We start from the raw sequence: 67,500 nt of genomic DNA, 5'->3' as shown, positions 1-67,500 counted from the left end.
TTGGTTAACCAGTTGGTTTGTAGTTGAGTTCAGTTCAACCAGTTGGTTTGTAAGAACCATAATTAACCAGCTAGTTAACTGTGACATGAATAAGATGAAAGGGTTAAGTTAACCAGCTGCTGATAATCAACCAATCAACAACCAGCATATAAACCAGAAGGTTGAGTTAACTAGCAGGTTAGTGCTCACCTCTCCACAGGTTTGGTTCAGCAGGTGCTTCTGATGCAGGAGTGAGCTGCTTTCAGCAAGAGGACGCCTGAACACACAATGCAGGGTGAGACGGGTGAGACGGGTGAGTTTAGGGTGAGACGGGTGAGTTCAGGGTGCGACGGGTGAGTTTAGGGTAAGACGGGTGAGACAGGTGGGTTCAGGGTGAGACGGGTGATTTTAGGGTGAGACGGGTGGGTTCAGGGTGAGACAGGTGTGTTCAGGGTGAGATGGGTGAGTTCAGGGTGAGACGGGTGAGTTCAGGGTGAGACAGTTGAGTTTAGGGTGAGACAGGTGAGACAGGTGAGTTCAGGGTGAGTTCAGGGTGAGACAGGTGAGTTGTGGGTGAGTTCAGGGTGAGACGGGTGAGTTTAGGGCGAGTTCAGGGTGAGACGGGTGAGTTCAGGGTGAGACGGGTGAGTTTAGGGTGAGACGGGTGGGTTCAGGGTGAGTTCAGGATGAGACAGGTGAGTTATGGGTGAGTTCACGGTGAGACGGGTGGGTTTAGGGTGAGTTCAGGGTGAGACGGGTGAGTTCAGGGTGAGACGGGTGAGTTTAGGGTAAGACGGGTGAGACAGGTGGGTTCAGGGTGAGACGGGTGATTTTAGGGTGAGACGGGTGGGTTCAGGGTGAGACAGGTGTGTTCAGGGTGAGATGGGTGAGTTCAGGGTGAGACGGGTGAGTTCAGGATGAGACAGTTGAGTTTAGGGTGAGACAGGTGAGACAGGTGAGTTCAGGGTGAGTTCAGGGTGAGACAGGTGAGTTGTGGGTGAGTTCAGGGTGAGACGGGTGAGTTTAGGGCGAGTTCAGGGTGAGACGGGTGAGTTCAGGGTGAGACGGGTGAGTTTAGGGTGAGACGGGTGGGTTCAGGATGAGACAGGTGAGTTATGGGTGAGTTCACGGTGAGACGGGTGGGTTTAGGGTGAGTTCAGGGTGAGACAGGTGAGTTCAGGGTGAGACGGGTGAGTTTAGGGTAAGACGGGTGAGACAGGTGGGTTCAGGGTGAGACGGGTGATTTTAGGGTGAGACGGGTGGGTTCAGGGTGAGACAGGTGTGTTCAGGGTGAGATGGGTGAGTTCAGGGTGAGATGGGTGAGTTCAGGATGAGACAGTTGAGTTTAGGGTGAGACAGGTGAGTTCAGGGTGAGACAGGTGAGTTGTGGGTGAGTTCAGGGTGAGACGGGTGAGTTTAAGGCGAGTTCAGGGTGAGACGGGTGAGTTCAGGGTGAGACGGGTGGGTTCAGGGTGAGTTCAGGGTGAGACGGGTGAGTTTAGGGTGAGACGGGTGAGTTTAGGTTGAGACGGGTGGGTTCAGGGTGAGTTCAGGGTGAGACAGGTGTGTTCAGGGTGAGATGGGTGAGTTCAGGGTGAGACAGGTGAGTTTAGGGTGAGACGGGTGGGTTCAGGGTGAGACGGGTGAGACGGGTGGGTTCAGGGTGAGTTCAGGGTGAGACAGGTGTGTTCAGGGTGAGATGGGTGAGTTCAGGGTGAGACAGGTGAGTTTAGGGTGAGTTCTGGGTGAGACGGGTGAGTTTATGGTGAGACGGGTGGGTTCAGGGTGAGACGGGTGAGACGGGTGGGTTCAGGGTGAGACAGGTGTGTTCAGGGTGAGATGGGTGAGTTCAGGGTGAGATGGGTGAGTTTAGGGTGAGACGGGTGGGTTCAGGGTGAGACGGGTGGGTTCAGGGTGAGTTAAGGGTGAGACAGGTGAGACAGGGTGAGACAGGTGAGTTCAGGGTGAGTTCTGGATGAGTTCAAGGTGAGACAGGTGAGTTCTGGGTGAGACAGGTGAGTTCAGGGTGAGACAGGTGAGTTCAGGGTGAGTTCTGGGTGAGTTCAGGGTGAGACAGGTGAGTTCAGGGTGAGTTCTGGATGAGTTCAAGGTGAGACAGGTGAGTTCTGGGTGAGACAGGTGAGTTCAGGGTGAGATGGGTGAGTTCAGGGTGAGACAGGTGAGTTCAGGGTGAGTTCTGGGTGAGTTCAGGGTGAGACAGGTGAGTTCAGGGTGAGTTCTGGATGAGTTCAAGGTGAGACAGGTGAGTTCTGGGTGAGACAGGTGAGTTCAGGGTGAGATGGGTGAGTTCAGGGTGAGACAGGTGAGTTCAGGGTGAGATCAGGGTGAGACAGGTGAGTTCAGGGTGAGTTCTGGGTGACACAGGTGAGATCAGGGTGAGATCAGGGTGAGACCAGGGTGAGACGGGTGAGTTCAGGGTGAGACGGGTGAGTTTAGGGTGAGACGGGTGGGTTCAGGGTGAGACAGGTGTGTTCAGGGTGAGATGGGTGAGTTCAGGGTGAGACGGGTGAGTTCAGGATGAGACAGTTGAGTTTAGGGTGAGACAGGTGAGTTCAGGGTGAGTTCAGGGTGAGACGGGTGAGTTTAGGGTGAGATGGGTGAGTTCAGGGTGAGACAGGTGAGTTTAGGGTGAGTTCAGGGTGAGACAGGTGAGTTGTGGGTGAGTTCAGGGTGAGACGGGTGAGTTTAGGATGAGACGGGTGAGTTCAGGGTGAGACGGGTGAGTTTAGGGTGGGACGGGTGGGTTCAGGGTGAGACAGGTGTGCTCAGGGTGAGTTCAGGGTGAGACGGGTGAGTTTAGGGTGAGACGGGTGAGTTTAGGTTGATACGGGTGGGTTCAGGGTGAGTTCAGGGTGAGACAGGTGTGTTCAGGGTGAGATGGGTGAGTTCAGGGTGAGACAGGTGAGTTTAGGGTGAGTTCCGGGTGAGACGGGTGAGTTTATGGTGAGACGGGTGGGTTCAGGGTGAGACGGGTGAGACGGGTGGGTTCAGGGTGAGTTCAGGGTGAGACAGGTGTGTTCAGGGTGAGATGGGTGAGTTCAGGGTGAGATGGGTGAGTTTAGGGTGAGACGGGTGGGTTCAGGGTGAGACGGGTGGGTTCAGGGTGAGTTCAGGGTGAGACAGGTGAGACAGGGTGAGACAGGTGAGTTCAGGGTGAGTTCTGGATGAGTTCAAGGTGAGACAGGTGAGTTCTGGGTGAGACAGGTGAGTTCAGGGTGAGACAGGTGAGTTCAGGGTGAGTTCTGGGTGAGTTCAGGGTGAGACAGGTGAGTTCAGGGTGAGTTCTGGATGAGTTCAAGGTGAGACAGGTGAGTTCTGGGTGAGACAGGTGAGTTCAGGGTGAGATGGGTGAGTTCAGGGTGAGACAGGTGAGTTCAGGGTGAGTTCTGGGTGAGTTCAGGGTGAGACAGGTGAGTTCAGGGTGAGTTCTGGATGAGTTCAAGGTGAGACAGGTGAGTTCTGGGTGAGACAGGTGAGTTCAGGGTGAGATGGGTGAGTTCAGGGTGAGACAGGTGAGTTCAGGATGAGTTGTGGATGAGTTCAGGGTGAGACAGGTGAGTTCAGGGTGAGACAGGTGAGTTCAGGGTGAGATCAGGGTGAGACAGGTGAGTTCAGGGTGAGTTCTGGGTGACACAGGTGAGATCAGGGTGAGATCAGGGTGAGACCAGGGTGAGATCAGGGTGAGTTCAGGGGAGGTCAGGGTGAGACCAGGGTGAGATCAGGGTGACACAGGTGAGATCAGGGTGAGTTCAGGGTGAGACAGGTGAGTTCTGGGTGAGATCAGGGTGAGTTCAGGGTGACACAGGTGAGATCAGGGTGAGATCAGGGTGAGACAGGTGAGATCAGGGTGAGTTCAGGGTGAGACAGGTGAGTTCAGGGTGAGATCAGGGTGAGACAGGTGAGTTCAGGGTGAGTTCTGGGTGAGACAGGTGAGTTCAGGGTAAGATCAGGGTGAGTTCAGGGTGAGATCAGGATGAGACAGGTGAGTTCAGGGTGAGACAGGTGAGTTCAGGGTGAGATCAGGGTGAGACAGGTGAGTTCAGGGTGAGATCAGGGTGACACAGGTGAGATTAGGGTGAGACCAGGGTGAGATCAGGGTGAGTTCAGGGTGACACAGGTGAGATCAGGGTGAGATCAGGGTGAGTTCAGGGTGAGACAGGTGAGTTCAGGGTGAGTTCTGGGTGAGATAAGGGTGAGTTCAGGGTGACACAGGTGAGATCAGGGTGAGATCAGGGTGAGATCAGGGTGAGATCAGGGTGAGTTCAGGGTGAGAGCAGGCTGAGACGGGTGAGTTCAGGTTGAGACCAGGGTGAGAGCAGGGTGAGTTCAGGGTGAGACAGGTAAGTTCAGGGTGAGATCAGGGTGAGATCAGAGTGAGACAGGAGAGTTCAGGGTGAGACGGGTGAGTTCAGGGTGAGATCAGGTGAGTTCAGGGTGAGACAGGTGAGATCAGGGTGAGATCAGAGTGAGACAGGTGAGATCAGGGTGAATTCAGGGTGAGTTCAGGGTGAGAGCAGGGTGAGTTCAGGGTGAGTCACCTGGTTAGGTTCAACACTCCAGACGTCAGGTTGTTTCGTTCCAGAAGTCGAGAGTCTGAGAGAAAAAAAATCACAGAAAATCATCAGAACCAGAGAAGATCTGAGAGCTGAACCCCCTCAACACCTCCGGTACCCCTCCTCACACCCCCCCTCAATAACCCCCCAGTACCCCCCCTCAATAACCCCCCCAGTACCCCCCCACAACACCCCCCCCAGTACCCCCCCACAATACCCCCCTCAATAACCCCCCCAATACCCCCCCTCAACACCCCCCCTCAATAACGCTCCCAGTACCCCTCCTCAACACCCCCAGTACCCCCCCTCAATAACCCCCCAGTACCCCTCCTCAACACCCCCAGCACCCCTCCTCAACCCCCCCAGTACCCCCCCTCAATAACCCCCCAGTACCCCTCCTCAACACCCCCAGCACCCCTCCTCAACCCCCCCTCAACCCCTCCCCTCAAAACCCCCCCAGTACCCCCCCTCAACACCCCCCCTCAATAACCCCCCCAGCACCCCCCTCAATAACGCTCCCAGTACCCCCCCTCAAAACCCCCGGCACCCCTCCTCAACCCCCCCAGTACCCCCCCTCAAAACCCCCAGTCACCCTCCTCAACACCCACCTCAATAACCCCCCCAGTACCCCTCCTAAACACCCCCAGCACCCCTCCTCAACCCCCCCGTCAATAACCCCCCCAGTACCCCCCTTCAACACCCCCCCTCAATAATAACGCTCCCAGTGCCCCCCCTCAACACCCCCAGTACCCCTCCTCAACACCCCCCCCCAGTACCCCCCTCAATAACGCTCCCAGGACCCCCCCTCAAGACCCCCAGCACCCCTCCTCAACCCCCCTTCAACAACCCCCCCAGTACCCCCCCTCAAAACCCCCAGTCATCCTCCTCAACACCCACCTCAATAACCCCCCCAGTACCCCTCCTAAACACCCCCAGCACCCCTCCTCAACCCCCCCTCAACACCCCCGTCAATAACCCCCCCAGTACCCCCCTTCAACACCCCCCCTCAATAACGCTCCCAGTACCCCCCCTCAACACCCCCAGTACACCTCCTCAACACCCCCCCTCAATAACCCCCCAGTACCCCTCCTCAACCCCTCCCCTCATAACCCCCCCAGTACCCCCCCTCAATAACCCCCCAGTCCCCCCTCAACACCCCCAGTCACCCTCCTCAACAACCCCCCCAGTACCCCTCCTCAACAGCCCCCCTCAATAACCCCCCCAGTCACCCTCCTCAACCCCCCCCTCAATAACGCTCCCAGTACCCCCCCTCAACACCCCCAGTCACCCTCCTCAACACCCCCCCAGTATCCCCCCCAACCCCCCCCTCAACACCCCCCCTCAATAACGCTCCCAGTACCCCTCCTCAACACCCCCAGTCACCCTCCCAGGCACCCCCCCAGTCACCCTCCTCAAACCTTCCTCAACACCCCGTCACCCCCCCCAGTCCCCCTCCCAGATACCCTCCTCAACCCTTCCTCAACACCCCCTCAACACCCCCAGTCACCCCTCAATAACCCCCCCAGTACCCCCCCTCAATAACGCCCCAGTCACCCTCCTCAACCCTTCCTCAACACCCCCTTGACACCCCCAGTCACCCTCCCAGTCCCCCCCCCCCCCCCCCCCCCATGTCGTACAGAACCGGATCAGGTCCTGGAACATGGCGTGTTGGTTCTGGTCCCGGTTCTTCAGCTGGTGGATGATGTGGTCCCTCCAGGCCTCCGTAGTCCTCCGGATCCCGGTCTGGACCCGGGTCTCGGTCTGGATCGCGGTCCGGGCTCTGGTGTTGTCGGCCATGTTAGTCCGGTACCGGCCCCCCTCCCCCCCCGCAGCCAGCGGGGCTCCAGATGTTATTTACTTTCCTTCTCTGGCGGTGGAACTTCTTTATTTCCGGACTTTACTCTAGGGGGCGGGGCTAAGACGGCCTGAACCAATCACCGCGAGCTTCGCTCGACTTCCCGTTTGACGCTCGGAACGTGACGTCATCGCGCACCGCAGCGCGAGAGAAGCCGAGAGAAGCCGTCGGTGGGGAATCCACCGCCGCCATCTTGTTCGGCCATTTCGATCCGAATCACCACCCCAGCGCCACTGTCGGTGGGAGGCAGTACTACATGCAATATGTTTTGTTCCGACGCACAATTACAGCGTCACTGTCGGTGGGAGGCAAGAGGACATGATCCACAATACAACCGCGCTCCTCCAGGACTGAAACCTCGCCAGTGGGTATAAAAGTGGCGGTGTACGGCCGCTGACATGCTTGTTTGTGGACGCCGCCATTATTGCTCACGGTCAGCGCCATACTACTCTCAAAGCTCAAACCTCGCCAGTGCGGCATCATAGTGGTGGCTTACGGCCACTGACATGCTTGTTTGTGGTCGCCGCCATATTTAAAAGGACAAGTGACGTCACTGCTTCAGTGACGTCACGGTTTCATGGATCATGTTCAGTTTGAAGAAGCACAAGAACACTGGAGGAACATCCAGTAGATATAATGTGGATAAAGCTCAGAGTGTTTATAAGGTCCAGAGCAAAGTGGATTGAAGAGGGAGAACCCCCCCCCCCATCATATTCCATATTCAATGTATACAAACAGCCTAGAAAAAGAAAGCTTTGAACAAAAAGTATAATGGAGGTTTCTTTATTTACCTGTAGTCATCTTCTTAAGAAAATGCTGAATCACTTTTCAATTACATAAATGATCTGGTTCTCGTAAACAAAGAAAACTTTACAAATGTAGAAGATGTAACCACATTTTGAACAGTTTAATTCAATGTCTCATCATAAATCAGCCTCTGATCTCCAGGCTCAGATGGAAGAACTACAAACATTCCTGAAAATAAATTAAAGTTGCTATTTGAGACAATAATGTTTACTGGTGAGGAATTATTGACGGTGACATGATGCAGAATTATTTCAGACATCCTGAATCAGCTTTCCTTCTATTTGTCATGTTTCCTTCCCTTCAGGACGACATAGAGTCTCATCTAACCTTCTTCTCTGTTCTAAATACTGCAGTACATTTACTCTTCTCTGTTCTAAATACTGCAGTACATTTACTCTTCTCTGTTCTAAATACTGCAGTACATTTACTCTTCTCTGTTCTAAATACTGCAGTACATTAACTCTTCTCTGTTCTAAATACTGCAGTACATTTACTCTTCTCTATTCTAAATACTGCAGTACATTTACTCTTCTCTGTTCTAAATACTGCAGTACATTTACTCTTCTCTATTCCAAATACTGCAGTATATTTACTCTTCTCTGTTCTAAATACTGCAGTACATTTACTCTTCTCTGTTCTAAATACTGCAGTACATTTAGTACCCACCAGAGTGTAGTTGGTTTCACCCAGAGTGTAGTTGGTTCTACCCAGAGTGTAGTTGGTTCTACCCAGAGTGTAGTTGGTTCTACCCAGAGTGTGTAGTTGGTTCCACCCAGAGTGTAGTTGGTTTCACCCAGAGTGTAGTTGGTTCCATCCAGAGTGTAGTTGGTTCCACCCAGAGTGTAGTTTGTTCTACCCAGAGTGTAGTTGGTTTCACCCAGAGTGTAGTTGGTTCTACCCAGAGTGTAGTTGGTTCCACCCAGAGTGTGTAGTTGGTTCCATCCAGAGTGTAGTTGGTTCCACCCAGAGTGTGTAGTTGGTTCCATCCAGAGTGTAGTTGGTTCCACCCAGAGTGTGTAGTTGGTTCCACCCAGAGTGTAGTTGGTTCTACCCAGAGTGTAGTTGGTTCCACCCAGAGTGTGTAGTTGGTTCCACCCAGAGTGTAGTTGGTTCTACCCAGAGTGTAGTTGGTTCCACCCAGAGTGTGTAGTTGGTTTCACCCAGAGTGTAGTTGGTTCTACCCAGAGTGTAGTTGGTTCTACCCAGAGTGTAGTTGGTTCTACCCAGAGTGTGTAGTTGGTTCCACCCAGAGTGTAGTTGGTTTCACCCAGAGTGTAGTTGGTTCCATCCAGAGTGTAGTTGGTTCCACCCAGAGTGTAGTTTGTTCTACCCAGAGTGTAGTTGGTTTCACCCAGAGTGTAGTTGGTTCTACCCAGAGTGTAGTTGGTTCCACCCAGAGTGTGTAGTTGGTTCCATCCAGAGTGTAGTTGGTTCCACCCAGAGTGTGTAGTTGGTTCCATCCAGAGTGTAGTTGGTTCCACCCAGAGTGTGTAGTTGGTTCCACCCAGAGTGTAGTTGGTTCTACCCAGAGTGTAGTTGGTTCCACCCAGAGTGTGTAGTTGGTTCCACCCAGAGTGTAGTTGGTTCTACCCAGAGTGTAGTTGGTTCCACCCAGAGTGTAGTTGGTTCTACCCAGAGTGTAGTTGGTTCCACCCAGAGTGTAGTTGGTTCTACCCAGAGTGTAGTTGGTTCCACCCAGAGTGTAGTTGGTTCTACCCAGAGTGTAGTTGGTTCCACCCAGAGTGTAGTTGGTTCTACCCAGAGTGTAGTTGGTTCCACCCAGAGTGTAGTTGGTTTCACCCAGAGTGTAGTTGGTTCTACCCAGAGTGTGTAGTTTGTTTCACCCAGAGTGTAGTTGGTTCCACCCAGAGTGTGTAGTTGGTTCCACCCAGAGTGTGTAGTTGGCTCCATCCAGAGTGTAGTTGGTTCCACCCAGAGTGTAGTTGGTTCTACCCAGAGTGTAGTTGGTTCCACCCAGAGTGTGTAGTTGGTTCCATCCAGAGTGTAGTTGGTTCCACCCAGAGTGTAGTTGGTTCTACCCAGAGTGTAGTTGGTTCCACCCAGAGTGTAGTTGGTTCTACCCAGAGTGTAGTTGGTTTCACCCAGAGTGTAGTTGGTTCCACCCAGAGTGTAGTTGGTTCCACCCAGAGTGTGTAGTTAGTTCCACCTAGAGTGTAGTTGGTTTCACCCAGAGTGTAGTTGGTTCTACCCAGAGTGTAGTTGGTTCCACCCAGAGTGTGTAGTTGGTTCCATCCAGAGTGTAGTTGGTTCTACCCAGAGTGTAGTTGGTTCCACCCAGAGTGTGTAGTTGGTTCAATCCAGAGTGTAGTTGGTTCCATCCAGAGTGTAGTTGGTTCCACCCAGAGTGTGTAGTTGGTTCCATCCAGAGTGTAGTTGGTTCCACCCAGGGTGTACTCTTGGTTCCCAGAGTGTAGTTGGTTCCACCCAGAGTGTGTAGTTAGTTCCACCCAGAGTGTAGTTGGTTTCACCCAGAGTGTAGTTGGTTCTACCCAGAGTGTAGTCGGTTCCACCCAGAGTGTAGTTGGTTTCACCCAGAGTGTAGTTGGTTCTACCCAGAGTGTAGTTGGTTCCACCCAGAGTGTGTAGTTGGTTCCACCCAGAGTGTAGTTGGTTTCACCCAGAGTGTAGTTGGTTCTACCCGGAGTGTAGTTGGTTCCACCCAGAGTGTGTAGTTGGTTCCATCCAGAGTGTAGTTGGTTCCACCCAGAGTGTAGTTGGTTCCACCCAGAATGTGTAGTTGGTTCTACCCAGAGTGTAGTTGTAGTTGGTTCTACCCAGAGTGTAGTTGGTTCCACCCAGAGTGTAGTTGGTTCCACCCAGAGTGTGTAGTTGGTTCTATCCAGAGTGTAGTTGGTTCCATCCAGAGTGTAGTTGGTTCTACCCAGAGTGTAGTTGGTTCCACCCAGAGTGTAGTTGGTTCCATCCAGAGTGTAGTTGGTTCCACCCAGAGTGTGTAGTTGGTTCCATCCAGAGTGTAGTTGGTTCCATCCAGAGTGTAGTTGGTTCCACCCAGAGTGTAGTTGGTTTCACCCAGAGTGTAGTTGGTTCTACCCAGAGTGTAGTTGGTTCCACCCAGAGTGTGTAGTTGGTTCCACCCAGAGTGTAGTTGGTTTCACCCAGAGTGTAGTTGGTTCTACCCAGAGTGTAGTTGGTTCCACCCAGAGTGTGTAGTTGGTTCCACCCAGAGTGTAGTTGGTTTCACCCAGAGTGTAGTTGGTTCTACCCAGAGTGTGTAGTTTGTTTCACCCAGAGTGTAGTTGGTTCCACCCAGAGTGTGTAGTTGGTTCTACCCAGAGTGTGTAGTTGGTTCCACCCAGAGTGTGTAGTTGGTTCCATCCAGAGTGTAGTTGGTTCAAACCAGAGTGTAGTTGGTTCTACCCAGAGTGTAGTTGGTTCCACCCAGAGTGTAGTTGGTTCTACCCAGAGTGTAGTTGGTTTCACCCAGAGTGTAGTTGGTTCTACCCAGAGTGTAGTTGGTTCCACCCAGAGTGTGTAGTTGGTTCAATCCAGAGTATAGTTGGTTCCATCCAGAGTGTGTAGTTGGTTCCATCCAGAGTGTAGTTGGTTCCACCCAGAGTGTAGTTGGTTTCACCCAGAGTGTAGTTGGTTCTACCCAGAGTGTAGTTGGTTCCACCCAGAGTGTGTAGTTGGTTCCACCCAGAGTGTAGTTGGTTTCACCCAGAGTGTAGTTGGTTCTACCCAGAGTGTAGTTGGTTCCACCCAGAGTGTGTAGTTGGTTCCACCCAGAGTGTGTAGTTGGTTCCACCCAGAGTGTAGTTGGTTCTACCCAGAGTGTAGTTGGTTTCACCCAGAGTGTAGTTGGTTCTACCCAGAGTGTAGTTGGTTCCACCCAGAGTGTGTAGCTGGTTCCATCCAGAGTGTAGTTGGTTCCACCCAGAGTGTGTAGTTGGTTCCATCCAGAGTGTAGTTGGTTCCATCCAGAGTGTAGTTGGTTCCACCCAGAGTGTGTAGTTGGTTCCACCCAGAGTGTAGTTGGTTCTACCCAGAGTGTAGTTGGTTCCACCCAGAGTGTGTAGTTGGTTCCACCCAGTGTGTAGTTGGTTCCATCCAGAGTGTAGTTGGTTCCACCCAGAGTGTGTAGTTGGTTCCATCCAGAGTGTAGTTGGTTCCACCCAGGGTGTACTCTTGGTTCCCAGAGTGTAGTTGGTTCCACCCAGAGTGTGTAGTTAGTTCCACCCAGAGTGTAGTTGGTTTCACCCAGAGTGTAGTTGGTTCTACCCAGAGTGTAGTTGGTTCCACCCAGAGTGTAGTTGGTTCTACCCAGAGTGTAGTTGGTTCCACCCAGAGTGTAGTTGGTTCTACCTAGAGTGTAGTTGGTTCCACCCAGAGTGTAGTTGGTTCTACCCAGAGTGTAGTTGGTTCCACCCAGAGTGTAGTTGGTTCTACCCAGAGTGTAGTTGGTTCCACCCAGAGTGTAGTTGGTTTCACCCAGAGTGTAGTTGGTTCTACCCAGAGTGTGTAGTTTGTTTCACCCAGAGTGTAGTTGGTTCCACCCAGAGTGTGTAGTTGGTTCCACCCAGAGTGTGTAGTTGGCTCCATCCAGAGTGTAGTTGGTTCCACCCAGAGTGTAGTTGGTTCTACCCAGAGTGTAGTTGGTTCCACCCAGAGTGTGTAGTTGGTTCCATCCAGAGTGTAGTTGGTTCCACCCAGAGTGTAGTTGGTTCTACCCAGAGTGTAGTTGGTTCCACCCAGAGTGTAGTTGGTTCTACCCAGAGTGTAGTTGGTTTCACCCAGAGTGTAGTTGGTTCCACCCAGAGTGTAGTTGGTTCCACCCAGAGTGTGTAGTTAGTTCCACCCAGAGTGTAGTTGGTTTCACCCAGAGTGTAGTTGGTTCTACCCAGAGTGTAGTTGGTTCCACCCAGAGTGTGTAGTTGGTTCCATCCAGAGTGTAGTTGGTTCTACCCAGAGTGTAGTTGGTTCCACCCAGAGTGTGTAGTTGGTTCAATCCAGAGTGTAGTTGGTTCCATCCAGAGTGTAGTTGGTTCCACCCAGAGTGTGTAGTTGGTTCCATCCAGAGTGTAGTTGGTTCCACCCAGGGTGTACTCTTGGTTCCCAGAGTGTAGTTGGTTCCACCCAGAGTGTGTAGTTAGTTCCACCCAGAGTGTAGTTGGTTTCACCCAGAGTGTAGTTGGTTCTACCCAGAGTGTAGTCGGTTCCACCCAGAGTGTAGTTGGTTTCACCCAGAGTGTAGTTGGTTCTACCCAGAGTGTAGTTGGTTCCACCCAGAGTGTGTAGTTGGTTCCACCCAGAGTGTAGTTGGTTTCACCCAGAGTGTAGTTGGTTCTACCCGGAGTGTAGTTGGTTCCACCCAGAGTGTGTAGTTGGTTCCATCCAGAGTGTAGTTGGTTCCACCCAGAGTGTAGTTGGTTCCACCCAGAATGTGTAGTTGGTTCTACCCAGAGTGTAGTTGTAGTTGGTTCTACCCAGAGTGTAGTTGGTTCCACCCAGAGTGTAGTTGGTTCCACCCAGAGTGTGTAGTTGGTTCTATCCAGAGTGTAGTTGGTTCCATCCAGAGTGTAGTTGGTTCTACCCAGAGTGTAGTTGGTTCCACCCAGAGTGTAGTTGGTTCCATCCAGAGTGTAGTTGGTTCCACCCAGAGTGTGTAGTTGGTTCCATCCAGAGTGTAGTTGGTTCCATCCAGAGTGTAGTTGGTTCCACCCAGAGTGTAGTTGGTTTCACCCAGAGTGTAGTTGGTTCTACCCAGAGTGTAGTTGGTTCCACCCAGAGTGTGTAGTTGGTTCCACCCAGAGTGTAGTTGGTTTCACCCAGAGTGTAGTTGGTTCTACCCAGAGTGTAGTTGGTTCCACCCAGAGTGTGTAGTTGGTTCCACCCAGAGTGTAGTTGGTTTCACCCAGAGTGTAGTTGGTTCTACCCAGAGTGTGTAGTTTGTTTCACCCAGAGTGTAGTTGGTTCCACCCAGAGTGTGTAGTTGGTTCTACCCAGAGTGTGTAGTTGGTTCCACCCAGAGTGTGTAGTTGGTTCCATCCAGAGTGTAGTTGGTTCAAACCAGAGTGTAGTTGGTTCTACCCAGAGTGTAGTTGGTTCCACCCAGAGTGTAGTTGGTTCTACCCAGAGTGTAGTTGGTTTCACCCAGAGTGTAGTTGGTTCTACCCAGAGTGTAGTTGGTTCCACCCAGAGTGTGTAGTTGGTTCAATCCAGAGTATAGTTGGTTCCATCCAGAGTGTGTAGTTGGTTCCATCCAGAGTGTAGTTGGTTCCACCCAGAGTGTAGTTGGTTTCACCCAGAGTGTAGTTGGTTCTACCCAGAGTGTAGTTGGTTCCACCCAGAGTGTGTAGTTGGTTCCACCCAGAGTGTAGTTGGTTTCACCCAGAGTGTAGTTGGTTCTACCCAGAGTGTAGTTGGTTCCACCCAGAGTGTGTAGTTGGTTCCACCCAGAGTGTGTAGTTGGTTCCACCCAGAGTGTAGTTGGTTCTACCCAGAGTGTAGTTGGTTTCACCCAGAGTGTAGTTGGTTCTACCCAGAGTGTAGTTGGTTCCACCCAGAGTGTGTAGCTGGTTCCATCCAGAGTGTAGTTGGTTCCACCCAGAGTGTGTAGTTGGTTCCATCCAGAGTGTAGTTGGTTCCATCCAGAGTGTAGTTGGTTCCACCCAGAGTGTGTAGTTGGTTCCACCCAGAGTGTAGTTGGTTCTACCCAGAGTGTAGTTGGTTCCACCCAGAGTGTGTAGTTGGTTCCACCCAGTGTGTAGTTGGTTCCATCCAGAGTGTAGTTGGTTCCACCCAGAGTGTGTAGTTGGTTCCATCCAGAGTGTAGTTGGTTCCACCCAGGGTGTACTCTTGGTTCCCAGAGTGTAGTTGGTTCCACCCAGAGTGTGTAGTTAGTTCCACCCAGAGTGTAGTTGGTTTCACCCAGAGTGTAGTTGGTTCTACCCAGAGTGTAGTTGGTTCCACCCAGAGTGTAGTTGGTTCTACCCAGAGTGTAGTTGGTTCCACCCAGAGTGTAGTTGGTTCTACCCAGAGTGTAGTTGGTTCCACCCAGAGTGTAGTTGGTTCTACCCAGAGTGTAGTTGGTTCCACCCAGAGTGTAGTTGGTTCTACCCAGAGTGTAGTTGGTTCCACCCAGAGTGTAGTTGGTTTCACCCAGAGTGTAGTTGGTTCTACCCAGAGTGTGTAGTTTGTTTCACCCAGAGTGTAGTTGGTTCCACCCAGAGTGTGTAGTTGGTTCCACCCAGAGTGTGTAGTTGGCTCCATCCAGAGTGTAGTTGGTTCCACCCAGAGTGTAGTTGGTTCTACCCAGAGTGTAGTTGGTTCCACCCAGAGTGTGTAGTTGGTTCCATCCAGAGTGTAGTTGGTTCCACCCAGAGTGTAGTTGGTTCTACCCAGAGTGTAGTTGGTTCCACCCAGAGTGTAGTTGGTTCTACCCAGAGTGTAGTTGGTTTCACCCAGAGTGTAGTTGGTTCCACCCAGAGTGTAGTTGGTTCCACCCAGAGTGTGTAGTTAGTTCCACCCAGAGTGTAGTTGGTTTCACCCAGAGTGTAGTTGGTTCTACCCAGAGTGTAGTTGGTTCCACCCAGAGTGTGTAGTTGGTTCCATCCAGAGTGTAGTTGGTTCTACCCAGAGTGTAGTTGGTTCCACCCAGAGTGTGTAGTTGGTTCAATCCAGAGTGTAGTTGGTTCCATCCAGAGTGTAGTTGGTTCCACCCAGAGTGTGTAGTTGGTTCCATCCAGAGTGTAGTTGGTTCCACCCAGGGTGTACTCTTGGTTCCCAGAGTGTAGTTGGTTCCACCCAGAGTGTGTAGTTAGTTCCACCCAGAGTGTAGTTGGTTTCACCCAGAGTGTAGTTGGTTCTACCCAGAGTGTAGTCGGTTCCACCCAGAGTGTAGTTGGTTTCACCCAGAGTGTAGTTGGTTCTACCCAGAGTGTAGTTGGTTCCACCCAGAGTGTGTAGTTGGTTCCACCCAGAGTGTAGTTGGTTTCACCCAGAGTGTAGTTGGTTCTACCCGGAGTGTAGTTGGTTCCACCCAGAGTGTGTAGTTGGTTCCATCCAGAGTGTAGTTGGTTCCACCCAGAGTGTAGTTGGTTCCACCCAGAATGTGTAGTTGGTTCTACCCAGAGTGTAGTTGTAGTTGGTTCTACCCAGAGTGTAGTTGGTTCCACCCAGAGTGTAGTTGGTTCCACCCAGAGTGTGTAGTTGGTTCTATCCAGAGTGTAGTTGGTTCCATCCAGAGTGTAGTTGGTTCTACCCAGAGTGTAGTTGGTTCCACCCAGAGTGTAGTTGGTTCCATCCAGAGTGTAGTTGGTTCCACCCAGAGTGTGTAGTTGGTTCCATCCAGAGTGTAGTTGGTTCCATCCAGAGTGTAGTTGGTTCCACCCAGAGTGTAGTTGGTTTCACCCAGAGTGTAGTTGGTTCTACCCAGAGTGTAGTTGGTTCCACCCAGAGTGTGTAGTTGGTTCCACCCAGAGTGTAGTTGGTTTCACCCAGAGTGTAGTTGGTTCTACCCAGAGTGTAGTTGGTTCCACCCAGAGTGTGTAGTTGGTTCCACCCAGAGTGTAGTTGGTTTCACCCAGAGTGTAGTTGGTTCTACCCAGAGTGTGTAGTTTGTTTCACCCAGAGTGTAGTTGGTTCCACCCAGAGTGTGTAGTTGGTTCTACCCAGAGTGTGTAGTTGGTTCCACCCAGAGTGTGTAGTTGGTTCCATCCAGAGTGTAGTTGGTTCAAACCAGAGTGTAGTTGGTTCTACCCAGAGTGTAGTTGGTTCCACCCAGAGTGTAGTTGGTTCTACCCAGAGTGTAGTTGGTTTCACCCAGAGTGTAGTTGGTTCTACCCAGAGTGTAGTTGGTTCCACCCAGAGTGTGTAGTTGGTTCAATCCAGAGTATAGTTGGTTCCATCCAGAGTGTGTAGTTGGTTCCATCCAGAGTGTAGTTGGTTCCACCCAGAGTGTAGTTGGTTTCACCCAGAGTGTAGTTGGTTCTACCCAGAGTGTAGTTGGTTCCACCCAGAGTGTGTAGTTGGTTCCACCCAGAGTGTAGTTGGTTTCACCCAGAGTGTAGTTGGTTCTACCCAGAGTGTAGTTGGTTCCACCCAGAGTGTGTAGTTGGTTCCACCCAGAGTGTGTAGTTGGTTCCACCCAGAGTGTAGTTGGTTCTACCCAGAGTGTAGTTGGTTTCACCCAGAGTGTAGTTGGTTCTACCCAGAGTGTAGTTGGTTCCACCCAGAGTGTGTAGCTGGTTCCATCCAGAGTGTAGTTGGTTCCACCCAGAGTGTGTAGTTGGTTCCATCCAGAGTGTAGTTGGTTCCATCCAGAGTGTAGTTGGTTCCACCCAGAGTGTGTAGTTGGTTCCACCCAGAGTGTAGTTGGTTCTACCCAGAGTGTAGTTGGTTCCACCCAGAGTGTGTAGTTGGTTCCACCCAGTGTGTAGTTGGTTCCATCCAGAGTGTAGTTGGTTCCACCCAGAGTGTGTAGTTGGTTCCATCCAGAGTGTAGTTGGTTCCACCCAGGGTGTACTCTTGGTTCCCAGAGTGTAGTTGGTTCCACCCAGAGTGTGTAGTTAGTTCCACCCAGAGTGTAGTTGGTTTCACCCAGAGTGTAGTTGGTTCTACCCAGAGTGTAGTTGGTTCCACCCAGAGTGTAGTTGGTTCTACCCAGAGTGTAGTTGGTTCCACCCAGAGTGTAGTTGGTTCCACCCAGAGTGTAGTTGGTTCTACCCAGAGTGTAGTTGGTTCCACCCAGAGTGTAGTTGGTTCTACCCAGAGTGTAGTTGGTTCCACCCAGAGTGTAGTTGGTTTCACCCAGAGTGTAGTTGGTTCTACCCAGAGTGTGTAGTTTGTTTCACCCAGAGTGTAGTTGGTTCCACCCAGAGTGTGTAGTTGGTTCCACCCAGAGTGTGTAGTTGGCTCCATCCAGAGTGTAGTTGGTTCCACCCAGAGTGTAGTTGGTTCTACCCAGAGTGTAGTTGGTTCCACCCAGAGTGTGTAGTTGGTTCCATCCAGAGTGTAGTTGGTTCCACCCAGAGTGTAGTTGGTTCTACCCAGAGTGTAGTTGGTTCCACCCAGAGTGTAGTTGGTTCTACCCAGAGTGTAGTTGGTTTCACCCAGAGTGTAGTTGGTTCCACCCAGAGTGTAGTTGGTTCCACCCAGAGTGTGTAGTTGGTTCCACCCAGAGTGTAGTTGGTTCTACCCAGAGTGTAGTTGGTTCCACCCAGAGTGTGTAGTTGGTTCCACCCAGTGTGTAGTTGGTTCCATCCAGAGTGTAGTTGGTTCCACCCAGAGTGTGTAGTTGGTTCCATCCAGAGTGTAGTTGGTTCCACCCAGGGTGTACTCTTGGTTCCCAGAGTGTAGTTGGTTCCACCCAGAGTGTGTAGTTAGTTCCACCCAGAGTGTAGTTGGTTTCACCCAGAGTGTAGTTGGTTCTACCCAGAGTGTAGTTGGTTCCACCCAGAGTGTAGTTGGTTCTACCCAGAGTGTAGTTGGTTCCACCCAGAGTGTAGTTGGTTCTACCTAGAGTGTAGTTGGTTCCACCCAGAGTGTAGTTGGTTCTACCCAGAGTGTAGTTGGTTCCACCCAGAGTGTAGTTGGTTCTACCCAGAGTGTAGTTGGTTCCACCCAGAGTGTAGTTGGTTTCACCCAGAGTGTAGTTGGTTCTACCCAGAGTGTGTAGTTTGTTTCACCCAGAGTGTAGTTGGTTCCACCCAGAGTGTGTAGTTGGTTCCACCCAGAGTGTGTAGTTGGCTCCATCCAGAGTGTAGTTGGTTCCACCCAGAGTGTAGTTGGTTCTACCCAGAGTGTAGTTGGTTCCACCCAGAGTGTGTAGTTGGTTCCATCCAGAGTGTAGTTGGTTCCACCCAGAGTGTAGTTGGTTCTACCCAGAGTGTAGTTGGTTCCACCCAGAGTGTAGTTGGTTCTACCCAGAGTGTAGTTGGTTTCACCCAGAGTGTAGTTGGTTCCACCCAGAGTGTAGTTGGTTCCACCCAGAGTGTGTAGTTAGTTCCACCCAGAGTGTAGTTGGTTTCACCCAGAGTGTAGTTGGTTCTACCCAGAGTGTAGTTGGTTCCACCCAGAGTGTGTAGTTGGTTCCATCCAGAGTGTAGTTGGTTCTACCCAGAGTGTAGTTGGTTCCACCCAGAGTGTGTAGTTGGTTCAATCCAGAGTGTAGTTGGTTCCATCCAGAGTGTAGTTGGTTCCACCCAGAGTGTGTAGTTGGTTCCATCCAGAGTGTAGTTGGTTCCACCCAGGGTGTACTCTTGGTTCCCAGAGTGTAGTTGGTTCCACCCAGAGTGTGTAGTTAGTTCCACCCAGAGTGTAGTTGGTTTCACCCAGAGTGTAGTTGGTTCTACCCAGAGTGTAGTCGGTTCCACCCAGAGTGTAGTTGGTTTCACCCAGAGTGTAGTTGGTTCTACCCAGAGTGTAGTTGGTTCCACCCAGAGTGTGTAGTTGGTTCCACCCAGAGTGTAGTTGGTTTCACCCAGAGTGTAGTTGGTTCTACCCGGAGTGTAGTTGGTTCCACCCAGAGTGTGTAGTTGGTTCCATCCAGAGTGTAGTTGGTTCCACCCAGAGTGTAGTTGGTTCCACCCAGAATGTGTAGTTGGTTCTACCCAGAGTGTAGTTGTAGTTGGTTCTACCCAGAGTGTAGTTGGTTCCACCCAGAGTGTAGTTGGTTCCACCCAGAGTGTGTAGTTGGTTCTATCCAGAGTGTAGTTGGTTCCATCCAGAGTGTAGTTGGTTCTACCCAGAGTGTAGTTGGTTCCACCCAGAGTGTAGTTGGTTCCATCCAGAGTGTAGTTGGTTCCACCCAGAGTGTGTAGTTGGTTCCATCCAGAGTGTAGTTGGTTCCATCCAGAGTGTAGTTGGTTCCACCCAGAGTGTAGTTGGTTTCACCCAGAGTGTAGTTGGTTCTACCCAGAGTGTAGTTGGTTCCACCCAGAGTGTGTAGTTGGTTCCACCCAGAGTGTAGTTGGTTTCACCCAGAGTGTAGTTGGTTCCACCCAGAGTGTGTAGTTGGTTCCACCCAGAGTGTGTAGTTGGTTCCACCCAGAGTGTAGTTGGTTCTACCCAGAGTGTAGTTGGTTTCACCCAGAGTGTAGTTGGTTCTACCCAGAGTGTAGTTGGTTCCACCCAGAGTGTGTAGCTGGTTCCATCCAGAGTGTAGTTGGTTCCACCCAGAGTGTGTAGTTGGTTCCATCCAGAGTGTAGTTGGTTCCATCCAGAGTGTAGTTGGTTCCACCCAGAGTGTGTAGTTGGTTCCACCCAGAGTGTAGTTGGTTCTACCCAGAGTGTAGTTGGTTCCACCCAGAGTGTGTAGTTGGTTCCACCCAGTGTGTAGTTGGTTCCATCCAGAGTGTAGTTGGTTCCACCCAGAGTGTGTAGTTGGTTCCATCCAGAGTGTAGTTGGTTCCACCCAGGGTGTACTCTTGGTTCCCAGAGTGTAGTTGGTTCCACCCAGAGTGTGTAGTTAGTTCCACCCAGAGTGTAGTTGGTTTCACCCAGAGTGTAGTTGGTTCTACCCAGAGTGTAGTTGGTTCCACCCAGAGTGTAGTTGGTTCTACCCAGAGTGTAGTTGGTTCCACCCAGAGTGTAGTTGGTTCTACCCAGAGTGTAGTTGGTTCCACCCAGAGTGTAGTTGGTTCTACCCAGAGTGTAGTTGGTTCCACCCAGAGTGTAGTTGGTTCTACCCAGAGTGTAGTTGGTTCCACCCAGAGTGTAGTTGGTTTCACCCAGAGTGTAGTTGGTTCTACCCAGAGTGTGTAGTTTGTTTCACCCAGAGTGTAGTTGGTTCCACCCAGAGTGTGTAGTTGGTTCCACCCAGAGTGTGTAGTTGGCTCCATCCAGAGTGTAGTTGGTTCCACCCAGAGTGTAGTTGGTTCTACCCAGAGTGTAGTTGGTTCCACCCAGAGTGTGTAGTTGGTTCCATCCAGAGTGTAGTTGGTTCCACCCAGAGTGTAGTTGGTTCTACCCAGAGTGTAGTTGGTTCCACCCAGAGTGTAGTTGGTTCTACCCAGAGTGTAGTTGGTTTCACCCAGAGTGTAGTTGGTTCCACCCAGAGTGTAGTTGGTTCCACCCAGAGTGTGTAGTTAGTTCCACCCAGAGTGTAGTTGGTTTCACCCAGAGTGTAGTTGGTTCTACCCAGAGTGTAGTTGGTTCCACCCAGAGTGTGTAGTTGGTTCCATCCAGAGTGTAGTTGGTTCTACCCAGAGTGTAGTTGGTTCCACCCAGAGTGTGTAGTTGGTTCAATCCAGAGTGTAGTTGGTTCCATCCAGAGTGTAGTTGGTTCCACCCAGAGTGTGTAGTTGGTTCCATCCAGAGTGTAGTTGGTTCCACCCAGGGTGTACTCTTGGTTCCCAGAGTGTAGTTGGTTCCACCCAGAGTGTGTAGTTAGTTCCACCCAGAGTGTAGTTGGTTTCACCCAGAGTGTAGTTGGTTCTACCCAGAGTGTAGTCGGTTCCACCCAGAGTGTAGTTGGTTTCACCCAGAGTGTAGTTGGTTCTACCCAGAGTGTAGTTGGTTCCACCCAGAGTGTGTAGTTGGTTCCACCCAGAGTGTAGTTGGTTTCACCCAGAGTGTAGTTGGTTCTACCCGGAGTGTAGTTGGTTCCACCCAGAGTGTGTAGTTGGTTCCATCCAGAGTGTAGTTGGTTCCACCCAGAGTGTAGTTGGTTCCACCCAGAATGTGTAGTTGGTTCTACCCAGAGTGTAGTTGTAGTTGGTTCTACCCAGAGTGTAGTTGGTTCCACCCAGAGTGTAGTTGGTTCCACCCAGAGTGTGTAGTTGGTTCTATCCAGAGTGTAGTTGGTTCCATCCAGAGTGTAGTTGGTTCTACCCAGAGTGTAGTTGGTTCCACCCAGAGTGTAGTTGGTTCCATCCAGAGTGTAGTTGGTTCCACCCAGAGTGTGTAGTTGGTTCCATCCAGAGTGTAGTTGGTTCCATCCAGAGTGTAGTTGGTTCCACCCAGAGTGTAGTTGGTTTCACCCAGAGTGTAGTTGGTTCTACCCAGAGTGTAGTTGGTTCCACCCAGAGTGTGTAGTTGGTTCCACCCAGAGTGTAGTTGGTTTCACCCAGAGTGTAGTTGGTTCTACCCAGAGTGTAGTTGGTTCCACCCAGAGTGTGTAGTTGGTTCCACCCAGAGTGTAGTTGGTTTCACCCAGAGTGTAGTTGGTTCTACCCAGAGTGTGTAGTTTGTTTCACCCAGAGTGTAGTTGGTTCCACCCAGAGTGTGTAGTTGGTTCTACCCAGAGTGTGTAGTTGGTTCCACCCAGAGTGTGTAGTTGGTTCCATCCAGAGTGTAGTTGGTTCAAACCAGAGTGTAGTTGGTTCTACCCAGAGTGTAGTTGGTTCCACCCAGAGTGTAGTTGGTTCTACCCAGAGTGTAGTTGGTTTCACCCAGAGTGTAGTTGGTTCTACCCAGAGTGTAGTTGGTTCCACCCAGAGTGTGTAGTTGGTTCAATCCAGAGTATAGTTGGTTCCATCCAGAGTGTGTAGTTGGTTCCATCCAGAGTGTAGTTGGTTCCACCCAGAGTGTAGTTGGTTTCACCCAGAGTGTAGTTGGTTCTACCCAGAGTGTAGTTGGTTCCACCCAGAGTGTGTAGTTGGTTCCACCCAGAGTGTAGTTGGTTTCACCCAGAGTGTAGTTGGTTCTACCCAGAGTGTAGTTGGTTCCACCCAGAGTGTGTAGTTGGTTCCACCCAGAGTGTGTAGTTGGTTCCACCCAGAGTGTAGTTGGTTCTACCCAGAGTGTAGTTGGTTTCACCCAGAGTGTAGTTGGTTCTACCCAGAGTGTAGTTGGTTCCACCCAGAGTGTGTAGCTGGTTCCATCCAGAGTGTAGTTGGTTCCACCCAGAGTGTGTAGTTGGTTCCATCCAGAGTGTAGTTGGTTCCATCCAGAGTGTAGTTGGTTCCACCCAGAGTGTGTAGTTGGTTCCACCCAGAGTGTAGTTGGTTCTACCCAGAGTGTAGTTGGTTCCACCCAGAGTGTGTAGTTGGTTCCACCCAGTGTGTAGTTGGTTCCATCCAGAGTGTAGTTGGTTCCACCCAGAGTGTGTAGTTGGTTCCATCCAGAGTGTAGTTGGTTCCACCCAGGGTGTACTCTTGGTTCCCAGAGTGTAGTTGGTTCCACCCAGAGTGTGTAGTTAGTTCCACCCAGAGTGTAGTTGGTTTCACCCAGAGTGTAGTTGGTTCTACCCAGAGTGTAGTTGGTTCCACCCAGAGTGTAGTTGGTTCTACCCAGAGTGTAGTTGGTTCCACCCAGAGTGTAGTTGGTTCTACCCAGAGTGTAGTTGGTTCCACCCAGAGTGTAGTTGGTTCTACCCAGAGTGTAGTTGGTTCCACCCAGAGTGTAGTTGGTTCTACCCAGAGTGTAGTTGGTTCCACCCAGAGTGTAGTTGGTTTCACCCAGAGTGTAGTTGGTTCTACCCAGAGTGTGTAGTTTGTTTCACCCAGAGTGTAGTTGGTTCCACCCAGAGTGTGTAGTTGGTTCCACCCAGAGTGTGTAGTTGGCTCCATCCAGAGTGTAGTTGGTTCCACCCAGAGTGTAGTTGGTTCTACCCAGAGTGTAGTTGGTTCCACCCAGAGTGTGTAGTTGGTTCCATCCAGAGTGTAGTTGGTTCCACCCAGAGTGTAGTTGGTTCTACCCAGAGTGTAGTTGGTTCCACCCAGAGTGTAGTTGGTTCTACCCAGAGTGTAGTTGGTTTCACCCAGAGTGTAGTTGGTTCCACCCAGAGTGTAGTTGGTTCCACCCAGAGTGTGTAGTTAGTTCCACCCAGAGTGTAGTTGGTTTCACCCAGAGTGTAGTTGGTTCTACCCAGAGTGTAGTTGGTTCCACCCAGAGTGTGTAGTTGGTTCCATCCAGAGTGTAGTTGGTTCTACCCAGAGTGTAGTTGGTTCCACCCAGAGTGTGTAGTTGGTTCAATCCAGAGTGTAGTTGGTTCCATCCAGAGTGTAGTTGGTTCCACCCAGAGTGTGTAGTTGGTTCCATCCAGAGTGTAGTTGGTTCCACCCAGGGTGTACTCTTGGTTCCCAGAGTGTAGTTGGTTCCACCCAGAGTGTGTAGTTAGTTCCACCCAGAGTGTAGTTGGTTTCACCCAGAGTGTAGTTGGTTCTACCCAGAGTGTAGTCGGTTCCACCCAGAGTGTAGTTGGTTTCACCCAGAGTGTAGTTGGTTCTACCCAGAGTGTAGTTGGTTCCACCCAGAGTGTGTAGTTGGTTCCACCCAGAGTGTAGTTGGTTTCACCCAGAGTGTAGTTGGTTCTACCCGGAGTGTAGTTGGTTCCACCCAGAGTGTGTAGTTGGTTCCATCCAGAGTGTAGTTGGTTCCACCCAGAGTGTAGTTGGTTCCACCCAGAATGTGTAGTTGGTTCTACCCAGAGTGTAGTTGTAGTTGGTTCTACCCAGAGTGTAGTTGGTTCCACCCAGAGTGTAGTTGGTTCCACCCAGAGTGTGTAGTTGGTTCTATCCAGAGTGTAGTTGGTTCCATCCAGAGTGTAGTTGGTTCTACCCAGAGTGTAGTTGGTTCCACCCAGAGTGTAGTTGGTTCCATCCAGAGTGTAGTTGGTTCCACCCAGAGTGTGTAGTTGGTTCCATCCAGAGTGTAGTTGGTTCCATCCAGAGTGTAGTTGGTTCCACCCAGAGTGTAGTTGGTTTCACCCAGAGTGTAGTTGGTTCTACCCAGAGTGTAGTTGGTTCCACCCAGAGTGTGTAGTTGGTTCCACCCAGAGTGTAGTTGGTTTCACCCAGAGTGTAGTTGGTTCTACCCAGAGTGTGTAGTTAGTTCCACCCAGAGTGTAGTTGGTTTCACCCAGAGTGTAGTTGGTTCTACCCAGAGTGTAGTCGGTTCCACCCAGAGTGTAGTTGGTTTCACCCAGAGTGTAGTTGGTTCTACCCAGAGTGTAGTTGGTTCCACCCAGAGTGTGTAGTTGGTTCCACCCAGAGTGTAGTTGGTTTCACCCAGAGTGTAGTTGGTTCTACCCGGAGTGTAGTTGGTTCCACCCAGAGTGTGTAGTTGGTTCCATCCAGAGTGTAGTTGGTTCCACCCAGAGTGTAGTTGGTTCCACCCAGAATGTGTAGTTGGTTCTACCCAGAGTGTAGTTGTAGTTGGTTCTACCCAGAGTGTAGTTGGTTCCACCCAGAGTGTAGTTGGTTCCACCCAGAGTGTGTAGTTGGTTCTATCCAGAGTGTAGTTGGTTCCATCCAGAGTGTAGTTGGTTCTACCCAGAGTGTAGTTGGTTCCACCCAGAGTGTAGTTGGTTCCATCCAGAGTGTAGTTGGTTCCACCCAGAGTGTGTAGTTGGTTCCATCCAGAGTGTAGTTGGTTCCATCCAGAGTGTAGTTGGTTCCACCCAGAGTGTAGTTGGTTTCACCCAGAGTGTAGTTGGTTCTACCCAGAGTGTAGTTGGTTCCACCCAGAGTGTGTAGTTGGTTCCACCCAGAGTGTAGTTGGTTTCACCCAGAGTGTAGTTGGTTCTACCCAGAGTGTAGTTGGTTCCACCCAGAGTGTGTAGTTGGTTCCACCCAGAGTGTAGTTGGTTTCACCCAGAGTGTAGTTGGTTCTACCCAGAGTGTGTAGTTTGTTTCACCCAGAGTGTAGTTGGTTCCACCCAGAGTGTGTAGTTGGTTCTACCCAGAGTGTGTAGTTGGTTCCACCCAGAGTGTGTAGTTGGTTCCATCCAGAGTGTAGTTGGTTCAAACCAGAGTGTAGTTGGTTCTACCCAGAGTGTAGTTGGTTCCACCCAGAGTGTAGTTGGTTCTACCCAGAGTGTAGTTGGTTTCACCCAGAGTGTAGTTGGTTCTACCCAGAGTGTAGTTGGTTCCACCCAGAGTGTGTAGTTGGTTCAATCCAGAGTATAGTTGGTTCCATCCAGAGTGTGTAGTTGGTTCCATCCAGAGTGTAGTTGGTTCCACCCAGAGTGTAGTTGGTTTCACCCAGAGTGTAGTTGGTTCTACCCAGAGTGTAGTTGGTTCCACCCAGAGTGTGTAGTTGGTTCCACCCAGAGTGTAGTTGGTTTCACCCAGAGTGTAGTTGGTTCCACCCAGAGTGTGTAGTTGGTTCCACCCAGAGTGTGTAGTTGGTTCCACCCAGAGTGTGTAGTTGGTTCCACCCAGAGTGTAGTTGGTTCTACCCAGAGTGTAGTTGGTTTCACCCAGAGTGTAGTTGGTTCTACCCAGAGTGTAGTTGGTTCCACCCAGAGTGTGTAGCTGGTTCCATCCAGAGTGTAGTTGGTTCCACCCAGAGTGTGTAGTTGGTTCCATCCAGAGTGTAGTTGGTTCCACCCAGAGTGTGTAGTTGGTTCCACCCAGAGTGTAGTTGGTTCTACCCAGAGTGTAGTTGGTTCCACCCAGAGTGTGTAGTTGGTTCCACCCAGTGTGTAGTTGGTTTCACCCAGAGTGTAGTTGGTTCTACCCAGAGTGTAGTTGGTTCCACCCAGAGTGTAGTTGGTTCCACCCAGAGTGTGTAGTTGGTTCTAGCCAGAGTGTAGTTGGTTCCACCCAGAGTGTAGTTGGTTCTACCCAGAGTGTTGTTGGTTCCACCCAGAGTGTAGTTGGTTCCACCCAGAGTGTAGTTGGTTCTACCCAGAGTGTAGTTGGTTTCACCCAGAGTGTAGTTGGTTCTACCCAGAGTGTAGTTGGTTCCACCCAGAGTGTGTAGTTGGTTCCATCCAGAGTGTAGTTGGTTCCACCCAGAGTGTGTAGTTGGTTCCATCCAGAGTGTAGTTGGTTCTACCCAGTGTAGTTGGTTTCACCCAGAGTGTAGTTGGTTCTACCCAGAGTGTAGTTTGTTCCACCCAGAGTGTGTAGTTGGTTCCATCCAGAGTGTAGTTGGTTCTACCCAGAGTGTAGTTGGTTCCACCCAGAGTGTGTAGTTGGTTCCATCCAGAGTGTAGTTGGTTCCATCCAGAGTGTAGTTGGTTCCACCCAGAGTGTAGTTGGTTCTACCCAGTGTAGTTGGTTTCACCCAGAGTGTAGTTGGTTCTACCCAGAGTGTAGTTGGTTCCACCCAGAGTGTGTAGTTGGTTCCATCCAGAGTGTAGTTGGTTCCATCCAGAGTGTAGTTGGTTCTACCCAGAGTGTAGTTGGTTCCACCCAGAGTGTAGTTGGTTCTACCCAGTGTAGTTGGTTTCACCCAGAGTGTAGTTGGTTCTACCCAGAGTGTAGTTGGTTCCACCCAGAGTGTGTAGTTGGTTCCATCCAGAGTGTAGTTGGTTCCACCCAGAGTGTGTAGTTGGTTCCATCCAGAGTGTAGTTGGTTCCACCCAGAGTGTGTAGTTGGTTCCATCCAGAGTGTAGTTGGTTCCATCCAGAGTGTAGTTGGTTCCACCCAGAGTGTGTAGTTGGTTCCATCCAGAGTGTAGTTGGTTCCACCCGAGGAAAATTGAGACGAGGCAACGACAGAAAATCACTTTTATTGCAAAATTATTCAAAATTCACTCAGAAAACTAAACCTCTTTTAAAAATATCTTTCCAGGAAAACTTCAAAGTGTTGAAAAGATCAAAGAGCAGCTGAGAGATCAACATTCACTGTTCTGTTTGTTCCCCAACAACCCCCCCCAACAGGAAGAAGAAGGATCCCCCCCCAACACAGAGGTGAAACCCCCAACAGGATGAAGAAGGACCCCCCCCCCCCCAACAGGATGAAGAAGAACCCCCCCCAACAGGAAGAAGAAGGATCCCCCCCCAACACAGAGGTGAAACCCCCAACAGGATGAAGAAGGACCCCCCCAACAGGAAGAAGAAGGACCCCCCCCAACAGGAAGAAGAAGGACCCCCCCAAAATGTTCACCAAAGTCAAACAATCATTTCACCAAAAACATGAAGAAACTTCAACAAGTTCAGGAAAAACAAACAGAATTCAAAACACACAGAGTTCAGTTAGTGGGGGGGTCGGGCGCCAGGGGGCGGAGCCTGTCCCCCATCGGAATTAGTTGACTTTTGGTCGCATTTAGAACGTGTGGAGGACAGGGTCTGGAGGAGGACAGGGTCTGGAGGAGCAGGGCCTCAGGACCGGAACACGTGCACGGCCCGGACCACGTACTGCCGACACAGCGGACACTCGCTCATCCTCTTGCCGCAGCGGGTGCAGGTGATCATGTGACCACACTCCAGCAGGACGCAGTCGATGGGACCGTCCATGCAGATCCTGCACAGGTTGTCCTCCGGGGGCGCTGTGGGGGGGCCCGGCCCTGCACACACACACACACACACACACACACACACACACACACACACACACACACACACACACACACACGTCAGTCTGCAGGAGGGTGGAGGTGGGTGGAGCCCTGGGTCTCCAGGCGAGGCCTCACCGTCCTGGTGGTCCCGGTGGTCCCGGTGGTCCCGGTGGTCCCGGTAGAGCCGGGTCACCCGCTCCATCAGCTCCCACTTCTCACAGCAGCCTTTGAAGTCCACGAAGTTCCGGGCCAGAATCTGCTTCAGCTGCCGGACGCTCAGAACCTCGATGTCGTCCTCGCCGCTCAGGTCGGACAGGGACGCCCAGCGGCCGCTGGCCACCGCCGCCGCCTCCTCCTCCACCTCCTCCTCCTCCACCGCCTCCTCCTCCACCTCCTCCTCCTCCACCTGAGAGACACGTGACGGCGTCACAGCCCCGCCCACTCCACCACGCCACTTCCTGTCCGCTCGGTTCTCACCTGCTCTCCGTCCCGGTCCGGCTCCTCCGGCTCCTCCGGCTCGGTGGGCGGGGCCTCGGGCCGCTGGGTGGGCGGGGCCTCGGGCCGCTGGGTGGGCAAGGCATCGGGCCGCTGGGTGGGCGGGGCCTCAGCAGGGGGATGGACAGGGAATGTGGAGGTGTGGTCAGGTGACGTCACTGAAGGCGTCTCGGGGGCGGAGCTACTGGACGGAGACGACTGCTGACTGAGGATCAACTCCACCAGCTCCTCCTGCATGGGGGGACGGGGTCAGAGCAAAGAGGCTGGGGGGAGAGGGAGGGGGAGGGGGAGGCTGGACATGGAGGGAGGAGGTGGGGGACGGGGGGACATGGTGGAGGAGGTGGGGGAGGGGGGACATGGTGGAGGGGGGACACGGTGGAGGAGGTGGGGGAGGGGGGGACATGGTGGAGGAGGTGGGGGAGGGGGGACATGGTGGAGGGGGGACACGGTGGAGGAGGGGGGACATGGTGGAGGAGGTGGGGGAGGGTGGACATGGTGGAGGGGGGACACGGTGGGGGAGGGGGGACATGGTGGAGGGGGGACACGGTGGAGGAGGGGGGACATGGTGGAGGAGGTGGGGGAGGGTGGACATGGTGGAGGGGGGACACGGTGGAGGAGGTGGGGGAGGGGGGACATGGTGGAGGGGGGACATGGTGGAGGGGGGACATGGTGGAGGAGGTGGGGTAGGGTGGACATGGTGGAGGAGGTGGGGGAGGGGGGACATGGTGGAGGGGGACATGGTGGAGGAGGTGGGGGAGGGTGAACATGATGGAGGAGGTGGGGGAGGGGGGACATGGTGGAGGAGGTGGGGGAGGGGGGACATGGTGGAGGGGGGACATGGTGGAGGAGGTGGGGGAGGGGGGACATGGTGGAGGGGGGACATGGTGGAGGAGGTGGGGACATGGGGGAGGGGTGGTCGTTACCTTCTCTCTGCACAGGTGGGTGGGGATCTCATGCAGGTGGAGGTAGTCTCGCAGCTCCTTCACCTTCAGCTTCATAAGCTCTGCCCTCTGAAGCAGGTTGCCATAGAAACGCTGACAGGTGTGGCAGAGGCGGGGGCGGGGCTCGTGGTGGGCGGAGCATCGGCTACAGTAGCTCTTCTTACAGTCTACACACAGGTGCTGGGTGGAGAGAGGGGGGAGAGACCTTCACTACTGCTGTCTGGAGAACATCTGGAGAGAGAGTGTGTCCCACCCTCTTGCAGAGAGAGTGAGTGTGTCCCACCCTCTTGCAGAGAGAGTGAGTGTGTCCCACCATCTTGCAGAGTGTGTGTCTCACCCTCTTGCAGAGTGAGTGTGTCCCACCATCTTGCAGAGAGAGAGTGTCCCACCCTCTTGCAGAGAGAGAGTGTGTCCCACCGTCTTGCAGAGTGTGTGTGTCCCACCCTCTTGCAGAGAGCAAGTGTGTCCCACCCTCTTGCAGAGAGAGAGTGTCCCACCCTCTTGCAGAGTGTGTGTCTCACCCTCTTGCAGAGAGTGTGTCCCACCCTCTTGCAGAGAGAAAGTGTCCCACCCTCTTGCAGAGTGTGTGTCTCACCCTCTTGCAGAGAGAGAGTGTCTCACCCTCTTGCAGAGTGTGTATCCCACCCTCTTGCAGAGAGAGTGTCTCACCCTCTTGCAGAGAGAGAGTGTGTCCCACCCTCTTGCAGAGACAGAGTGTGTCTCACCCTCTTGCAGAGAGAGAGTGTCCCAACCTCTTGCACAGTGTGTGTGTCCCACCCTCTTGCAGAGAGAGAGTGTGTCCCACCCTCTTGCAGAGTGTGTGTCCCACCCTCTTGCAGAGACAGAGTGTGTCTCACCCTCTTGCAGAGAGAGAGTGTGTCCCACCCTCTTGCAGAGAGAGAGAGTGTCCCACCCTCTTGCAGAGAGTGTGAGTGTGTCTCACCCTCTTGCAGAGAGTGTCCCACCCTCTTGCAGAGAGAGAGTGTGTCCCACCCTCTTGCAGAGTGTGTGTCCCACCCTCTTGCAGAGAGAGAGAGTGTGTCCCACCCTCTTGCAGAGTGTGTGTCCCACCCTCTTGCAGAGAGAGAGTGTGTCCCACCCTCTTGCAGAGAGAGAGGGTGTGTCCCACCCTCTTGCAGAGAGAGAGTGTGTCCCACCCTCTTGCAGAGTGTGTGTCCCACCCTCTTGCAGAGAGTGTCCCACCCTCTTACAGAGAGAGAGAGTGTGTCCCACCCTCTTGCAGAGTGTGTATCCCACCCTCTTGCAGAGAGAGAGTGTGTCCCACCCTCTTGCAGAGTGTGTGTCCCACCCTCTTGCAGAGAGAGAGTGTGTCTCACCCTCTTGCAGAGAGAGAGTGTCCCACCCTCTTGCAGAGAGAGTGTGTCCCACCCTCTTGCAGAGAGAGTGTCCCACCCTCTTGCAGAGAGAGAGAGTGTGTCTCACCCTCTTGCAGAGAGAGAGTGTCCCACCCTCTTGCAGAGAGAGAGTGTGTCTCACCCTCTTGCAGAGAGAGAGTGTCTCACCCTCTTGCAGAGAGTGTGAGTGTGTCTCACCCTCTTGCAGAGAGAGAGTGTGTCCCACCGTCTTGGAGTGTGTGTCCAGACGTCCTCCACAGGCCCTGCAGGACTCCTCTGGTGACGTCCGGCTGCTGAAGGCGGAGTTGGTGAAGGACTGACGAGGAGGACGACTGTCCTCCGTCTCTGAGGGACAGTCTGAGTCCAGACAGCCCCACACACAGCAGGACAACATGGCTGCAACACACACACACACACACACACACTGAGAGAAGGATATGGCTGCAACACACACACACACACACACACACACACACACACACACACACACACACACACACACACACACACACACACACACACACACACACACACACACTGAGAGAAGGATATGGCTGCAACACACACACACACACACACACACACACACACACACACACACACACACACACACACACACACTGAGAGAAGGATATGGCTGCAACACACACACACACACACACACACACACACACACACACACACACACACACACACACACACACATACACACTGAGAGAAGGATATGGCTGCAACACACACACACACACACACACACACACACACACTCACAGACACACACACACACACACACACACACACACACACACACACACACACACACACACACACACACAGACAGACAGACAGACAGACAGACAGACAGACAGACAGACAGACAGACAGACAGACAGACACACACACACACTATTGACTGGTTATTGATCACTGATCAGTTCAGGTCCAGGATCAAACTGATTCACTTTGTTTCTTGAAGTTTTGTACTGAAGTGAACCAGAGAACATTTGAGTTTGTTTACTGAAAACTCCTCAATCGGCTGGTTCTCCTGAGGAACCACGGGTTCTATGAGGAACCAGAGGTTCTCCTGAGGAACCACGGTTCTACGAGGAACCAGAGGTTCTCCTGAGGAACCACGGGTTCTATGAGGAACCAAAGGTTCTCCTCAAATGGCTGTGATTCCTAAAGTTACACTAAAGTTTCCCAGTTAAGTAAAGTTGTAGTATAGTTTCAGTAAAGGTTCAGTGAAGTTTCAGCAAAGTTTCAGTACTTTCACTAAAGCTTCAGTAAAGTTGCAGTAAAGTTGTAGTGAAGATGTAATAAAGTTTCAGTAAAGTTGTAATAAAGTTTCAGTAAAGTTGTAGTATAGTTTCAGTAAAGTTGTAATAAAGTTTCAGTAAAGTTGTAGTATAGTTTCAGTAAAGTTGTAGTAAAGTTTCAGTAGTTATAGTAAAGTTTCAGTAAAGTTGTATAGTTTCAGTAAAGTTGTAGTAAAGTTTCAGTAAAGTTGTAGTAAAGTTTCAGTAGTTTCAGTAAAGTTGTAGTATAGTTGCAGTAAAGTTGTAGTAAAGTTTCAGTAAAGTTGCAGTATAGTTTCAGTAAAGTTGTAGTAAAGTTTCAGTAAAGTTGTAGTAAAGCTTCAGTAGTTTCAGTGAAGTTGTAGCATAGTTGCAGTATAGTTGCAGTAAAGTTGTAGTATAGTTTCAGTAGTTTCAGTAAAGTTGTAGTAAAGTTTCAGTAAAGTTGTAGTATAGTTGCAGTAAAGTTGTAGTAAAGTTTCAGTAGTTTCAGTAAAGTTGTAGTATAGTTGCAGTAAAGTTGTAGTATAGTTTCAGTAGTTTCAGTAAAGTTGTAGTATAGTTGCAGTAAAGTTGTAGTATAGTTTCAGTAGTTTCAGTAAAGTTGTAGTATAGTTTAAGTAAAGTTGTAGTATAGTTTCAGTAGTTATAGTAAAGTTTCAGTAAAGTTCTATAGTTTCAGTAAAGTTGTAGTAAAGTTTCAGTAAAGGTTCAGTAAAGTTGTAGTAAAGTTTCAGTAAAGGTTCAGTAAAGTTGTAGTATAGTTTCAGTAAAGTTGTAGTAAAGTTTCAGTAGTTTCAGTAAAGTTGTAGTATAGTTGCAGTAAAGTTGTAGTAAAGTTTCAGTAGTTTCAGTAAAGTTGCAGTATAGTTTCAGTAAAGGTTCAGTAAAGATGTAGTATAGTTTCAGTAAAGTTGTAGTATAGTTTCAGTAAAGTTGTAGTAAAGTTTCAGTAAAGTTGTAGTAAAGTTTCAGTAGTTTCAGTAAAGTTGTAGTATAGTTTCAGTAAAGTTGTAGTAAAGTTTCAGTAGTTTCAGTAAAGTTGTAGTAACGTTTCAGTAGTTTCAGTAAAGTTGTAGTATAGTTGCAGTAAAGTTTCAGTAGTTTCAGTAAAGTTGTAGTAACGTTTCAGTAGTTTCAGTAAAGTTGTAGTATAGTTGCAGTAAAGTTGTAATAAAGTTTCAGTAGTTTCAGTAAAGTTGTAGTATAGTTGCAGTAAAGTTGTAGTAAAGTTTTAGTAGTTTCAGTAAAGTTGTAGTATAGTTTCAGGAAAGTTGTAGTAAAGTTGTAGTATAGTTTCAGTAAAGTTGTAGTAAAGTTTCAGTAGTTTCAGTAAAGTTGTAGTATAGTTGCAGTAAAGTTGTAGTAAAGTTTCAGTAGTTTCAGTAAAGTTGTAGTATAGTTTCAGTAAAGTTGTAGTAAAGTTTCAGTAGTTTCAGTAAAGTTGTAGTATAGTTGCAGTAAAGTTGTAGTATAGTTTCAGTAGTTTCAGTAAAGATGTAGTATAGTTGCAATAAAGTTGTAGTAGAGTTTCAGTAGTTTCAGTAAAGTTGTAGTATAGTTTCAGTAAAGTTGTAGTAAAGTTTCAATAGTTTCAGTAAAGTTTTAGTATAGGTTCAGTAGTTTCAGTAAAGTTGTAGTAAAGTTTCAGGAGTTTCAGTAAAGTTGTAGTATAGTTTCAGTAGTTTCAGTAAAGTTGTAGTATAGTTTCAGTAAAGTTTCAGTAGTTTCAGTAAAGTTGTAGTATAGTTTCAGTAGTTTCAGTAAAGTTGTAGTAAAGTTTCAGCAAAGGTTCAGTAAAGTTGTAGTAAAGTTTCAGTAAAGGTTCAGTAAAGTTGTAGTATAGTTTCAGTAAAGTTGTAGTAAAGTTTCAGTAGTTTCAGTAAAGTTGTAGTATAGTTGCAGTAAAGTTGTAGTAAAGTTTCAGTAGTTTCAGTAAAGTTGTAGTATAGTTTCAGTAAAGTTGTAGTAAAGTTTCAGTAGTTTCAGTAAAGTTGTAGTATAGTTGCAGTAAAGTTGTAGTATACTTTCAGTAGTTTCAGTAAAGATGTAGTATAGTTGCAGTAAAGTTGTAGTAAAGTTTCAATAGTTTCAGTAAAGTTTTAGTATAGTTTCAGTAGTTTCAGTAAAGTTGTGGTAAAGTTTCAGTAGTTTCAGTAAAGTTGTAGTATAGTTTCAGTAGTTTCAGTAAAGTTGTAGTATAGTTTCAGTAAAGTTGTAGTAAAGTTTCAGTAGTTTCAGTAAAGTTGCAGTATAGTTTCAGTAAAGGTTCAGTAACGATGTAGTATAGTTTCAGTAAAGTTGTAGTATAGTTTCAGTAAAGTTGTAGTAAAGTTTCAGTAAAGTTGTAGTAAAGTTTCAGTAGTTTCAGTAAAGTTGTAGTATAGTTTCAGTAAAGTTGTAGTAAAGTTTCAGTAGTTTCAGTAAAGTTGTAGTAAAGGTTCAGTAAAGTTGTAGTAACGTTTCAGTAAAGTTGTAGTATAGTTGCAGTAAAGTTGTAGTAAAGTTTCAGTAGTTTCAGTAAAGTTGTAGTATAGTTGCAGTAAAGTTGTAGTAAAGTTTTAGTAGTTTCAGTAAAGTTGTAGTATAGTTTCAGTAAAGTTGTAGTAAAGTTTCAGTAGTTTCAGTAAAGTTGTAGTATAGTTGCAGTAAAGTTGTAGTAAAGTTTCAGTAGTTTCAGTAAAGTTGTAGTATAGTTTCAGTAAAGTTGTAGTAAAGTTTCAGTTGTTTCAGTAAAGTTGTAGTATAGTTGCAGTAAAGTTGTAGTATAGTTTCAGTAGTTTCAGTAAAGATGTAGTATAGTTGCAGTAAAGTTGTAGTAGAGTTTCAGTAGTTTCAGTAAAGTTGTAGTAGAGTTTCAGTAAAGTTGTAGTAAAGTTTCAATAGTTTCAGTAAAGTTTTAGTATAGTTTCAGTAGTTTCAGTAAAGTTGTAGTAAAGTTTCAGTAGTTTCAGTAAAGTTGTAGTAACGTTTCAGTAGTTTCAGTAAAGTTGTAGTATAGTTGCAGTAAAGTTGTAGTAAAGTTTCAGTAGTTTCAGTAAAGTTGTAGTATAGTTGCAGTAAAGTTGTAGTAAAGTTTCAGTAGTTTCAGTAAAGTTGTAGTATAGTTGCAGTAAAGTTGTAGTATAGTTTCAGTAAAGTTGTAGTATAGTTGCAGTAAAGTTGTAGTGTAGTTTCAGTAAAGTTGTAGTATAGTTTCAGTAAAGTTGTAGTAAAGTTCCAGTAAAGGTTCAGTAAAGTTGTAGTAAAGTTTCAGTAAAGGTTCAGCAAAGTTGCAGTAAAGTTGTAGTATAGTTTCAGTAGTTTCAGTAAAGTTGTAGTATAGTTTCAGTAAAGTTGTAGTAAAGTTTCAGTAGTTTCAGTAAAGTTGTAGTATAGTTGCAGTAAAGTTGTAGTAAAGTTTCAGTAGTTTCAGTAAAGTTGTAGTATAGTTTCAGTAAAGTTGTAGTATAGTTTCAGTAGTTTCAGTAAAGTTGTAGTATAGTTGCAGTAAAGTTGTAGTAAAGTTTTAGTAGTTTCAGTAAAGTTGTAGTATAGTTTCAGGAAAGTTGTAGTAAAGTTGTAGTATAGTTTCAGTAAAGTTGTAGTAAAGTTTCAGTAGTTTCAGTAAAGTTGTAGTATAGTTGCAGTAAAGTTGTAGTAAAGTTTCAGTAGTTTCAGTAAAGTTGTAGTATAGTTTCAGTAAAGTTGTAGTAAAGTTTCAGTTGTTTCAGTAAAGTTGTAGTATAGTTGCAGTAAAGTTGTAGTATAGTTTCAGTAGTTTCAGTAAAGATGTAGTATAGTTGCAGTAAAGTTGTAGTAGAGTTTCAGTAGTTTCAGTAAAGTTGTAGTAGAGTTTCAGTAAAGTTGTAGTAAAGTTTCAATAGTTTCAGTAAAGTTTTAGTATAGTTTCAGTAGTTTCAGTTAAGTTGTAGTAAAGTTTCAGTAGTTTCAGTAAAGTTGTAGTAACGTTTCAGTAGTTTCAGTAAAGTTGTAGTATAGTTGCAGTAAAGTTGTAGTAAAGTTTCAGTAGTTTCAGTAAAGTTGTAGTATAGTTGCAGTAAAGTTGTAGTAAAGTTTCAGTAGTTTCAGTAAAGTTGTAGTATAGTTGCAGTAAAGTTGTAGTATAGTTTCAGTAAAGTTGTAGTATAGTTGCAGTAAAGTTGTAGTGTAGTTTCAGTAAAGTTGTAGTATAGTTTCAGTAAAGTTGTAGTAAAGTTCCAGTAAAGGTTCAGTAAAGTTGTAGTAAAGTTTCAGTAAAGGTTCAGCAAAGTTGCAGTAAAGTTGTAGTATAGTTTCAGTAGTTTCAGTAAAGTTGTAGTATAGTTTCAGTAAAGTTGTAGTATAGTTTCAGTAAAGTTGTAGTATAGTTGCAGTAAAGTTGTAGTATAGTTTCAGTAGTTTCAGTAAAGTTGTAGTATAGTTGCGGTAAAGTTGTAGTATAGTTTCAGTAAAGTGTCAGTAAAGCTTCCGGACCTCTCCAGAGGCTCCAGACATAGACATAAAGCACATAGATCGCCCGGTTCAGCTCAAGGCTCCAGTGGAAGCCGCTCCGCTCCAGGACGTCCCTTCCCCTCCACAGGACCGCCCGGAGCGGCAGTGGTCGCCGGGTGAAGGAGCGCCTCCGGCCCCGGGACGCGGACTCTGGCCGGACGCTCACCGGAGCTCGTGGATCGAAACGCGGGCAGACAAACGTTAAACCGGAAGGACAGCGGACGGAGTCCGGGAGCTGCTAATGCTAGGCTATCCGCGAGCTGGCTAGTGAAGTTTAAAGGTTAAAGTTCAGAACCGAGCAGACTAACCAGAACCTTGACCCGGACTAAGTGAAGGGGGGGGGGGGGGGGGGGGTGTCAGTAACTTTAGTGGAGGAACCAGCAACTAGTCGACAGTTTAACCGACGAGGTCACGAGTCGTCTCACCTGTTGAATGACAGCAGCTCCAGTTAGCAGCGAGCTAACGACGTTCGCCTGTGACGCGGCGGTGACGTCACACGACCAAGTGGCGACGACGACTGGCTCACCGGCGGGTCGCTTCAGTAACCTGGTCAACTTCAGGTAACTCACCAGCCCGACGGGCACCGGCCCGGGCGGAGACCGGAAGTAACGACGACCAGGAAGACGCGCGCATGCGCGCGCGTGCACACACACACACAGGAGCGCTAAACAGACAGACTCTGATGTGTTTAACCCTTTAAATACTGTTTTAATGTAGAAAAACACCTTTTTACACAAAGAAACAGGAAACGTTGAAGTTGCAGGAGAAACGAAGACAAACGAGGCCGAAGCAGAAGCGCTCATCTTTATTCTTTGATGTGGGTGGAGTCTGAAGCGCCTCCACCCGTTATTGCCATGAACAGTGGAAGAGAACCGGGCTAGACGCCGTTGGGTGGAGCTCGTCGGGGGAGGGGGGGGCAGGGGGGAGGGGGGGGGACATGACCAGGAAAGACAAACACAAGGTGTGAAGACCACGCGCCGGCCCGCCATAGACCTGGTCCTGAAACCCGGGACCCGGACCTGGAGCTCAAATCAAACGTGGCTGGCTCCGCCCCCCCCCCCTCACTGCTCGTCCTCCACGGGGGCGCCGCCGGGGGCTCGCGCCGCTTTCTGCTCCGGGGTCTTCAGGGGACGGGGGACAAGAAGAGAAACCACGTCAGTCCTGATCCTCCAGTCACCCTGCAGAACCTGCAGAACCCCCCCCCCACCCTGCAGAACCCCCCCCCCCCCCCAGGGTGCTCACCTCCTCTCGTGGCTTGGCCCCTCCAAAGATGGCGGAGTTGGGGTTGGCCACCTGGTTGAGGGGCTCCGAGACGGTGCGAGGCTTCAGCTGCAGTCTGGGCCGCTGGGCGCGCTCCGCTGGACGGGGGACAGAAGGTGGAGGGACAGATGGACAGAGGGTGGAGGGACGGGGGGCAGAGGGTGGAGGGACGGGGGGACAGAGGGTGGAGGGACGGGGGGACAGAGGGTGGTGGAGGGACGGGGGGACAGAGGGTGGAGGGACGGGGGACAGAAGGTGGAGGGACGGGGACAGACAGACAAAGTGAGCTACTTCTCACTCAAAACATCCAAACTGACAAAATTCTGATTCTCATCAGACTTCACTTCCACACAGGAACTGTGAAAGAAATGTCAAAATAAAAGCACCAGGCTGGATTGGTATTACAGTGACTGTCAAAATAAAAGCACCAAGCTGGATTGGTATTACAGAGACTGTCAAAATAAAAGCACCAAGCTGGATTGGTACTACGGTGACTGTCAAAATAAAAGCACCAGGTCCAGGAGAACATAGACAGAGTTGTGACATCACGGAGGAAGCCTTGTTGTGATTGGCTCTACTGAGCATGTGCAGAACTGTGGTTACTGGGGTCAGCAGGACCAGCGTTTCCATGGAGACGAACTGAAGTGTCAAGTTATGTTTTCAGAGAACTGACCTTCAGACGGCTCCCTGAAGTCTGTGGCCCCCCCACGGGGGTTCCCCTCTCTGAAGCGCCCCCCTGCCGTGCCACCTCCTGCTCTGGTGTCACCCCTTCTGTCGCCAGGGCGACCGCCGTCACCTCGACTCCGCCCCCCCACGTAGTCGTCGGAGCCACGGAAACCTGTGGAAATGGACAGGTGAGTAACAAGCATGATGGGACACACTCTCAGGGGGCGGGGCCAGACTCTAGTTCAGGGGCGGGGCCAGACTCTAGTTCAGGGGGCGAGGCCAGACTCTAGTTCAAGTGTCGTCTCAGGGGGCGGGGCCAGACTCTAGTTCAGGGGGCGGGGCCAGACTCTAGTTCAAGTGTCGTCTCAGGGGGCAGGGCCAGACTCTAGTTCAGGGGGCGGGGCCAGACTAGTTCAGGTGTCGTCTCAGGGGGCGGAGCCAGACTCTAGTTCAGGGGGCGGGGCCAGGATCTAGTTCAAGTGTCATCTCAGGGGGCGGGGCCAGACTCTAGTTCAGGGGGCGGGGCCAGACTCTAGTCCAGGGGGCGGGGCCATACTCTAGTTCAGGCGTCGTCGCAGGGGGCTGAGCCATACTCTAGTCCAGGGGGCGGGGCCATACTCTAGTTCAGGCGTCGTCGCAGGGGGCTGAGCCAGACTCTAGTCCAGGGGGCGGGGCCATACTCTAGTCCAGGGGGCGGGGCCTTACTTTAGTCCAGGGGGCGGGGCCATACTCTAGTTCAGGCGTCGTCGCAGGGGGCTGAGCCATATTCTAGTCCAGGGGGCGGGACCATACTCTAGTTCAGGTGTCTTCTCAGGGGGCGGGGCCATATTCTAGTTCAGGGGCGGGGCCATACTCTAGTCCAGGGGGCGGAGCCATACTCTAGTTCAGGTGTCATTTCAGGGGCGGGGCCATACTCTAGTTCAGGCGTCGTCGCAGGGGGCTGAGCCAGACTCTAGTCCAGGGGGTGGGACTATACTCTAGTTCAGGTGTCGTCTCAGGGGGCGGGGCCATACTCTAGTCCAGGGGGCGGGGCCATACTCTAGTTCAGGGGCGGGGCCTTACTCTAGTCCAGGGGGCGGGGCCATACTCTAGTTCAGGGGCGGGGCCTTACTCTAGTCCAGGGGGCGGGGCCATACTCTAGTTCAGGCGTCGTCGCAGGGGGCTGAGCCAGACTCTAGCCCAGGGGGTGGGACTATACTCTAGTTCAGGTGTCGTCTCAGGGGGCGGGGCCATACTCTAGCTCAGGGGCGGGGGCCATACTCTAGTCCAGGGGGCGGGGCCATACTCTAGTTCAGGCGTCGTCGCAGGGGGCTGAGCCATATTCTAGTCCAGGGGGCGGGACCATACTCTAGTTCAGGTGTCTTCTCAGGGGCGGGGCCATATTCTAGTTCAGGGGCGGGGCCATACTCTAGTCCAGGGGGCGGAGCCATACTCTAGTTCAGGTGTGCTGTTTCAGGGGGCGGAGCCACATACTGGTTCAGGTGCATTACTCTTGAGGTGGCAGGGCCACCTGAGGTCCAGGTGGGTTCTGTTGAGACTGACCACACCTGGACCTGGACCGTCTCCTGACCTCTGACTCAACCTGTCAATCATCTCCCACTCAAGTTCTGCAGGCCTCTGATTGGCCAGCTGTCTGACCACACCTCCTCCCTGCTGATCGTAGAAGTCGTCCTTGGACTCGTGTCCTCCTCCTCCTCCTCCTCCTCCTCCTCCTCCTCCTCGGGGACCTCCTCGTCCTGCAGAGGACAGGAGTGGGGGTGGGGGGTTTAGCCAGGGGGCAGCAGCACTGCAGAGGCGGAGCTTGTTAGTCATCCATCAGCCAATCAGATATTAGAGACGGGGCAGCTGGAGGTCAAAGGTCAAGAGGCAGGGACCCCACAGTGAGAAGGAAAGGGGCGGGGCTTAGGAGGAGGGGGGAGGAGTCTTCGTCCTCTGTGTTAGAAAGCACCTGAAGACAGGTGGTATGGGACAGAGGAGGACAGGACAGAGGAGGACAGGAGAAGACAGAAGTCAAGAGAGGACAGAGGAAGACGGGAGAGGACAGAGGAGGACTGGAGAGGAAGATGGGAGAGGAGGACTGGAGAGGACAGAGGAGGACTGGACAGGACAGAGGAGGACGGGAGAGGAAGACTGGAGAGGACAGAGGAAGACGGTAGAGGACAGAGGAGGACGGGAGAGGACAGGAGAAGACAGGAGAGGACAGAGGAAGACAAGAGAAGACAGTGGAGGACAGGAGAGGACTGAGAGGACAGAGGAAGACAGAAGAGGACAGAGGAAGACGGTGACAACACCGATCCTCTATGTTTCATTTACATATCATTGACATTGTTGTCGTCCACATCACGTCCACCTGGTCCACGTCAGTCCACCTGGTCCACGTCAGTCTACCTGGTCCACGTCACGTCCACCTGCTCCACGTCACGTCCACCTGCTCCACGTCAGTCTACCTGGTCCACGTCACGTCCACCTGCTCCACGTCAGTCCACCTGGTCCACGTCACGTCCACCTGCTCCACGTCACGTCCACCTGGTCCACCTGGTCCACTTCAGTCCACCTGGTCCTTGTCACGTCACGTCCACCTGGTCCACGTCAGTCTACCCGGTCCACGTCACGTCCACCTGGTCCTTGTCACGTCACGTCCACCTGGTCCACTTCAGTCCACCTGGTCCTTGTCACATCACGTCCACGTCACGTCCACCTGGTGCACTTCAGGTCCACGTCACGTCCACTTCACATCCACCTGGTCCACTTCAGTCCACCTGGTCCTTGTCACGTCACGTCCACCTGGTCCTTGTCACGTCACGTCCACGTCAGTCTACCCGGTCCACGTCACGTCCACCTGGTCCACGTCACGTCCACCCGGTCCACATCACGTATACCTGGTCCACGTCAGTCCACCTGGTCCTTGTCACGTCACGTCCACCTGGTCCACGTCAGTTCACCCGGCCCACGTCACGTCCACCCGGTCCACATCACGTCCACCTGGTCCACGTCACGTCCACCTGGTCCACGTCACGTCCACCTGGTCCACGTCACGTCCACCTGGTCCACGTCAGTCTACCCGGTCCACGTCAGTCTACCCGGTCCACGTCACGTCACGTCCACCTGGTCCACTTCAGTCCACCTGGTCCTTGTCACGTCACGTCCACCTGGTCCACTTCAGTCCACCCGGTCCACGTCAGTCCACCTGGTCCTTGTCACGTCACGTCCACCTGGTCCACCTGGTCCTTGTCACGTCCACCTGGTCCACGTCACGTCCACCCGGTCCACGTCACGTCCACCTGGTCCACGTCAGTCCACCTGGTCTTTGTCACGTCATGTCCACGTCAGTCTACCCGGCCCACGTCACGTCCACCTGGTCCACGTCAGTCCACCTGGTCCACATCAGGTCCACGTCACGTCCACCTGGTCCACTTCAGTCCACGTCACGTCCACCTGGTCCACATCAGGTCCACCTGGTCCGGGTCACATCCACCTGGTCCACTTCAGTCCACCTGGTCCTTGTCACGTCACGTTCACCTGGTCCAGGTCACGTCCACCTGGTCCACGTCACGTCCACCTGGTCCACGTCAGTCCACCTGGTCCACGTCAGTCCACCTGGTCCACGTCAGTCCACCTGGTCCAGGTCCGTCCACCTGGTCCAGGTCGTCCGTACCTCTACCTTCGTCTTTCCTGAAGCCGAAGCCTCCGCCGCCTCGTTCCTGCTTCCTGCCCTCTGCGATGTCCACCCTCAGTGACCTCTCACCCAACAGCTGTGGGGGGAGGAGGAGAGGGGGGTCAGGGTAGGTCAGAGGTCAGGGGAGCAGTGAGGTCACCAGGGGTCAGTGAGAGAGTCATACTCACAGCGCCGTCGTACGTCAGAGCTTCCTTCAGAGACTCCAGGTCGTCAAACTCCACATAGCAGAACCCTGGAAGGAAGCACAGGTCAGAGCGCCGCCTGCAGGAGGGACGCCCCCCCCCCCCCCCCCGCCACCGGCCCTGACCTTTGAACTTGTCCGTCTCCTTGTCCCGGACCAGGCGGACGCTGCGCAGGCTGAGCTCTTTGAAGATGATGTCGATGTCGCCCTGCACCGTGTTGAAGGGAAGGTTCCCTACGTAGGCCGTGTAGGGGGGGTCTGAGGGGAGCTCCTTCTGCTTCCTGGGGCCCCCGGGGCCACCTCCACCTCGGGGCCTGGGGGGGGAGGAGGGGGAGACAGAACATTTAACTGTTAACACACCTTAACAAGGACCACCTGCCCCACGAGGACATCCTGCCCCACGAGGACCACCTGCCCCACGAGGACCCCCTGTCCCACGAAGACATCCTGCCCCACGAGGACCACCTGCCCCACGAAGACATCCTGCCCCACGAAGACATCCTGTCCTATGAGGACCACCTGCCCCACGAGGACCACCTGCCCCACGAGGACATCCTGCCTCACGAGGACCACTTGTCCCACGAAGACCACCTGCCCCACGAAGACCACCTGCCCCACGAGGACATCCTGCCCCACGAGGACCACCTGCCCCACGAGGACCCCCTGTCCCACGAGGACATCCTGCCCCACGAGGACCACCTGCCCCACGAAGACATCCTGCCCCACGAAGACATCCTGTCCTATGAGGACCACCTGCCCCACGAAGACATCCTGCCCCACGAGGACATCCTGCCTCACGAGGACATCCTGCCTCACGAGGACATCCTGCCTCACGAGGACCACTTGTCCCACGAGGACATTCTGCCCCACGAAGACAACTCTGACAAAGACCGGATTATTGGAACTTTGAGACGTTGTGATGTCATCGCGAGTTAGAGATGGTCAGTGAAGCTCCTCCCCCTCTGACCCTCCATCATCCTCACTGTAGGTCTGTACTGTGGTGGATCACCACTGCATCCTCACTGCATCTATACTCAGCTATACTGCATCCACACTGTATCTATACTGCATCCATACTCATCTATACTGCAGCTATACTGCATCCTCATTGCATCTATACTGCATCCATACTGCATCCTCACTTCATCTATACTACATCCTCACTGCATCTATACTGCATCCTCACTGTATCTATACTGCATCCTCACTATATCTATACTGCATCCTCACTTCATCTATACTACATCCTCACTGCATCCTCACTGTATCTATACTGCATCCATACTCAGCTATACTGCATCCTCATTGCATCTATACTGCATCCATACTCATCTATACTGCATCCATACTCATCTATACTGCATCCATACTCATCTATACTGCATCCTCATTGCATCTATACTCATCTATACTGCATCCTCACTGCATCTATACTGCATCCTCACTGCATCCTCACTTCATCTATACTACATCCTCACTGCATCTATACTGCATCCTCACTGTATCTATACTGCATCCTCACTTCATCTATACTACATCCTCACTGCATCCTCACTGTATCTATACTGCATCCTCACTGTATCTATACTGCATCCATACTCAGCTATACTGCATCCTCATTGCATCTATACTGCATCCATACTCATCTATACTGCATCCATACTCATCTATACTGCATCCATACTCATCTATACTGCATCCTCATTGCATCTATACTCATCTATACTGCATCCTCACTGCATCTATACTGCATCTATACTGCATCCATACTCATCTATACTGCAGCTATACTGCATCCTCACTGCATCTATACTGCATCCATACTCATCTATACTGCAGCTATACTGCAGCTATACTGCATCCATACTCATCTATACTGCAGCTATACTGCATCCTCACTGCATCCATACTCATCTATACTGCATCGTCACTGCATCTATACTCAGCAACACTGCATCCATACTGCATCCTCACTGCATCTACACTGCATCATCACTGCATCTATACTCAGCTATACTGCATCCATACCGCATCCTCACGGTATCCTCACTGCATCTATACTGTATCCTCACTGCATCTATACTGTATCCTCACTGCATCTATACTGTATCCGTACTGCATCTATACCGCATCCGTACTGCATCTATACCGCATCCTCACTGTATCTATACCGCATCCTCACTTCATCTATACTGCATCCTCACTGTATCTATACTGCATCCTCACTGTATCTATACTGCATCCTCACTGTATCTATACTGCATCCTCACTGTATCTATACTGCATCCTCACTGCATCTATACTGCATCCATACTCATCTATACTGCATCCTCACTGCATCTATACTGCATCCATACTCGTCTATACTGCATCCACACTGCATCTATACTGCATCCATACTCATCTATACTGCATCCATACTCATCTATACTGCATCCATACTCATCTATACTGCATCCATACTCATCTATACTGCAGCTATACTGCATCCTCACTGCATCTATACTGCATCCATACTCATCTATACTGCAGCTATACTGCATCCTCACTGCATCCATACTCATCTATACTGCAGCTATACTGCATCCTCACTGCATCCATACTCATCTATACTGCATCGTCACTGCATCTATACTCAGCAACACTGCATCCATACCGCATCCTCACTGCATCTACACTGCAGCTATACTGCATCATCACTGCATCTATACTGCATCATCACTGCATCTATACTCAGCTATACTGCATCCATACCGCATCCTCACGGTATCCTCACTGCATCTATACTGCATCCTCACTGCATCTATACTGTATCCTCACTGCATCTATACTGTATCCGTACTGCATCTATACCGCATCCTCACTGCATCTATACTGCATCCATACTCAGCTATACTGCATCCTCATTGCATCTATACTGCATCCATACTCATCTATACTGCATCCTCATTGCATCTATACTGCATCCATACTCATCTATACTGCAGCTATACTGCATCCTCACTGCATCTATACTGCATCCATACTCATCTATACTGCATCCATACTCATCTATACTGCATCCTCATTGCATCTATACCGCATCCTCACTGCATCTATACTGCATCCTCACTGCATCTATACTGCATCCATACTCAGCTATACTGCATCCTCATTGCATCTATACTGCATCCATACTCATCTATACTGCATCCTCACTGTATCTATACTGCATCCTCACTGTATCTATACTGCATCCTCACTTCATCTATACTACATCCTCACTGCATCCTCACTGTATCTATACTGCATCCTCACTGTATCTATACTGCATCCATACTCAGCTATACTGCATCCTCATTGCATCTATACTGCATCCATACTCATCTATACTGCATCCATACTCATCTATACTGCATCCATACTCATCTATACTGCATCCTCATTGCATCTATACTCATCTATACTGCATCCTCACTGCATCTATACTGCATCCTCACTGCATCCTCACTTCATCTATACTACATCCTCACTGCATCTATACTGCATCCTCACTGTATCTATACTGCATCCTCACTTCATCTATACTACATCCTCACTGCATCCTCACTGTATCTATACTGCATCCTCACTGTATCTATACTGCATCCATACTCAGCTATACTGCATCCTCATTGCATCTATACTGCATCCATACTCATCTATACTGCATCCATACTCATCTATACTGCATCCATACTCATCTATACTGCATCCTCATTGCATCTATACTCATCTATACTGCATCCTCACTGCATCTATACTGCATCCATACTCATCTATACTGCAGCTATACTGCATCCTCACTGCATCCATACTCATCTATACTGCATCGTCACTGCATCTATACTCAGCAACACTGCATCCATACTGCATCTACACTGCATCATCACTGCATCTATACTCAGCTATACTGCATCCATACCGCATCCTCACTGCATCTATACTGTATCCTCACTGCATCTATACTGTATCCTCACTGCATCTATACTGTATCCGTACTGCATCTATACCGCATCCGTACTGCATCTATACCGCATCCTCACTGTATCTATACTGCATCCTCACTTCATCTATACTGCATCCTCACTGCATCCTCACTGTATCTATACTGCATCCTCACTGTATCTATACTGCATCCTCACTGCATCTATACTGCATCCATACTCATCTATACTGCATCCTCACTGCATCTATACTGCATCCATACTCGTCTATACTGCATCCACACTGCATCTATACTGCATCCATACTCATCTATACTGCATCCATACTCATCTATACTGCATCCATACTCATCTATACTGCAGCTATACTGCATCCTCACTGCATCTATACTGCATCCATACTCATCTATACTGCAGCTATACTGCATCCTCACTGCATCCATACTCATCTATACTGCAGCTATACTGCATCATCACTGCATCCATACTCATCTATACTGCATCGTCACTGCATCTATACTCAGCAACACTGCATCCATACCGCATCCTCACTGCATCTACACTGCAGCTATACTGCATCATCACTGCATCTATACTGCATCATCACTGCATCTATACTCAGCTATACTGCATCCATACCGCATCCTCACGGTATCCTCACTGCATCTATACTGCATCCTCACTGCATCTATACTGTATCCTCACTGCATCTATACTGTATCCGTACTGCATCTATACCGCATCCTCACTGCATCTATACTGCATCCATACTCAGCTATACTGCATCCTCATTGCATCTATACTGCATCCATACTCATCTATACTGCATCCTCATTGCATCTATACTGCATCCATACTCATCTATACTGCAGCTATACTGCATCCTCACTGCATCTATACTGCATCCTCACTGCATCCATACTCATCTATACTGCATCCATACTCATCTATACTGCATCCTCATTGCATCTATACCGCATCCTCACTGCATCTATACTGCATCCTCACTGCATCTATACTGCATCCATACTCAGCTATACTGCATCCTCATTGCATCTATACTGCATCCATACTCATCTATACTGCATCCTCATTGCATCTATACTGCATCCATACTCATCTATACTGCAGCTATACTGCATCCTCACTGCATCTATACTGCAGCTATACTGCATCCTCACTGCATCTATACTGCATCCATACTCATCTATACTGCATCCATACTCATCTATACTGCATCCATACTCATCTATACTGCATCCTCATTGCATCTATACTGCATCCTCATTGCATCTATACTCAGCAACACTGCATCCATACCGCATCCTCACTGCATCTATACTGCATCCTCACTGCATCTATACTGTATCATCACTGCATCTATACTGTATCCTTACTGCATCTATACCGCATCCTCACTGCATCTATACTGCACCCTCACTGCATCTATACCGCATCCTTACTGCATCTATACCACATCTATACGGTATCCTCACTGCATCTATACTGTATCCTTACTGCATCTATACCGCATCCTCACTGCATCTATACTGCATCCTCACTGCATCTATACCGCATCCTCACTGCATCTATACTGTATCCTCACTGCATCTATACTGCATCCTCACTGCATCTATACTGCATCCTCACTGCATCTATACTGCACCCTCACTGCATCTATACTGTATCCTCACTGCATCTATACTGCACCCTCACTGCATCTATACTGTATCCTCACTGCATCTATACTGTATCCTCACTGCATCTATACTGCACCCTCACTGCATCTATACTGCACCCTCACTGCATCTATACTGTATCTACACTGCATCTATACTGCATCCTCACTGCTTTGGGCGATCCGTAACCAGTCCCTGTTCCTCCTGGACAATGGAGGTCCTGGTCCTGGTCCTGGAGGACTACCTCGACAGGGAACCTCACTGGTCCAGGACTTATAATCCTGGTCAGCTTTTCTAGAAATCCTGTTGTTGTTGTTTAGGTCGGGCTGGAGGGACAGACGGGCTGGAGGGGACAGGCGGGCTGGAGGGGACAGGCGGGCTGGAGGGGACAGGCGGGCTGGAGGGACAGACGGGCTGGAGGGACAGACGGGCTGGAGAGACAGACGGGCTGGAGAGACAGACGGGCTGGAGGGACAGACGGGCTGGAGAGACAGACGGGCTGGAGAGACAGACGGGCTGGAGAGACAGACGGGCTGGAGGGGACAGACGGGCTGGAGAGACAGACGGGCTGGAGAGACAGACGGGCTGGAGGGGACAGACGGGCTGGAGGGGACAGACGGGCTGGTTCAGGTGCAACTTGCTGGTTCTTCTTGGACGAGGAGGTTCTAACATGTGATTTGGCTGGAAACTGATCTGATCTGGCAACCCTCATGGACCAGACTTTCTGAGGATGGTTCTCTCTCTCACACACACACACACACACACACACACACACACACACACACACACACACACACACACACACACACACACACACACACACACACACACACACACACACGGTGACGCAGGAGGCTGTAAACACCACTGACGGTTCCCTGCAGAGGTTTTAATAAGCGGAGCTCCGTCAGTTCTGCTCTCCATCACCCGTGAACCTCCACCCTGACCCGGTGCTGCACCTCCAGACCGCCTCCCTCCACCCTGCTGCACCGCCCAGCGGCCCGACCGCCCCCACCACCCTCCCCTCCCGCTCCACCTGCAGCCTCATGCTGCAGCGGCCATGCGGGCGGTGGCGGCCGCAGCCCGGCAGCCGCAGCCCGGCGGGGCTCTGGCTCTGTCGCCACCACATGGCTGCGAGCCCCCCCCCGCAACCGCCGCCCGGAGTTGGTTAGCTCAATGCTACATGCCGGCCTCGGGGCTCCGCGGCCCTCGGTGTTTCCGAGCCGCTGCTTCCGGCCGCGTCGCGTCGCCGCACGGCCGGCCCGGAAAGCACGAGCCGCATGGAGCCCGCGGGGCCCCGGCCGGCGGGCTCCCGGGCCGCGACGAGAATCGGCGCGCCGCTCCGCCGCGACCCGTCGACGGCGGCGCGCGGCGGCCCGGGAGAACACTCACCCTCTGCCGCTGCCGAAGCTGCCGTAGGCCCGGTCCCGCTCGTCGAAGCCCTCGTAGTCCGCCATTACTGCTGCTGTGTGGAGGAGGAGGTCCTTCACGTCACGCAGAGCCGGTTTAGCTGCCCGCGCAGCGCCGCAACGAAAATACCGCTGACTCTATTGAGCTTTAGTGGAACTTCTAGTGACGTCATCCTGAGTCGTTTTCAAACATGCTGCCACAGATTGTGTTTGGGTAGGTTGTTTGTAGGAGGAGTGTGACGTCATTCAGGGCTTCACATGCTCAGAAAAGAGAAATAAACACACACACACGCACACACACACACACACACACACACACACACTCCACAAGCCCAACACCTCGTATCAGAATATAGAAGTGACGTCATGAACGTCCGGCCCTGATGATCCAGGACCACATGAGAGGCGCCACAGCCGAGACGCTTTGGGGGCCCCCGCCCCCCCACAGGGACCCCCACCCTCCCACAGGGACCCCCACACCTCTAGAGGTGGACTAGAGCTGAACTAGAATTGGACTAGAATTGGACTTGAAGTGAACTAGAATTGGGCCAGAAGTGAACTTGATTTGGACTAGAAGTGGACTAGAGGTGGACTAGAAGTGGACTGGAGGTGGACTAGAAGTGGACTAGAGGTGGACTAGAAGTGGACTGGAGGTGGAGTAGAGGTGGACTAGAACTGAACTAGAATTGGACTAGAAGTGGAGTAGAGGTGGACTAGAATTGGACTAGAAGTTAACTTGATTTGGACTAGAGGTGGACTAGAACTGAACTAGAAGTTAACTTGATTTGGACTAGAAGTGGACTGGAGGTGGACTAGAGGTGGACTAGAAGTGGACTGGAGGTGGAGTAGAGGTGGACTAGAATTGGACTAGAAGTTAACTTGATTTGGACTAGAGGTGGACTAGAACTGAACTAGAAGTTAACTTGATTTGGACTAGAAGTGGACTAGAGGTGGACTAGAAGTGGACTAGAAGTGAACTTGATTTGGACTAGAATTGGACTAGAAGTGAACTTGATTTTGACTAGAAGTGGACTGGAGTTGGACAAGAATTGGACTAGAATTGGACTAGAAGTGGATTAAAATTGGACTATAACTGAACTACAAGTGGGCTAGACCTGAACTAGAATTGGACTAGAAGTTAACTTGATTTGGACTAGAGGTGGACTAGAACTGAACTAGAAGTTAACTTGATTTGGACTAGAAGTGGACTAGAAGTTAACTTGATTTGGACTAGAGGTGGACTAGAACTGAACTAGAAGTTAACTTGATTTGGACTAGAAGTGGACTAGAGGTGGACTAGAAGTGGACTAGAAGTGAACTTGATTTGGACTAGAATTGGACTAGAAGTGAACTTGATTTTGACTAGAAGTGGACTGGAGTTGGACAAGAATTGGACTAGAATTGGACTAGAAGTGGATTAAAATTGGACTATAACTGAACTACAAGTGGGCTAGACCTGAACTAGAATTGGACTAGAAGTTAACTTGATTTGGACTAGAGGTGGACTAGAACTGAACTAGAAGTTAACTTGATTTGGACTAGAAGTGGACTAGAAGTTAACTTGATTTGGACTAGAGGTGGACTAGAATTGGACTAGAAGTGAACTTGATTTTGACTAGAAGTGGACTGGAGTTGGACTAGAATTGGACTAGAAGTGGATTAAAATTGGACTATAACTGAACTACAAGTGGGCTAGACCTGAACTAGAATTGGACTATAAGTTAACTTGATTTGGACTAGAAGTGGACTAGAGGTGGACTAGAACTGAACTAGAAGTTAACTTGATTTGGACTAGAAGTGGACTATAGGTGGACTAGAAGTGGACTAGAATTGGACTAGAACTGAACTAGAATTGGACTAGAAGTGAACTTGATTTTGACTAGAAGTGGACTAGAGTTGGACTAAAATTTGACTAGAATTGGACTTTAAGTGAACGAGAATTGGGCCAGAAGTGGAATAGAGGTGGACTAGAAGTGGACTAGAAGTTAACTAGAATTGGACTAGAAATGGATTAAAATTGGACTAGAACTGAACTACAAGTGGGCTAGACCTGAACTAGAATTGGATTAGAAGTGAACTAGAAGTGAACTTGAATTGGACTAGAAGTGGACTAGAGGTGGGATAGAAGTGGACTAGAACTGAACTAGAAGTGGACTAGAGGTGGAATAGAAGTGGGGTAGAAGTGGACTAGAACTGAACTTGATTTGGAGTAGAGGTGGACTAGAACTGAACTAGAAGTTAACTTGATTTGGACTAGAAGTTGACTATAGGTGGACTAGAATTGGACTAGAACTGAACTAGAATTGGACTAGAAGTGAACTTGATTTTGACTAGAAGTGGACTGGAGTTGGACTAGAATTTGACTAGAATTGGACGAGAAGTGGATTAAAATTGGACTATAACTGAACTACAAGTGGGCTAGACCTGAACTAGAATTGGACTAGAAGTTAACTTGATTTGGACTAGAAGTGGACTAGAGGTGGACTAGAACTGAACTAGAAGTTAACTTGATTTAGACTAGAAGTGGACTATAGGTGGACTAGAAGTGGACTAGAATTGGACTAGAACTGAACTAGAATTGGACTAGAAGTGAACTTGATTTTGACTAGAAGTGGACTAGAGTTGGACTAAAATTTGACTAGAATTGGACTTTAAGTGAACTAGAATTGGGCCAGAAGTGGAATAGAGGTGGACTAGAAGTGGACTAGAAGTTAACTAGAATTGGACTAGAAGTGGATTAAAATTGGACTAGAACTGAACTACAAGTGGGCTAGACCTGAACTAGAATTGGACTAGAAGTGAACTAGAAGTGAACTTGAATTGGACTAGAAGTGGACTAGAGGTGGGATAGAAGTGGACTAGAACTGAACTAGAAGTGGACTAGAGGTGGAATAGAAGTGGGGTAGAAGTGGACGAGAACTGAACTTGATTTGGACTAGAGGTGGACTAGAACTGAACTAGAAGTTAACTTGATTTGGACTAGAAGTGGACTATAGGTGGACTAGAATTGGACTAGAACTGAACTAGAATTGGACTAGAAGTGAACTTGATTTTGACTAGAAGTGGACTGGAGTTGGACTAGAATTTGACTAGAATTGGACGAGAAGTGGATTAAAATTGGACTATAACTGAACTACAAGTGGGCTAGACCTGAACTAGAATTGGACTAGAAGTTAACTTGATTTGGACTAGAAGTGGACTAGAGGTGGACTAGAACTGAACTAGAAGTTAACTTGATTTGGAGTAGAAGTGGACTATAGGTGGACTAGAAGTGGACTAGAATTGGACTAGAACGTAACTAGAATTGGACTAGAAGTGAACTTGATTTTGACTAGAAGTGGACTAGAGTTGGACTAGAATTTGACTAGAATTGGACTTTAAGTGAACTAGAATTGGGCCAGAAGTGGAATAGAGGTGGACTAGAAGTGGACTAGAAGTTAACTAGAATTGGACTAGAAGTGGATTAAAATTGGACTAGAACTGAACTACAAGTGGGCTAGACCTGAACTAGAATTGGACTAGAAGTGAACTAGAAGTGAACTTGAATTGGACTAGAAGTGGACTAGAGGTGGGATAGAAGTGGACTAGAACTGAACTAGAAGTGGACTAGAGGTGGAATAGAAGTGGGGTAGAAGTGGACGAGAACTGAACTTGATTTGGACTAGAGGTGGACTAGAACTGAACTAGAAGTTAACTTGATTTGGACTAGAAGTGGACTATAGGTGGACTAGAATTGGACTAGAACTGAACTAGAATTGGACTAGAAGTGAACTTGATTTTGACTAGAAGTGGACTGGAGTTGGACTAGAATTTGACTAGAATTGGACGAGAAGTGGATTAAAATTGGACTATAACTGAACTACAAGTGGGCTAGACCTGAACTAGAATTGGACTAGAAGTTAACTTGATTTGGACTAGAAGTGGACTAGAGGTGGACTAGAACTGAACTAGAAGTTAACTTGATTTGGAGTAGAAGTGGACTATAGGTGGACTAGAAGTGGACTAGAATTGGACTAGAACGTAACTAGAATTGGACTAGAAGTGAACTTGATTTTGACTAGAAGTGGACTAGAGTTGGACTAGAATTTGACTAGAATTGGACTTTAAGTGAACTAGAATTGGGCCAGAAGTGGAATAGAGGTGGACTAGAAGTGAACTAGAATTGGACTAGAAGTGGATTAAAATTGGACTAGAACTGAACTACAAGTGGGCTAGACCTGAACTAGAATTGGACTAGAAGTGAACTAGAAGTGAACTTGAATTGGACTAGAAGTGGACTAGAGGTGGGATAGAAGTGGACTAGAACTGAACTAGAAGTGGACTAGAGGTGGAATAGAAGTGGGGTAGAAGTGGACTAGAACTGAACTAGAATTGGACTAGAAGTGGACTAGAGGTGGAATGGAAGTCGGATAGAAGTGGACTAGAACTGAACTAGAATTGGACTAGAGGTGGACTAGAAGTAGACTAGAGGTGACTAGAGGTGGACTAGAAGTGGACTAGAAGTGGATTGGAGATGGACTAGAAGTGGACTAGAACTGAACTAGAAGTGGACTAGAAGTGGATTGGAGGTGGACTAGAAGTGGACGAGAACTGAACTAGAAGTGGACTAGAAGTGGACTAGAGGTGGACTAGAAGTGGACTAGAACTGAACTCGAAGTGGACTAGAGGTGGACTAGAGGTGGACTAGAACTGAACTATAAGTGGACTAGAGGTGGACTAGAAGGGGACCAGAAGTGGACTAGAGGTGGACCAGAAGTGGACTAGATGTGGACTAGAACTGAAATAGAAGTGGACTCGAAGTGGATTGGAGGTGGACTAGAACTGAACTAGAAGTGGACTAGAACTGAACTAGAAGTGGACTAGAAGTGGACTAGAGGTGGACTAGAAGTGGACTAGAGGTGGACTAGAAGTGGACTAGAGGTGGACTACAACTGAACTAGAAGTGGACTAGAGGTGGACTAGAACTGAACTAGAAGTGGACTAGAGGTGGATTAGAAGTGGACTAGAACTGAACTAGAGGTGGACTAGAGGTGGAATAGAAGTTGGATAGAAGTGGACTAGAACTGAACTAGAATTGGACTAGAGGTGGACTAGAAGTAGACTAGAGGTGGACTAGAGGTGGACTAGAAGTGGACTAGAAGTGGACTAGAAGTGGATTGGAGGTGGACTAGAAGTGGACTAGAACTGAACTAGAACTGAACTAGAAGTGGATTGGAGGTGGACTAGATGTGGACTAGAGGTGGACTAGAAGTGGACTAGAACTGAACTAGAGGTGGACTAGAGGTGGACCAGAAGTGGACTAGAGGTGGACTAGAACTGAAATAGAAGTGGACTAGAAGTGGATTGGAGGTGGACTAGAACTGAACTAGAAGTGGACTAGAAGTGGACTAGAGGTGGACTAGAAGTGGACTAGAAGTGGACTAGAACTGAACTAGAAGTGGACTAGAGGTGGACTAGAGGTGGACTAGAACTGAACTAGAAGTGGACTAGAGGTGCACTAGAACTGAACTAGAAGTGGACTAGAGGTGGACTAGAAGTGGACTAGAACTGAACTAGAGGTGGACTAGAGGTGGAATAGAAGTCGGATAGAAGTGGACTAGAACTGAACTAGAATTGGACTAGAGGTGGACTAGAAGTAGACTAGAGGTGGACTAGAGGTGGACTAGAAGTGGACTAGAAGTGGACTAGAGGTGGACTAGAAGTGGACTAGAAGTGGATTGGAGGTGGACTAGAAGTGGACTAGAACTGAACTAGAACTGAACTAGAAGTGGATTGGAGGTGGACTAGATATGGACTAGAAGTGGACGAGAACTGAACTAGAAGTGGACTAGAAGTGGACTAGAACTGAACTAGAAGTGGACTAGAGGTGGACTAGAACTGAACTATAAGTGGACTAGAGGTGGACTAGAAGTGGACCAGAAGTGGACTACAGGTGGACTAGAAGTGGACCAGAAGTGGACTAGATGTGGACTAGAAGTGGACTAGAAGTTTGACGACGACAGAAAACACTTTGGTTCCAAACAAACTTTATTCACGTCTCAGACAAGATCAGTCACAATATGTTTTATCTCCAAACATTTAATACAAAATACTCTCAGTGCAAATAGTCCAACTGGTAATGGGTCCCAGAGACCTGGTCCCAGAGACCCGGTCCCAGAGACCCGGTGAGGACAGGTGTCCTCTGTTTACAACTTAAAGTGCCGACTCATCGTCCCCAGAAGAGCTGCTGTTCACCAGCATCTGGGCGAGTTGTGTCTCTGGGCTCAGCCCTGTGCTGCAGGAGGCTCCTAGAGCAGTGCATTGTGGGACGCCAGGTGAGCAGGTGGGAGGAGCTCCAGGTGAAGTGCACTTGGTTCAGCTTGAGTCTCATGGTGGACGTTTACAATTGAAACACGAGAAGAATCAGTCGTCTGCAAAATAAAGACTTTCTGTGTTCATCCACTGGACCACAACCCCACCCTCACGTGACCTCTACGTCACCTCCACATGACCTCTACGTCACTTCTACATGACCTCTACGTCACCTCCACATGACTTCTACGTCACCTCTACATGACCTCTACGTCACCTCCACATGACCTCTACGTCACCTCCACATGTAGTCAGACTACAGTCAGAATGAAGTCAGACGACAGCCAGAATGAGGTCAGACTACAGTCAGAATGAGGTCAGACTACATTTGGAATGAAGTCAGACGACAGCCAGAATTAGGTCAGACTACAGTCGGAATGAAGTCAGATGACAGCCAGAATGAGGTCAGACTACAGTCGGAATGAAGTGTGACGACAGCCAGAATGAGGTCAGACTACAGTCGGAATGAAGTCAGATGACAGCCAGAATGAGGTCAGACTACAGTCGGAATGAGGTCGGATTACAGTCAGAATGAGTTCGGACTACAGCCGGAATGAAGTAAGACTACAGCCAGAATGAGTTCAGACTATAGTCAGAATGAAGTCAGACTACAGCCAGAATGAGGTCAGACTACAGTCAGAATGAAGTCAGACTGCAGTCGGAATGAGGTCGGACTACAGTCTGAATGAGGTCGGACTACACTCGTAATGAAGTCAGGCTACAGTCTGAATGAAGTCAGACTACAGTCGGAATTAGGCCATGCTACAGTCGGAATGGCTTCGTCATGAAGTCTGACTACAGTCGGAATGGCGCCAGCCTACAGTCAGAAGAAGTCAGACTACAGTCGGAAGCAGTCTGACTACAGCCGGAAGGTGTATGACTACAGTCAGACTACATCCGGAAGAAGTTAGACTACAGTAGGAAGAAGTCAGACTACAGTCAGACTACAACCAGAAGAAGTTAGCCTACAGTTGGAATGAAGTCAGACTACAGTCAGAAGAAGTCAGACTACAGTCCGAATACAGAGTAAAGCCATATTAAAACAAGATTACAGTGGGATGATAGTCACACCTGCTTGGAGGTGTAGATGAGGGGGGGTCAGGGGACAGAGGTCAGACGTCAGGGGACAGAGGTCAGGGGACAGAGGTCAGACGTCAGGGGACAGAGGTCAGAGGACAGACCATGTTTGTGATTCAGTGGCTGAAACCAAACAAACAATTTAACTTTGAAAATATTGTTCATGTTTACAAAACTCAGTAGAAAAGTTTCATCTCAGGAGTTTTGATATTGATAGAATCTGCTACACTTGAACAGTGTGTGTGTGTGTGTGTGTGTGTGTGTGTGTGTGTGTGTGTGTGTGTGTGTGTGTGTGTGTGTGTGTGTGTGTGTGTGTGTGTGTGTGTGTGTGTGTGTGTGTGTTGTGTTTCTGCCCTGTGCTTCTTTCTCTGGACTCCTGGAGGGGAGTGTTCAGTAGTAACCAGTAGTGTTCAGTAGTAACCAGTAGTAACCAGTAGTGTTCAGTAGTAACCAGTAGTGTTCAGTAGTAACCAGTTGTGTTCAGTAGTAACCAGTAGTGTTCAGTAGTAACCAGTAGTAACCAGTTGTGTTCAGTAGTAACCAGTAGTGTTCAGTAGTAACCAGTTGTGTTCAGTTGTAACCAGTAGTGTTCAGTAGTAACTAGTAGTAACCAGTAGTGTTCAGTAGTAACCAGTAGTAACCAGTTGTGTTCAGTAGTAACCAGTAGTGTTCAGTAGTAACCAGTAGTGTTCAGTAGTAACCAGTATTAACCAGTAGTGTTCAGTAGTAACCAGTAGTGTTCAGTAGTAACCAGTAGTAACCAGTAGTGTTCAGTAGTGTTCAGTAGTAACCAGTAGTGTTCAGTAGTGTTCAGTAGTGTTCAGTAGTAACCACTAGTAACCAGTAGTGTTCAGTAGTGTTCAGTAGTAACCAGTAGTAACCAGTAGTGTTCAGTAGTAACCAGTTGTGTTCAGTAGTAACCAGTAGTGTTCAGTAGTGTTCAGTAGTGTACAGTAGTAACCAGTAGTGTTCAGTAGTAACCAGTAGTGTTCAGTAGTGTACAGTAGTGTACAGTAGTGTTCAGTAGTATTCAGTAGTAACCAGTAGTGTTCAGTAGTAACCAGTGGTGACCAGTAGTAACCAGTAGTAGGCAGACACTTGCCTCCCTACATCAGAGCCTTGCCTTCCTACAGCAGACTTGCCTCCCTACAGAGCCTTGCCTCCCTACAGAGACTCACCTCCCTACAGAGCCTTACCTTCCTACAGAGACTCGCCTCCCTACAGAGACTTGCCACCCTTCAGAGACTCACCTCCCTACAGAGCCTTGCCTCCCTACAGAGCCTTGCCTCCCTACAGAGACTTGCCTCCCTACAGAGCCTTGCCTCCCTACAACAGCAGCTCAGACTCGTCTCGTCTTAAAACTGGTGGTGTTTGAATTTTGAATGTGGTTTGAGTGTAAAAGCACCTTGTCATGTTTACAAAATAAAGTTCTTCTTCCTGGTGTTCCTCTTCTTTGTTGGTGGTCCTCCGTCAGTCGTTCTGTCCTCCGTCAGTCTTTCTGTCCTCCGTCAGTCATTCTGTCCTCCGTCAGTTGTTCTGTCCTCCGTCAGTCTTTCTGTCCTCCGTCAGTCGGCTCTGTCCTCCGTCAGTCTTTCTGTCCTCCGTCAGTCGTTCTGTCCTCCGTCAGTCTTTCTGTCCTCCATCAGTCGTTCTGTCCTCCGTCAATCAGTTCAGTCGGTTCTGTCCTCCGTCAGTCGGTTCTGTCCTCCTGTCAGTCTTTCTGTCCTCCATCAGTCGTTCTGTCCTCCCGTCAGTCAGTTCCGTCAGTCGTTCTGACCTCCGTCAGTCGTTCTGTCCTCCGTCAGTCTTTCTGTCCTCCGTCAGTCATTCTGTCCTCCGTCAGTCTTTCTGTCCTCCATCAGCCTTTCTGTCCTCCATCAGTCGTTCTGTCCTCCGTCAATCAGTTCAGTCGGTTCTGTCCTCCTGTCAGTCAGTTCAGTCGGTTCTGTCCTCCGTCAGTCGGTTCTGTCCTCCGTCAGTCGGTTCTGTCCTCCCGTCAGTCAGTTCAGTCGGTTCTGTCCTCCGTCAGTCGGTTCTGTCCTCCCGTCAGTCAGTTCAGTCGGTTCTGTCCTCCGTCAGTCGGTTCTGTCCTCCTGTCAGTCGGTTCAGTCGGTTCTGTCCTCCGTCAGTCAGTTCTGTTGGTTCTGTCCTCCGTCAGTCGGTTCTGTCCTCCGTCAGTCAGTTCTGTTGGTTCTGTCCTCCGTCAGTCGGTTCTGTTGGTTCTGTCCTCCGTCAGTCGGTTCTGTCCTCCCGTCAGTCAGTTCTGTTGGTTCTGTCCTCCGTAAGTCGGTTCTGTCCTCCCGTCAGTCAGTTCTGTTGGTTCTGTCCTCCGTCAGTCGGTTCTGTCCTCCCGTCAGTCAGTTCTGTTGGTTCTGTCCTCCATCAGTCAGTTCTGTTGGTTCTGTCCCCCCGTCAGTCGTTTCTGTCCTCCCCTCAGATGGCGGTGTCCCAGAAGACGGTGTTGTGTCCCGGCGCGGTGGGCGGGGCCGAGTATGGCGGCGGCTTCCTCTTCCAGGACGGCAGGATGGGCATGCTGTCCTGTTTGAACAGGTTCTTGTCGGGTCTCTGGCGAGCTTTGATCTCCCGGCACAGAACCCGCTTCTTCTGGATGGTGTCCATCATGGTGGCGTCTCCACACAGCCACGGCATCTGGGGGACGACAACATGGCGGTTCAGCTGGACAGGTGTGTTCAGGTGTGTCCAGGTGTGTTCAGGTGTGTTCAGGTGTATTCGGGTGTGTGTCCAGGTGTATTCAGGTGTGTGTCCAGGTGTGTTCAGGTGTGTCCAGGTGTGTTCAGGTGTGTTCAGGTGTGTGTCCAGGTGTGTTCAGGTGTGTGTCCAGGTGTGTCCAGGGGTGTGTCCAGGTGTGTCCAGGTGTGTTCAGGTGTGTGTCCAGGTGTGTTCAGGTGTGTGTCCAGGTGTGTCCAGGGGTGTGTCCAGGTGTGTCCAGGTGTGTTCAGGTGTGTGTCCAGGTGTGCTCAGGTGTATTCAGCTGTGTGTCCAGGTGTGTTCAGGTGTGTCCAGGTGTGTCCAGGTGTGTTCAGGTGTGTTCAGGTGTGTGTCCAGGTGTGTTCAGGTGTGTGTCCAGGTGTGTCCAGGGGTGTGTCCAGGTGTGTTCAGGTGTGTGTCCAGGTGTTCAGGTGAGTTCAGGTGTGTCCAGGTGTTGAGGTGTGTCCAGGTGTGTCCAGGTGTTCAGGTGTGTTCAGGTGTGTCCAGGTGTTGAGGTGTGTCCAGGTGTGTCCAGGTGTTGAGGTGTGTTCAGGTGTTCAGGTGTGTTCAGATGTGTGTCCAGGTGTTCAGGTGTGTGTCCAGGTGTTCAGGTGTGTGGAGGTGTGTTCAGGGGTGTTCAGGTGTGTTCAGGTTTGTGTCCGGGTGTGTTCAGGTGTGTCCAGGTGTTGAGGTGTGTTCATATGTACCTGGCTGAGGGCAGGGTGCAGGTGGTGTTGAGCTCCACCAGGTGAAGGAACTCCTGAGGTCGACGCCGAACGTCCAAGTTTACATTTTGAATCTGGACAAACAACAACATTGTTCAACACACACACACACACACACACACACACACACACACACACACACACACACACACACACACACACACACACACACACACACACACACACACACACACACACACACACACACACACACACACACACTCCTCCTGTTGTCACACTTACCTCCTCCTGCTCCTCCTCCTCCTGCTCCTCCTCCTCCTCCTCCTGCTCCTCCTCCTCCTCCACACAGCATCATGGTAGGACTAACAGACGACCTCCCCATCCTGCTGGAACCAGAATGTCCTTCTCTGTCTCTGCTGTGATGTCTCGGCAGAGACCTGCAGTCTGCTGTGGGGACACAATGTCTCCTGGTCAGTCAATACTAGACCAGATCAACCTGATCAATACTGGACCAGATCAACCTGATCAGTGATCAATACTAGACCAGATCAACCTGATCAGTGATCAATACTGGATCAGATCAACCTGATCAGTGATCAATACTAGACCAGATCAACCTGATCAATACTAGACCAGATCAACCTGATCAATACTGGACCAGATCAACCTGATCAGTGATCAATACTAGACCAGATCAACCTGATCAGTGATCAATACTGGACCAGATCAACCTGATCAATACTGGACCAGATCAACCTGATCAGTGATCAATACTAGACCAGATCAACCTGGTCAGTGATCAATACTGGACCAGATCAACCTGATCAGTGATCAATACTAGACCAGATCAACCTGATCAGTGATCAATACTGGACCAGATCAACCTGATCAATACTGGACCAGATCAACCTGATCAGTGATCAATACTAGACCAGATCAACCTGATCAATACTGGACCAGATCAACCTGATCAGTGATCAATACTGGACCAGATCAACCTGATCAGTGATCAATACTGGACCAGATCAACCTGATCAGTGATCAATCCTAGACCAGATCAACCTGATCAATACTGGACCAGATCAACCTGATCAGTGATCAATACTAGACCAGATCAACCTGATCAATACTGGACCAGATCAACCTGATCAGTGATCAATACTGGACCAGATCAACCTGATCAATACTGGACCAGATCAACCTGATCAGTGATCAATACTAGACCAGATCAACCTGGTCAGTTATCAATACTGGACCAGATCAACCTGGTCAGTGATCAATACTAGACCAGATCAACCTGATCAATACTGGACCAGATCAACCTGATCAGTGATCAATACTAGACCAAGGGGCGGAGCCTCAGCAGGAGCTCCTCCCCTCAGTAACAGGAGGCGGAGCTTCACTCTGCTGCTTCCTGGTTCCTCCCCCACGGTGTTCTCAGACCCGCCCACATGCTAACCGCACTCTCAGCGGGGGGCGGAGCCACAGGGAAGGAGGAACGCTCAGTGGGGGGCGGAGCCACAGGGAAGGAGGAATGCTCACCGTCTCGGTCCCGGCTCTTCCTCCCCCCGGAGCTCCTCTTCATCACCGGCCTGCCGGACGAGAACAGGAAGTGGAGCTCGTCCAATGGGCTGGTGGGCGTCTGTGACCTCATCGACACGTTCTGCATGGAGCCGTGCGCGGAGGAGGAGGAGCTACTGAGCTTGGCCCCGCCCTCTCCGGCCCTGTGGGAGGACGAGGAGGACGAGGACGAGGAGCGAGGCATGCTCCCGCCCGCCACGAGCGCGTCGTAGGGCGGCGGCCTCTTCAGGCTGAGCGGCGCCGGCGTGCGGCCCCCGCTGACCGGGGACGGACACGCCGACCGGCTGCGGGGGGAGGCGTGGCCCCCGGAGGCGGAGCCGGAGCCGGGCGGCTTGTAGAGGCTGGAGGCGAGCGGCGGCGCCGAGGAGCGGCCGGACGGGGCGGGGGCCTCCCGGTCCCGGGGGCGGTCCTTGCGGTGATGGGCGGAGCCCTGCGGCGGCTCGGCAGCGCCGCCCCCCGCCTTGAAGGGGGCGTCGTCCAGCGCGGGCAGCCGGGTGACGTCCAGTGGGGTGAGCGGCGACTCGTCGGAGTTGGGCGAGCACTGCGCCGGGGCGGGCGGGAAGACGAGCAGCGGTGGGCGATGAGTCAGCAGGTTGGGGAACGGTGGCGGGATGTCGCAGGACGAGGACGCCTCGGGGGGGGGGGAGGCGCCCGCCGCCGCCGCCGGCAGGAAGTCCTCCAGCACCGGGAACTTCATCTCCTCGTACACCGACTCGCTCTGCTCGTCCTCCTCGCCGCCCCGCACCCCCACACCCCCCAGAACGTGTCCCACCATCTGGATGTACACCGGCTCGTCCTCGTCCTCCTCCGTCTCCCGGGACGCCGGGCTGTGGCTCCGGGACGAGGACGGGTTCCAGCGCGCCGGGGACTTCCTGGCGCCGGGGTTCCCCATGTAGGACTCGTCGAAGGAGGCGCTGAGCTGGGTGTTGGGGTTCCTCTTGGGTTTGGGTGGAGGCATCCTCCTGGAGTCCTCTGGGTGGAGGACGCCACGCCCTGAGGACGGACAGGAAGCAGGGACAGAGACAGGAAGTGAGCGATCCAGAACCTGAGGTCTAGGTCCTGCTCCACACTGCCAGCCTGAAGAACCTGAAGAACCTGAACAGGCGGGAAACCCAGAGGACCTGAGGAACCGGAACAACTTCAACGACTGCTAAAGAACCTGAAGAACCCAGAGAACCTGAGAAATGTGAACAACTTCCACAACCTGAAGAACCTCTGAAGAACCTGAGGACCCAGACAACAGAGACAGAGAACACAGAGAATCACTGTGACCTTCAGTCTGACCTTCACTCTGACCTTGCCCTAACCTTGACCATGACCTTCACTCTGACCTTCACCCTGACCTTCACTCTGACCTTGCCCTGACCTTGACCATGACCTTCAGTCTGACCTTGCCCATGACCTTGACCATGACCTTCACTCTGACCTTCACTATGACCTTGCCCTGACCTTGCCCCTGACCTTCGTGGCCGTCGTGCTGCTCCCTCCGGGTTCCTCCGTCCACGGTCTCACAGCTGCTGCTCAGTTTGGTGTTGGGGTCCCTCCGGGGTTTGGGTGGAGGTTGTCTCCGGTGGGTGGAGTCGTCGTCGTCGCCCCCGCCCACCGAGTGTAGGGACTGGGACCGGACGGAGAAGCCCTGGCTGGGGGGGGGCAGGCGGTCCTGGGGCGCCGGCAGCGTCATGAAGCCCATCCGGTAGTGTTTCCCACCATACGCTCCGTCTGTCGCTATGGCAACGTCCTCGCCCATCCTGAGAGGAGCAACCACACAACCTCAACTCAACGCATCAACACCGTGTGTGTGTGTGTGTGTGTGTGTGTGTGTGTGTGTGTGTGGTATGATACGGTATGGTATGGTACGATACGATGCGGTACGATACGATACGGCATGATACGGTACGATACGGTATGATACGATGCGGTATGATACGATACGGTACGATGCGGTACGATACGGTATGATACGGTATGATACGGTACGGTATGAATCAGTATGATACGATACGATACGGTATGATGCGATATGATACGGTGTGATGCGAAACGGTACAATACGATACGATACGGTACGATACGGTACGATACGGTATGATACAGTATGATACGGTACGGTACGATGCGGTACGATACGATACGATACGGTATGATACAGTGCGATACTGTATGATACGGTGCGGTACGATACAGTATGGTACGATACGGTATGATACGGTGAGATACGGTACGGTACGGTATGATACGATACTATACGGTACGATACGATACGGTACGATACGGTACGATACGGTACAATGCGGTATGATACGGTATGATACGGTACGGTACGATGTGGTACGATACGATACGATACGGTATGATACGGTACAGTATGATACGGTACGATACGATACGATACGATATGATACAGTGCGATACTGTATGATACGGTGCGGTACGATACAGTATGGTACGGTACGGTGCAATACGGTACGGTACGGTACGGTATGATACGATACGATACAATACGGAACGATATGATACGGTGCGATGCGATACGGTATGTACGATACGATACGGTACGGTATGATACGATGCGATACGGTATGATACGTGCGAAACGATGTGGTATGATACGATACAGTATGATACGATGCGATATGATGTGATGCGATACGATATGGTACGATACGATACGATACGATATGATACGATACGGTATGGTACGATGCAGTATGGTGCGGTACGATACGGTATGATATGGTACGATACGATACGATATGTGCGGTACGATACGATACGATACGGTGCGGTATGATATGGTATGGTACGGTACGATACGATGCGATACGATACGATGCGATGCTATACGGTAGAGTACGGTATGGTACGATGCGATACGATACGGTATGATACGATACAATACGATACAATACGATACGGTATGATGCGATGCGGTACGGTATGATGCAATACGATACGGTATGATACGATACGATATGGTATGATACGGTACGATATGGTATGATGCCATACGATATGGTATGCTACGGAACGATACGATATGGTACGGTACGGTATGATACGATACGATACAATATGATACGGTACGATGCGGTGCGATACTGTATGATACGGTGCGGTACGATACGGTGTGATGCGATATGATACGGTATGATGCAATACGGTACGATATGATGCGGTATGATACGATAAGATACGATACGGAACGATACGGTACGGTACGATACGATATGATACGATACGGTATAATACGATACGGAACGATAAGGTACAGTACGGTACGGTACGACACAGTACGATACGACACGATACGGTACGGAACGGTACGGTACGGAACGATACGGTATGATACGATACAGTACGATGCGGTATGATACGGTATGATACGATATGATACAGTATGATGCGATACGGTACGATACGGTACGATGCGGTATGATACGGTATGATACGATACGATGCGGTATGATGCGATACGGTACGATACGATACAGTACGGTACGATGCGGTGCGGTGCGGTATGGTACGGTTCAGTATGATATGGTACGATACGATATGGTATGATACGGTACGGTATGATACGATACGATACGATACGGTATGATACGGTATGGTATGATACGGTACGGTACGGTACGGTACGATGCGATACGGTACGACACGACACGATACGATACGATACGATATGATACGATACGGTACGGTACGGTACGGTACGGTACGGTACGATACGGTACGATACGGTACAGTACGATACGATACGATACGATACGATACGGTACGACACGATACGGTATGGTACGATACGGTACGATACGATACGGTACGACACGATACGATATGATACGGTATGGTATGGTACGGTACGATACGGTACGATACGATACGGTATGATGCGATACGATATGGTACGATACAGTATGACACTGTACGGTTACAGTACAACATGATCCTCCTCTCCAGAACCCTGGACTAGACTTTCCACCCCTTCACTATCGTCTCAGACCTGTTAGGCCAGGACCTGTTAGACTAGGACCTGTTAGACCAGGACCTGTTAGACTAGGACCTGTTAGGCCAGGACCTGTTAGACTAGGACCTGTTAGACCAGGACCTGTTAGACTAGGACCTGCTAGGCCAGGACCTGTTAGACTAGGACCTGTTTGACCAGGACCTGTTAGACAAGGACCTGTTAGACCAGGACCTATTAGACCATGACCTGTTAGACTAGGACCTGTTAGACCAGAACTTGTTAGACCAGGACCTATTAGACCATGACCTGTTAGACTAGGACCTGTTAGACCAGAACTTGTTAGACCAGGACCTGTTAGGCCAGGACCTGTTAGACCAGGACCTGTTAGACAAGGACCTGTTAGACCAGGACCTATTAGACCAGGACCTGTTAGGCCAGGACCTGTTAGACCAGGACCTATTAGACCATGACCTGTTAGACTAGGACCTGTTAGACCAGAACTTGTTAGACCAGGACCTGTTAGGCCAGGACCTGTTAGACCAGGACCTGTTAGACAAGGACCTGTTAGACCAGGACCTATTAGACCATGACCTGTTAGACTAGGACCTGTTAGACCAGAACTTGTTAGACCAGGACCTGTTAGGCCAGGACCTGTTAGACTAGGACCTGTTAGACCAGAACTTGTTAGACCAGGACCTGTTAGGCCAGGACCTGTTAGACCAGGACCTGTTAGACTAGGACCTATTAGACCAGAACTTGTTAGACCAGGACCTATTAGACCAGGACCTGTTAGACCAGGACCTGTTAGACCTTGTAGACCTTTTAGACCTTGGAGACCAGGACCTGTTAGACCTTGTAGACCTTGTAGACCTTGTAGACCAGGACCCGGTAGTGGTGTCCTCCTGCCGCCTCTTCTTCAGGTGCTTCTCCTGCAGGTAGGTCCAGTTGGTCTGGTTCCGGACCCGGTCACTCTCCCGGGCGATGTCCGAGGCGTTCTGGATCACCAGACCATGGTAGGTCCTCAGTCCACTGTCCTCCACGTACTGGAAGAACCTCCTGAAGGACGGGCTGTCCCCCTGAGACGCCATGGACCCTGGACCTGCAAGGAGACACAGGGCTCTGGGTCACCCCAGACCACAACCACAACCAGACCACAACCAGACCACAACCAGACCACAACCACAACCAGACCACAACCAGACCACAACCAGACCACAACCACAACCAGACCACAACCACAACCAGACCACAACCAGACCGGACCTAGGACCAGCCGAATCCAGAACCCAATAGGCCCTGGAAATCTTAAGTCCAGGTTAGGTCAAGGTAGAGGTCCTGGACCTGGACCTGGACCAGACTCCCATCACTCCAAACTACAGAACCAGTTTATTACCACTGAGACTCTGAAGTGTTTATAGATTATTATTACATGTTATCAATGTTTATAGATTATTATTACATGTTATTAATGTTTATAGATTATTTTTACATGTTATTAATGTTTATAGATTATTATTACATGTTATTAATGTTTATAGATTATTATTACATGTTATTAATGTTTATATATTATTATTACATGTTATTAATGTTTATATATTATTATTACATGTTATTAATGTTTATAGATTATTATTACATGTTATCAATGTTTATAGATTATTATTACATGTTATTAATGTTTAATAGATTAGGGGGGAGAGAGAGAGAGAGAGAGAGAGAGAGAGAGAGAGAGAGAGAGAGACAGAGAGACAGAGAGAGAGAGAGAGAGAGAGAGAGAGAGAGAGGAGGGGAGAGACAGAGAGACAGTGAGAGAGAGAGGGAGAGACAGAGAGACAGAGAGAGAGAGAGAGAGAGAGAGAGAGAGAGAGAGAGAGACAGAGAGACAGAGAGAGAGAGAGAGAGAGAGGGAGAGACAGAGAGACAGAGAGAGAGAGAGAGTGAGAGAGAGAGAGAGACAGAGACAGAGAGAGAGAGAGAGAGAGAGAGAGAGAGGGAGAGACAGAGAGAGAGAGAGAGAGTGAGAGAGAGAGGTAGAGAATGAATGAATAAACTGACTGAACTCACCTGAGGATGAAAAAGGACTAAAAAAATGTCATTCCTCCCTCAATGTGTCCTCTCAGGAAGATGTGTCCTCCCTCAATGTGTCCTCTCAGGAAGATGTGTCCTCCCTCAATGTGTCCTCTCAGGAAGATGTGTCCTCCCTCAATGTGTCCTCTCAGGAAGAGATGTCCTCCCTCAATGTGTCCTCTCAGGAAGATGTCTCCTCCCTCGATTGTCCTCTCAGGAAGATGTCTCAGGAAGATGTCTCCTCCCTCGATATGTCCTCTCAGGAAGATGTCTCAGGAAGATGTCTCCTCCCTCGAT

The 67,500-nt window shown here is 50.1% G+C and overlaps 4 protein-coding genes across 8 annotated transcripts in view; all 4 read right to left on the bottom strand.

Moving 5' to 3' along the window:
• Positions 1-6,463, bottom strand: part of atg16l2 (ATG16 autophagy related 16-like 2) — a 19,598-nt gene extending 13,135 nt beyond the window's left edge. For both annotated transcript variants that reach the window (XM_080521396.1, XM_080521397.1), the window contains exons 1-3: positions 6,191-6,463; positions 4,539-4,593; positions 190-256 (exon numbers count right to left, since the gene is read on the bottom strand). In XM_080521396.1, the coding sequence (XP_080377522.1) occupies positions 190-256; positions 4,539-4,593; positions 6,191-6,350 (282 nt within the window). In that variant the 5' untranslated portion in view covers positions 6,351-6,463. The remainder of the gene's footprint in view (positions 1-189; positions 257-4,538; positions 4,594-6,190) is intronic.
• A 20,463-nt stretch (positions 6,464-26,926) lies between these two features.
• rffl (ring finger and FYVE-like domain containing E3 ubiquitin protein ligase) lies at positions 26,927-36,491 on the bottom strand. Its single transcript, XM_080521400.1, has 6 exons — positions 36,352-36,491; positions 30,385-30,554; positions 28,786-28,983; positions 27,845-28,093; positions 27,503-27,725; positions 26,927-27,376 (listed from the first exon to the last, which is right to left on the bottom strand). Exons 2-6 carry the CDS (start codon positions 30,550-30,552, stop codon positions 27,192-27,194), a joined length of 1,023 nt encoding a protein of 340 aa, XP_080377526.1. The 5' UTR covers positions 30,553-30,554; positions 36,352-36,491; the 3' UTR covers positions 26,927-27,191.
• Positions 36,492-36,716: 225 nt separating this feature from the next.
• On the bottom strand, positions 36,717-48,892 carry eif4h (eukaryotic translation initiation factor 4h). Of its 4 annotated transcripts, none has more exons than XM_080521386.1 (8): positions 48,746-48,892; positions 41,836-42,023; positions 41,696-41,760; positions 41,508-41,604; positions 39,496-39,588; positions 37,860-38,024; positions 37,169-37,284; positions 36,717-37,047 (listed from the first exon to the last, which is right to left on the bottom strand). In XM_080521386.1, exons 1-8 carry the CDS (start codon positions 48,808-48,810, stop codon positions 36,988-36,990), a joined length of 849 nt encoding a protein of 282 aa, XP_080377512.1. In that variant the 5' UTR covers positions 48,811-48,892; the 3' UTR covers positions 36,717-36,987. The 4 variants fall into 4 exon arrangements, with proteins under 4 accessions (XP_080377512.1, XP_080377513.1, XP_080377514.1 ...); XM_080521387.1 differs by having other exon boundaries at positions 41,514-41,604; XM_080521388.1 differs by lacking the exon at positions 39,496-39,588.
• Positions 48,893-58,572: 9,680 nt separating this feature from the next.
• Positions 58,573-66,225, bottom strand: nyap2a (neuronal tyrosine-phosphorylated phosphoinositide-3-kinase adaptor 2a). Its single transcript, XM_080521385.1, has 6 exons — positions 66,019-66,225; positions 62,610-62,914; positions 61,128-62,159; positions 59,868-60,032; positions 59,607-59,698; positions 58,573-58,839 (listed from the first exon to the last, which is right to left on the bottom strand). The coding sequence occupies exons 1-6, from the start codon at positions 66,219-66,221 to the stop codon at positions 58,624-58,626; spliced, it is 2,013 nt and encodes a 670-aa protein (XP_080377511.1). The 5' UTR covers positions 66,222-66,225; the 3' UTR covers positions 58,573-58,623.
• Positions 66,226-67,500: the final 1,275 nt, after the last annotated feature.

The sequence above is a fragment of the Blennius ocellaris genome (genome assembly GCF_963422515.1).
Source record: "Blennius ocellaris genome assembly, contig: SCAFFOLD_77, whole genome shotgun sequence".
NCBI lineage: Eukaryota > Metazoa > Chordata > Actinopteri > Blenniiformes > Blenniidae > Blennius > Blennius ocellaris.
Note: the sequence above shows the minus strand (reverse complement) of the source record. Positions and strands in the feature narration are given on the sequence as shown.

Excerpts from the sequence above, each read along its gene's own strand:
- rffl (XM_080521400.1), bottom strand. The coding sequence starts at position 30,552 with ATGTTGTCCTGCTGTGTGTGGGGCTGTCTGGACTCAGACTGTCCCTCA. Across the intron at positions 28,094-28,785 it reads CCCACCTGTGCAGAGAGAAG|GAGGAGCTGGTGGAGTTGAT; the intron begins GTAACGACCACC and ends CCCCCCATGCAG. Across the intron at positions 27,726-27,844 it reads CGGACCGGGACGGAGAGCAG|GAGGAGGAGGCGGCGGCGGT; the intron begins GTGAGAACCGAG and ends GAGGAGGAGGTG.
- eif4h (XM_080521386.1), bottom strand. The coding sequence starts at position 48,810 with ATGGCGGACTACGAGGGCTTCGACGAGCGGGACCGGGCCTACGGCAGC. Across the intron at positions 41,761-41,835 it reads GGAGACGGACAAGTTCAAAG|GGTTCTGCTATGTGGAGTTT; the intron begins GTCAGGGCCGGT and ends GCTTCCTTCCAG. Across the intron at positions 37,285-37,859 it reads CTTCAGGGAGCCGTCTGAAG|CGGAGCGCGCCCAGCGGCCC; the intron begins GTCAGTTCTCTG and ends TCCCCCGTCCAG.
- nyap2a (XM_080521385.1), bottom strand. The coding sequence starts at position 66,221 with ATGGCGTCTCAGGGGGACAGCCCGTCCTTCAGGAGGTTCTTCCAGTAC. Across the intron at positions 59,699-59,867 it reads AGGAGGAGGAGCAGGAGGAG|ATTCAAAATGTAAACTTGGA; the intron begins GTAAGTGTGACA and ends TTGTTTGTCCAG. Across the intron at positions 58,840-59,606 it reads TGCACCCTGCCCTCAGCCAG|ATGCCGTGGCTGTGTGGAGA; the intron begins GTACATATGAAC and ends GTCGTCCCCCAG.